This window comes from Trichosurus vulpecula, chromosome 2, assembly GCF_011100635.1.
Source record: "Trichosurus vulpecula isolate mTriVul1 chromosome 2, mTriVul1.pri, whole genome shotgun sequence".
NCBI classification, from domain to species: Eukaryota; Metazoa; Chordata; class Mammalia; order Diprotodontia; family Phalangeridae; genus Trichosurus; species Trichosurus vulpecula.
The window spans coordinates 8,041,907-8,103,119 of NC_050574.1; the positions used below are offsets into that span (position 1 = coordinate 8,041,907).

Genomic DNA, 61,213 nt, shown 5'->3' on the forward strand with positions numbered 1-61,213 from the left:
AATCATCTTCCCACCCTTTGATTCAAAATGGTTCTAACTTGGTGTGGGGTGCTGTATCAGTAAGCCAGTAATAACAATGTAGATGATAATTGTCAAAATGCCTTTGTAGTTCAGTATAGCAAAGTATATGAGACTCTCCACATAGAAGGTAGAAGAAGCAAACCATTTATTCAAACACCATAGAACCATATCCCACAAGCCATTTATCCAGTCTATCACAGCAGTAAAACATTCTACACACAATATCACAACCTGGAGCCTCACCAACCCAAAACTTCTCCTGCCCCCTGCTGGGGTCTTCCCCAAAACAAACTCACAGTACAGCTAAGTCAGCCTGTTCAGTTCTAACAATCATGAGGGCAGCAATTAGCAGCCATAACTGCTCTCTTTCTCTCTGTGCATTTCCTGTGACATAACTTCCTTTTCCTGTCAGGAAGCTCTTTTTACCACATGTGACTTAGGCTTCCTGTGAGGTAAACAGGTCACATGCCTGTTAATGGGTGGGAAAGATCTTTAAATCTAAATCACTACTACAGGTGTTAACTACCAGAACTCCCCCAAAGGTGAATTTCCTACTGTCTTCTACCAAAATGGTGGGGGCTGCTACCGCTTGTACACATTCTGGCCACCTTCTAGAAACTGGGTTTAATAATTTTGATAAGAAGACTGTTGGTCTCTATTTTCCTCCCCATGTTTGAGTAAGTATCCCTAAAGCTGCCCCTTTATTTACCATAAAGAAAAGAGGAAATGGTTTGTCTAATGAAGGAAGGGCTAATATTGGGGTTTGGATTAGAGCCTCTTTCAAGTCCTCAGTGAACTCAACTTCCTTTGGATTCCAGCAGAGAATATTAGGTTCTCCTTCTAACAACTTAAGGTAGGAGTTCTTTGTTTTCTTTGCATAGGAGCCAATCCACAGCCTACAGTAACCTGTCAGCCCCAAGAATTTCCTAAGGTCCTTTTTGTTTCTTGGGAGGGGAAGAAGTACAATCCCTTTGATCCTTTCTGGGTTAATTCTTCTATGCCATTTGCTAATCAAATGACCTAAGTATTTCACCTCCTTCACTGCATACTGTTCTCCTAGGAAATTCAATAGAGCAATTGTGGCTTCTGCAACCTCCTTTCTCCCGATGCTAACAGATCATCTACATACTGTAAAATAATTCCTGAGGGAAGCTTGAATTTTCCTAATACTTGTTCTAATGCCTGACCAAACTGGTTAGGGGATTCAGTGAAGCCCTGGGGAAGAACTGTCCATTGAAATTGCTATTTCCTTCATTCCAAGGGTTTTCCCACTCATATGCAAACATGTCTCTGCTTTCTGGGGCCAAAGGGCAGGCCCAGAAGGCATTTTTTAAATATACTACACTAAACCAGATATACTCTGAAGGGATTTTGCTAAGGAGGATATAGGGGTTAGGTACTATCGGATGCCTTATCAAAAGTATTTTATTAAGGGCTAGTTAGTGTTGGACCACGTCCCATCAGGCTTTCCCACCGGCAGGATGGGAGTGTTGAAAGAGAACATGCAAGATTCAAGAAGTTCATCTTAATTAGTTGATCGTAGTCACCTTTCATACTTCTAGTGGAATAGGATACTGTTTTAGACACACTACATCTCCCTCCTTCTTTAAAGTCATTTTTTTTGAAGGGGGAAGGCAAGGCAAGTGACTTGCCCAAGGTCACTCAGCTAGTAAATATGTCAAGTCTCTGAGGCCAAATTTGAACTCAGGTCCTCCTGATTCCAGGGCTGGTACTCTACTCACTGGGCCACCTATCTTCCGCTAAAGTCATTTTTAAGGGGGAATTCTTAGCCCTCCCTGATTTCCCTCCTTTGCCCATTCTACAGGGTCTATCTGCTCTTCTTCCTCTGTAAGAACAGCAATTGTGATTATGATTTGTTGGTCCTTTACTTTTAGCTCTAAATCAAATTTCATTATCAAATCTCTTCCTAATAAGTTGTTTCCTGCCTCCAGAATATACAGTAATTTCTCTCATTTGTTCCTTACCTAATCTAAGGATAATGAGTTCAAATACTGGAACTGGGAATGCCTCTCCTTTGACTCCCAACACTACTAAATTTTTATCAGACCATTTCTACTCCTTTGGGCTTAAGGTTCAAAGAGGATCTGGTGGCCCCAGAGTCCACCAGAAACACTGCCTCTTTTTCTTGGGGTCCCATCTTCAAATTTACTAAGGGTTCCTCATGGGACCAATTATAAGGGAACCCTTGACCTTCTTATCCATTTTCATCAAAGGTCACAAGAGGGATCATTTTTTCTTCCCTGGCCTGCTCTGGGCATTCTGTTTTAAAATGACCAGGTTTCCCATACTGATGGCATCCAGAGGTGATCGAGAAGCCCAATTGGTGTCTCCCTCTTCCTCTGGTTCAGGCACCTTCTCCCTCTAGTCTGATTGCCCTCCTCTCTCTGTCTAGTTACCGACTTCACTCTTTTTCATCATCTCATCTACCACTGTCATCATGAGCTTGGCTTTTTGTCTCTGTTTCTCATCCTCCCTTTTCACAAATACTTTCTGTGACTCTCTTAATAGTTCTTCTAAGGGTTTCTCACTCCACCTTTCTATCTTCTGAATTTTCTTCCTAATGTCTGGCTGTGCTTTTGTAATAAAATGTACCTTCAGGAGACCCTGAGCTACCTCAGTTTCAGGGTCCATGCCTGAATACTTCCTCATCTGGTCCCTTAGTCTTTGAAGGAACGCTGATGGAGTTTTGTCTTTCTGGATTTAGGCATGGCCTCCTTTGCTCCCTTATTTATTTCATAATAACCTGGAAAGACTTATGTGATCTGATGCTGAGTGAAGGGAGCAGAACCAGAAGAAAATTATACACATTACAGACACACGGTATCTGTGATGACTAACTTTGACAGATTTGGTTCTTTTCAGCAACAGAAGGTTCAAAAACAGCTCCAAAAGACTTATGATGGAAAAAGCTATCCACATCCAGAGAAAGTATAGAGTCTGAATGCAGACTGAAGCAAAATATTTGCTCTCTTCCTTTTTTTCTTTTTCTTCTTTTTTGGTTTTGTTTCTTCTTTCTCATGATTCATTCCATTGGTTATGATTCCTCTTTATAACTTACCTACTGTGTAAATAAGTTCAATGGGAAGGTATATATAGAACCTATATTGGAATACATGCCCTCTTCATGGGGAGGGGGGAGGAAAGGGAGAGGGAGAAAATTTGAAACTCAAAAACTTGTGGAACTGAGGGTTGTAAACCAAAAATAAAAGGTAAATTTTAAAAATCATGATCTCCATATATGATTAAAATGAGAAAAGGAATTTTCTTAATTAAATAGGTGGTAAATACAGTAAGATAAGAGAGTTGACAAGGTGTCAATTGAAATTACAACCCAGGATCTCTGCGTTTAATTTACCATTAACATGCCATAATATAGTATATGTCCATAAAATATTAGGATAAGAAAAAGTCACATTATTCAAGAAAGTGTCCCAGGTTAAGGGTCTCATCCTTAATGACCATAGGCAGAGGAAGGAATGCTCTTAAGTCAGCCCCATCTGTCCTTGTTGACATAGGAAGAGCTAGTCTCTGAGCAAACTCAGAGAAAAAAGAAGCTGTTAGGTCCAGGCTATTTTGGTTGATTAGTTCAGGCTCTAGTCCTTATTGAGGTTATTAAATTGTTATTAAATGATTATCAAGTCATAAGACCTGAGTTCAAATCCAGCCTGACATACTACCTAGCTGTGTGACCCTGGACAAGTCACTTTACCATGTTTGCCTCAGTTCCTCATCTGTGAAACAGGACCACACTGGAGAAGGAAATGGCAAACCACTCCAGGATCTCTGTTGAGAATATACCATGAACTGTGTCCATGGGTTCATGAAGAGTTGGACCACTGAATGACCCAACCACAATATGAGTTATTACTGCCATAGAATCAGAAGAGACCAGGAAATTCTGCTGCTATCCTCAATTCAACATATCTAAAGGAGGGGAATATTATCTTTCCTCCCTCAATGACTCCTCTTTTTATTTATTATTTATTTTTCCCCAGTTACATCTAAAATCAATTTTTAACATTTGCTTTTAAAACTTTCAATTCCAAATTAACCCCTTCCCCCCTTTCTACCCCCCTCATTGAGAAGACAAGCAAATCCATATAGGTTATATATGTGTAGTCATGCAAAACATGTCTAGAATAGTCATGTTGTGAAAGCAAACACAGACAAAAAACTCAGGAAAAATAAAGTGAAAAAAATGCTTCAACCTCTATTCAGACACCATCAGTTCTTTCTCTGGGAATGGATAGGATTTTTCATCCTCGGTCTTTCAGAGTTGTCATGGATCACTGTATTGGTAAGAATAGCTAAGTCATTCACAGCTGATCATCTCACAACATTCCTGTTGCTTTGTACCCAGGTCATTTCTCTTCGCATCAACCCAAACAAATCTTTCCAGGTTTTTCTGAGAGCATCCCTCTCATCATCTCTTATAGTACAATAGTGTTCCATCATAACTACATACCACAATTTATTCAGTCATTCCCCAACCAATGGGCATCCCCTCAACTTCTAATTCTTTATCTCCAGAAAAGAGCTGCTATAAATATATTTGTATGTACAGATCCTTTTCCTGTTTGGTTTTTATCTCTTTTGACGTACAGACCTAGTAGTGGTATTGCTAGGTAAAATGGTATACTTAGTTTTATAGCCCTTTGGGCATATTTCCAAGTTGCTCTATAGAAAGGTTTAATCAATTCACAACTCCAACAACAGTACATTAATGTCTCATTTTTCTCACTTCCCCTCCACCATTTGAATGACTCCTCTTTTAAACCTTCCCACTTCTATCAGGGTTTCTTGTGTTGTTCAGTTGACTCTTCATGACCTCATTTGGGGCTTTCTTGGCACAGATACTGGAGTGCTTTGTCATTTCCTTCTCTAGCTCATTTCACAGATAAGGAACTGAGGCAAACAGGGTGAAGTGACTTGGTGAGGATCACACAGCTGAGTGTCTGAGGCTAGATTTGAACTCAGGAAGATGAGTCTTCCTGACTCCAGGGCCATCACTGTGTCCACTGTGCCACCTAGTGACTGACCTTCAAGTGTACCACCAGCCTTCTCATTAACCAGGTTCACAATATTGTACCACCAGGTCCTGGCTTAGTGCCTGGTACACAATTGGTCAAGAAGTCAACCAGCATTTGCTACATCCTTGTTGTTTGCTTGCTTGAATTACAGATGCTGGACCTGCCTGTTTTCCAGCTAAGGGGAAAGACTGAAACTGGTTTAAGTCCATGTTGCAGAAACATTTTATCGTGTGGACCTTTGTTTCTCCAACTCCAACTTGGCATTTGGGGCCCATCTTGCAACTCATGCGTGACAGTTCTGATTTGTTGTGGCATTTTGCTAGCTGACTTGCTGCAGTCTTCCGTGTCTTGGCCTCCCCTGATAGTGCATTTGGACAAAGTATCCTGCTTTACCCTGGGCATGAGGACTTCACTGTCAAGATGATCTAAGGTTAGAACACTGGGCAAGTGCTTCACCCACCCTGAATCCAAAGATAAGACCTAGCTCCACTCAGATGATCAGGAGGGAATGTCTCCCTTCCCCTGCTTTGGAGACAGGAGAGAATCCCCCATCTTCCCTTCAGGGCTGAGTAAGAATGCCATTGCTGTCAACATCATGAGGGCATCACCCCAGAAAAACTATAAACATCCCCTCAAATCCGTGGTGGGTGTAGCATTTACCAACATTTCAGGCCTTTTGGACTGTGTGTCCCTCTCATCTGATGCCCAGAGAGCCTCTGCTTTGTTCTACAGGGCTCATCTAACCCCCATATGGGATGCCCCTGGGTCCTGACCCTAACCTTTCCCTTCCTTTTCCTTGCCCCCATTTAGCTTTTGCTCCTACTGTGCCCTATCTGCCTGCACACCAGAACAGCCTACCCATCAAATGGCAGTGCTGTGCCATGCACTAATCAAGCTGCCTGTAATGACCCCTGGAACTGTCCTTTCCTGACCGACTCTGGCCAAAAGCTTCCAAGCCCAATAAGTCCACCTCACAATAGTGACTAGGAGGTTACGGAAAAACATTATGACAGTAAGCCAAATCATATTCATGCTCCCACCCCCCACCCCACCCCCTGCCCAATGCTAGGGCCTTACAGTAAGAAGATTACCCATTGGCCTCAAGCCCTTGTTCAGCACTCTCTGGTCTGCATGTGGGTCAGTTCTGCTCTCAGTAGTCCCTGCTGCTTCCACTTCTTCGGCTTTGGCTTTGGCTTCTGGTGCTGCTGCTTCAGCTGCTTCTCCTTCTCCTGCCTCCACCACGTCTCAATCTCCAAGCTGTGTTCTCTCTTTTTATACAGTCCTTAGACTCATCCAATCGACTAGAATGTTATCTGAGCGACCACAACCCAGGCACCCAGAATTGGCTCTGGTCTTAGCAACTCCCCCTAAGTCCCTGGGGGCTTCACACCCACATAGGCTTAGCACCTAGCAGCTAGGGGCCTTGTGCCTACTTGGGAGGGAAGATGCAATCAGACCTCCCTTTGTTGACCCCACCTGGTGCCCCACCTGAAGCCTATTCAAATGGGGGGATAGGGGGATTGGGGGAGATCTTCTCATCTACTGATTGCCTTTACAAGTCAGGAAGACTCATCTTTGTGTGGGTCAAAAGACCACTGGCTCAAGTAAAAAAAACAGAGGTGTCTCTCAGTTTCTCAAGGCAGAAAAAAAAAAAAAACCAGAAGCTTTATTTGATCAAGTCTCAAGAATTGGGCATCTCTCACTACCAGGGCGGAGATAGCAGTGAAGTAAGGCGAGGGGGAGAAACCAAGCAAGGAGATATATACCCTTGTACAAACAATTCTAAGAAATCCCACCCCAGAGGCTGGACCCCCCATCCCCATTTGCGGAGACAAGCGGCCTCACAATCTAACCAGGAATAAGTTTTTACCCAATACAAGCACAGAAACTACAGAATTACCTTATAGGGAAACTTTAATGCTAAGATGGCCATTTGTAAGTAGGTTAGGGGAGGGGGAGAGGGGAATATCATCTGGTTTCCCCGAAAACTTATGATTTACAGGAAAATGAAACTTAGGCCTGGTGAGGTTCACATCCTAACTAAATTTGTACTATCTCTATTTGAATATTGCCTTGCATGAGTTATTCATAGGGAAGCTTTCACAATTTTGTATTCCATTCGCAGCTGAGGTGACATCTATAAATCTAAAGAAGGGGGAGAAAGACATTTCTAAAGGCTAAATAATCAGATTCCCACAGACTCAAATTTATCCCATTTCCTTTTTCTCTAAATATTGATTGTCAAACATTTTAGATATAAATACATATATACATATTCCCTGTGAAGTCTTAACACTTTATTCTCTCACTACCTCACACATCTTCCTGAATTGAAATCTGTTCTCAGACACCTACTGGCTGTGTGACTCTGGGAAAGTCACTTCACCCAGTTTAGGTACAGTTTCATTACCTGGAAAAGAGCTGGAGAAGAAAAGGGCAAACCCCTCGAGTATCTCTCCCAGGTAAACTCTAAATGGGGTCATGAAGAGTCTGACATGACTAAAACAACTGAAAAACAAGAACATTTATTGCCCTGCAATGTATGAATAGTGGCCAGTGACTGAGAAAGTGGAGGAGCCCAAACCTAGGGAAAGCCCAGGTCAGCACTCATGGATCTCAGAAGAGAGAAGGAGTTTCTCTATGTCTCTGAGGATTGATTAAGCTTTTGTTTCCCCAGCATGTTTATGGTAACTCAGTTGCAGAAGATGACAGTAGAAGGATGTTGATTATTCATTAACATATCTAAATGAGGGTTCCCCTTTTCTTTGTTCTGTAAGAGTGTCTTTTTCCTGTGTGAAAAAACTTCCAGGCCAGGTGAAGCTGCATTAAGAGTGAGGTCCATTAACTCTAGGCACCTTTCAGATAATGGGACCTCTGTTGTGGATATCTTGAGCTGAATCCTCAACTCACATTTTCTGTCAACACTCTTTTGCAAGAAAACAACCTTTTTCATCCTATGGAAATCATAAGTCAGAATGATGCCAACATCCTGAGAGAGAGAAGATTATTATAAAAAGTTTTAAAAAATACAGTGTCAAAATGGTAGAAATGGGAAATGTGAACAAGGGGCAGAGATTCCTGTGGAGGGGAAGGAGTAGCCAATCAACTGGGAAATTAGGGGGAGGGATTTGTTTGGGAAAGGGAATAAATGATTGTATTTTCCAATGGCCAGGTGTACCTATTATTTTTAGACACCTGGATCCATAAATAGAATTGTTTTCCTGGTGTGGAAAATATTATACTATTTTATATCATTTTTGTAATTTCAATAAGACTCAGGGCCTGAACTACTTAACCAGAAGAAAAGCCTGATCCTAACAGTCTCTTTGTTCTCTGAGTAAGCTCAGAGACATCTCTATCTTGTATCAACAAATCCAGATGGAGTATTTCTTGCTCTGTCCATGGCCATTAAGGGTGAAAACCTTGACCCCAGACACTATCTTGAATTATGTGACTTTTCCTTATGTTAATATTTTATGGGCATATACTATGTTGTGGAATGTTAATGGCCAATTAAACACAGAGATCCTGGGGTAGGAATTCCAATTGACACTTTGACAACTATCTAATTTGTTGTATTTACAATCTATTCCATTAAGGAAAATCCTCTTCTTGTATCATGGTTAAACATACATGGGGGTCATAAAAATGAGGTCATACAGGCTTGCTAGCTCTGCTAAAATAATGTATATAAGTTTTCTCATTGCTTTGTTCAGGCAGCCAGAGTTTATACTCTGACTCCTTGTACGTACAAGTAAGCTAGCTCCGCTATGCTTTAAGGGAAAATAATAAACAACATGGATTTTTCTATCACCTAGCTCTGTTGTTTCCCTCAACCAAATTTTCAGGTTTAACACCCTGAAAAGTTCTAAAAATCTCTTTAATTCACAAATGAGCAGTAAGGTTGACCACCAAACCAAGAATATACATATTGACAGTTCTTTCAGATTATTTGAGGCCCAATAAGATCCAAAGCCTGTATTAATCAACCAAACTGCTTTACTTTGCTCTAAAAATGCCCTTTCCTGTGTCAGCAACTTCAAAGACCAGATGAGGTTGACAAGGAGTATTTTTCCTCTTGGTGACAGGATGTCTGCAACCAGAAGAGTGGCATTTCTCTTTCCTTGGTATCTTAGGGCCATGTGCATATACAGGAGAAACACAAACATCTTGGCATCCTAATTTCCAAGAGACACGACTTTGTCAATTGTCTTGTCAATTTGTAACACATACAGAGACCACAGGTCTGAGGGACACAAACATCCTGACTTGTGATTGTTCTGAAATGTATTTAAAGTTGTTCATTCTTTTGTCAGACAGTCAGAACTTATGTTTTGGCTCCATGCAGAGTGTATCTGCTAACTTTAAGGGAATAAACGATATGAATTTGTAATCTCCTAGCCTGTTCGCCTCCTTTAATCACACTTTCAGGTCCACAATACATACACACACGCACACGTGTATATATCTATATTTTTCTCTATCTTCTTGCTTTTGGCTTCATTTTCATCTACGACCTTTCCCTCCCCGTTTCCAATTCAGCTAACGAGAACCAAGATCAATACCCACTGGGCTCCACTACTAAATTCTGTGTCATTCTATGCCCTAAGGCCCCATTCCCCAGCCCAGCCATAGAGCCCCTCCCTGCCCACCACTCCCCAATTACAAGAGTATGTCCAGGGGGGTGGGGACTGCTTTTCCATTTACAAAGAAAAATGACTCCTGGACTAAACCGCCAAGTTCCTCCTTAACCTGGCTGAGATAAGTGACTGAAAAAAGGACCGGCACCGGAATCATTCCTCCCCTGAAATCTGCTACTTCCCGCAAAGGGAGTAGATTGGTCTGAACTGACGAATCAGCAGCTGGGGGTGGAGGAGGTAGGGAGTTCCACCCCCAGAAAAAGAAGGACTAGGGAGCGGGGTATTCTGGGAAGCCGAGTCCGGCTGCCGAGGTCTAGGAGACCAATGGGCAGGAGGATCACGTAGGCTCAAAGGCTGCTGGGAAATGGAGTCCGGAAGTGCCGCCGGGGCAAATGCCCTGGAAGTGGAGGTTTGGGGAACCAATGGGCAGGCGGTGCCGTTGGGTAAGGGGGCGGGACATCCTGTAGAAGCCCGCTAGCTTCCCAGTAAGGTCCAGGCCTTACCGGGGAGGGAGAAGGGGCAGACAGAGGAGTTGGGGAGACTGTAGACTGTGTCGTTCAGATCCTGTTCCAGGAGCCGAGCCTCGTGGGCCTGAGAGAAGGGGATCATTAGGTAAGTGAGGTTCGTGCTGTTTCCCTTTTCTGCAGTAAATTTAACTAGGAGCTCTCTACATTGTTCCCTCAGCTCTGGGACCTGGGGAAGGGACGTAAAAGCGGGACGGAGAGAACTTGTGTCCGTTTCCCTTCCGGCGGCTGGCCATTTGTCTAGGTCCTCCTGAGGGTCCGGGCCGGGCAGTGTCGCCAGAGGACACGGGGCGCTTCTGTGTAAGCGCCGGAAGACCGAGGTTGTCTGGTTGTGTGAGAGGTGTCCTAGGGATGAGGCCCGGGTGTGGAGGGAGCCCGGCCCGGCCTTTGTGCCCGTCAGCCTCAGACGTGGGAAGGGGAAGCCAGAAAGCTCCTGTAGTAACTGGCCCGAGCAGCTCCCAGAGGAGGCCGAGAGAGGGGCCATGTGCCCCCAAACCCAGTGGCCCTCCTTAGAAGGGGAATTGTGCCAAATGATCCCCGAGCCTGGGGGAAGCTCCTTCCAACCGTCCCTGTAGGCCTTGCCCGGGACTAAAGTTCCCCAGGAAGGTGCCTGGGATGGATTCTTGGACCCAAACAATCTTTAAGTCAAGTTGGTAAAAGTTACGCTTTTCAGCGGGCAAGAGTTCTTAAGGAACCTGCAAACTAAGGGGACACAGGTATAGGTTATGGAGGAAATTCATGTAAAACATTTTCCAAACATGCTAATGAGGTGTTTTGGGGTAGGTTTAGGGAGTGGTTAAGGAGTGGTAAGTTCTTAAAGGAACAGGAACATTTATATCTACTGCTCAGGGGTTTTACCCAGAGTTCACTGGGAAATAGCCCCAGGGGTGGGGCCACACGGTTCCTTGGCTTTAGGCCTGAAATGTCACTAAGTCAGGTAAAAATCAGGACTGACTGGGAAATACCCAGGCTAACCCGTCAATGTCTAGTTAGACAAGGTCAGTGTAAAAGAGTATATGTATGTCCAGGTCTGGTATGCATATGATAGGTCAGTAAGTAGTAAATATGGTTATGGCCCAGGACACAGCTAGTTTAGCACATACACAGGGAGTCCTGACCAATAAATTCTATAGGTGCAGCTGGCTACTGTATCCGGATGAGAGGTAAGTATTTTCCTAGGGCATGCTGTCTTGAACTAGAGAGGAACTGCCTGATATAGTATTTTGAGGTGTTAGCAGCAATTTGGCTGGCAGCTGCTGTGGGGGTGAAAGACCAACACAAGCCCAACAGCAAAAACACTGCCAGCAGAGGTTCTTTTGATCTGCTTTACTAAGGAAATCAGCCTTAAGGGGTTAACAATATTATTTCAAACCAACATACAAATATCACTCACTTAGTTCAGGGGAAAAAGCCAGCACCCTGAACTTCAGAGCAAATACAAACAAATCACAAACGTATATTATAAACAGACCAAATACAATTCATAGTTACCAAGAAAGCAACATCTGAGTTAAGGAGCCAGGGAGCTCATAACTGGCCCAGAGTCACATGCCACTTCTCCTGTGGCTCAGAGCCCCAGGCAAATAACTCTGTTCTCTCTTTTTATACACTCTTTAACTATCATCAGACATCATCTGAGAGACCAGAACTTAGGCTTCTACTATTGGCTCTGGTCTTAGCAACTCCCCTTAGGACCCTGAGGGCTTCATGCCCACATAGGCTTTGCACCTAGTAAGGCTCAATCAAAGAGACTTAATTACTTTATCATTCTAAAACAGTAGGAAAATCTCATGTTAGTTACCAACGCACTCCATTCCTGTTCCAGGATACATGATTTTACATAATCTAAATAGCCATGGATCCTGGAACAAATAGAGGCATTATACGTTGTGATCCAATCAATCAGGGAACTAAAACATGTCATTCAGTATCATCCCCCAGAATACTTGTTTACAGTATAAACATGATCCGCCTCTAGGTCCAAGCTAGTAACAATCTCTTCAATCAATACAGAGTGTCCAAGTAAAGCACTTCTTGAGCGTGTGTCCTTTTATACACGCTGCCGTTGCAGGCTTCCCCGTACCCTCAGGAACAGGCATGCTTTAGTTAGTAAAGTCCCAAAGAAAACAAAAAAACCAAAAAAACTCTAAATAAAGTTCTCTTGGGAATATGTTCTTCTCCCCACACCGTCGCCGAAGGCTTTGTATCGGCACCTAAAGTCCCAACTCAAACGGAAAAGTCCAAATAAAGTTCTGTTGGGGGTCTGTCCTCCCCGTACTGTTCCGGTCCTGGGGGGAAGCTGGACAATAAAGCCAACAGGGTGGGGTCCCTGGGGGTCCAAGGCACGTCCCCCACCCCACCATAAGCCAATGGCATGGTTGGGTAGGATCTGCAGATTAAAAGGAAAGCATGCCACTTTGGGATACTGAGGTGGTTAAATATTTCTCAGTTTTTGGATGGCTCTTTGTACTTGGGGTGGCTGTGGTTCTGTGGAGCCCCAGGCCTGAAGGAAAAAAGGCCAGTGGCAATGATGGGAGTGGTTTCCCAGGAGCCCGGAGCAGGGCCCCTGGGAGAGAATCCCTCTTTCTGAGGGCTTGAGCTGATAAGCCTGGCTCTGGAAGACTGGGTTGAAAGAGTGAATGCCTGGAGATTATATTGTGTGACCAGTTTTGAAACAGGAATGGTGAACGACCTTCCTGCAGCATCTACAGGAGCAGGCATGGTTGGTGAGGAGAGAGGAGAAGCAGAAGACGGTGACAAGGAAAACTGCCTGCCTGAGAAGTTTGGAAAGGTGAGAATTGTGAACTGCCTGCATCATGAGTCCAGCGGAAGCCAAGAGGGGCCAGCTGGAGCTGGAGGACCAGGAACCCAGGAGTTTGGAGTTCAGCCCTGGGGCAAGATGGAAACTTTGCAGCAAGGAGCTGACTGTGCCTTTCTGCTGCCGTACCCTGGGGCTGTTCGGGACCCAGGAGAGAGGGGTGGGTTTGTTTATAGTGGGGTGTGGAAAGTGCCTTGGACCCCCAGGGACCCCACCTTGTTGGCTTTGTTGCCAAGCCGCTCCTCAGGACTTGCAAGCAGGGACTAGAACAGCATGGAGAGGACAGACCCCCAAAAGAACTTTGTTTGGACTTTTCTTTCAGTTGGGACTTTGGGTGCCAAGAGGAAACCTGCATCGGCAGTGTGGGGAGAAGCACCCACTCTCAAGAAGTGCTTTACTTGGACACTCTGTATTAACTGCAGAGATTAACTTTCTGGGACCTAGAGGTGGATCATGTTTGTATTGTAATTACAAGTATTTGGGAATGACAATAAATGATATTTTTCGTTTTATTGTGAATGATATGTTTTAGTTTCCTGCTTGATTGTATCACAATGTATAATGCTTGTGTTTATTCCAGGATCCAGGGCCATTTAATTTAGATTTTTGTTAGGCCACCACCTTGGAAGGAGTGGAGTATAATATCAATTAAGTTGGGACAGTTTTTAGAATGATAAATTAATTAAGTGTCTTTGTTTGAGTCTAACTAGGTGTTAAACCCCAGGGCTAAACCCCAAATTACTAGCTGCTAAGCCTATGTGGGCATGAAGCCCTCAGCGTCCTAAGGGGAGTTGCTAAGAGCAGAGCTAATAGTAGGAGCCTAAGTTCTGGTCCCTCAGATGATGTCCAAAGACTGTGTAAAAAGAGAGAACAGAGCTGTTTGCTTGAGGCTCTCACTCCTGGAAGCTTGGGACTCTGGGCAGCCCCAGACGTTGATGTTTTCTTGGTAGCTATGAATTGTATTTGGTCTGTTTATAATCTGTGTTTGTAATTTGTTTGTATTTTCCCTGAAGTTCAGGGTGCTGGCTCTTTCCCTGAAACTAAGTGAATGATATTTGTATGTTGGATTGAAGTAAGAGTGCTAACCCTCTAATGCTACTTTCCTTAGTAAAGCAGATCAAAGAACCTGTGCTGGCAGGGTCCTTGTTGTTGGGCTTGTGTTGGTCTTTCACCCCCACAGCAGCTGCTAGCCGAATTGTTGCAACATGAGGCTAGGAAGAAATTTGATTTTAGAGCTGGATGTGGCACAGGTACCCCAGCAGAGGCTAAGGAGAAATGTGATGTTAGAATTAGAGTCCAAGCACAGGCACCCAAGCACCCCATCAGATTCTGTTCAGAGTATTAAGCTCCCCCCACCCCCAAAAGCAATCCCACATTCAGCCCTTCTCTGCCCTCCTTCCTAATTTCCTGACATCCTTGTGCCCCATGACCAACATTTCCTGCTTTCTGCCCCTTTCCCCTTCCAATTAGGACCTGGATTTTAAGGGGTGAAAAAGAAAATAGTGGGACCTCCCAGGGATGGATTTCAGTTGCTTAATCAGGTAACAGCCAAACCCCTAAATTTACAGGGAGATGTGAAGATTCATATAAGTGGGTAGAGAAAGTTTATAATGTGAGTTGTAACATATGCCCAGAAAGAGATATCCAAATGTCCTGGCCTTGGCTCCTCACTAGGATCCAGCTGTCTTCCAGTGAGAGAACATCTCATAGAAAATAAGAACAAGGACATAAAATCTGGACAGAAGGATTAGGATTGGGGTAGTAAAGATTGATAATATAAATTTAATAGCCTCAATAATAGCCTCAGCCAGAGCCTGAACTAATCAACCAGAAGAAAAGCCTGCACCCAGCTGCTGCTTTGTTCTCTGAGTTTACCTCTTCCTATGTCAGCAAGGCCAGATGGGGCTGACTTAAGAGCATTCTTTCCTCTGTTTATGGCCATTAAGGATGAGACTCTTAACCCTGGACATTATCTTGAATAATGTGACTGTTTCTTATCTTAATGTTTACAGACATATGCTATGTTATGGCAAGTTAATGGTAAATTAAACAGAGATCCTGGGTTGTAATTTCAACTGACACTTTGTCAACTCTCTTAGCTTGTTGTATTTACAACCTATTCAATTTAGAAGAGTCCTTTTCTGGTATCATGGTTAAAAATACACAGAGATCATAAATTTGAGTAATAGCCATGCTGAGTTATGACTGTTCCAAAAATGTATTTAAACCTTCTCATTTTTTGTTCAGAAAGTCAGATTTTATATGGCTCCATACATGTATGTATTCTGCTAGCTTTAAGGGAATAAACAATATGAATTTACATTTCACCTAGCCTGTTTGCCTCTTCTAACCAAACTTTCTCATCGACAAGCTCAAGAATGGAGATGGGCCAAGGTGGTAAATGTCTTCAGTTTGGAGGAGAGTTCAATGGGGGTGGGCAGAGGGAATCAGGAGGGGAATGGATGGGAGAACCAAGATGGATGTAGGATGGACATATTCTTGTGGGGAAGAAGATGAGTGTAGCAGGGGCAGAGCTGGAAGACCAGGAGATTCTGCTGGGAAAAGTTGGCACCTCAGAGAAGACTAAGGGAGGGAGGGAGGTGCTAGAGCAGTGGGGGAGGGTAGTTTAGAGAAGACCAGCCTAGTGGGCGTTGGCCCTGGTGGAATTCTCTCCCTGCTGTGAAGTTTGGAAACCTGGGAGGTAACAGCAGGGCACACTCATTCCACCCAACTGAGGGGAGGGGAGGGCAGACTCCTGGAATTTTCCGGACCCACCCAGAATAGACATGCTAGAAGCAAAAACCCTAGGATTTGAGATCTCTCTCTCCCTGCCTTCTTCCCTTGGAGCTGAGATCTCTCTACCTTCTTGGCGCCAGCTCTGCACATGCTGGTGCTGGTAAGTCTGAATGAGGGCCCCTCCCTACACTCCGATTTTGCTGGCTTCCTCTTCCATTGTGCTTTATCTTTCCTCTCTGACTTCTTGGTGATTCTCCTCCAGGCTTGCCAAGAGAAGGCCTCCCTCCAAGTCCTGGCCCTGGGGGTTGCTCCTGCTGCTTGTCCAGGCTCCCTGCCACAGCCTAGGTGCTGTCCCTAGTTTTACCATTGGGTCATAGTTGTCTGACCTACATATCTCACCCATAGTATCAGGTGGAGGCAGAGCTCTGAGTCTGAGGTCATTCAGGGTCTTACTGGTCTCATCCCACCTAGGAGGCCACCAGGTGTCTTCCTGCTCAGATGAAGCTCTCTTCCAAGCCTGACTGTCCCTGTTTCCCTCTTCCTGAGGTAGAGCCTCTCCCCTGAGGGCAGGGTGGGGCCTTCCTAACCTTTCTGAAAGCTTACCCTCTGTCATTCCTGGCAGCTCAACATCTACCCCAGGAAGAGAAGGTAAAGACAATGTCTCTCCCACCCTGAGATTCTTCTCCCTCCCCAGGTCACCTTGCAGAGTTCAAAGACTTTTCCAAGGACAGAGCCTAGAACCAAAGGGAATGGCCCCTGGGACCCAGAAACACCCATTCCAGGTGAGTGCAGTCCATCTCCAGGCCTAACCAGCATCAGCAAAGGTGGAATCCAAGAAGGCCAAGGAAGCTTTATCTTGTTAGATGCATGTTGTCCTTTGCAGTGCTGTCAGTAGAGACGAAATTGTCCTCCTGCTTCTGTTCATTCCCTCTTGCCTCAGGCCACACAAGCCTTCCCAAGTCTCTCTGAATCCCTCTGGTTTGCCATTTCTTAGTTGAGGTCAATAAGCATTTAGAAAGGGGCTTCTCTTTGGCAAGCGCTGTGTTAACCTACTGGAGATGCAAAGGAACGTTTATAAAATAATAGTCCCTGCCCTCAAGGAGCTCACAGTCCAATGGGGAGAAAACATCTCATGAGCTTTGTCCAGACAAGCTCTCTTCAGTGTGGATGGGAGGCACCCTGAGAGGGAAGGTTCTAGCAGTGTCAGAGGCCAAGAAAAGCTTGTTTGCAGGTGAGATGTTACTGGAGATATGAAGGAAGCCAGGAGGCCCATGGGAGCGGGGCAGACAGTCTAAGTATCACAGACAGCCATTGGGAAGGCACAGGGTCAGGGAATGGAGGGTCTTGATCAAGGATCGGCCAGGAGGCCAGTGTCCGTGGGTCAGAGAGAAGAGAATTAAGGTGTATCAAGACTGGAAAGAGTTAAAAGGCTGGTTACATGGTATTTGCAATTTGCCAGGAGCCATATAAATATCATCTAATTTAATAATTACCATATTTCCCCGTGTATAAGATGCTCCCTTGTATAAGACACACCGTAATTTTAGGGCCTGAAATTTGAAAAAAAAATTGTATTACATAAAGTTATTGAACTCAAGTTTTATTCATCTGCTCATAGCTTTCAGGCATCTTTTGGGCAAGTCTGGTGCATGTACACATGCTTAGTCCATTCCATTTCATGAACCTGAAGCACCAATTGTGTCCTCCTTTGAAATCAGTAACTTCTTTTTCATCAGCAATTCTTCTTGCCTCGTGCTGAACCATCTTTGTGGACACAGGAATTCCAACTGCCCTTTGCTCTTCAATCCATATCTTCAATTCCCTCTCTAAATCAGGACATTTTGCTGACTTGCCCCTTATGGCCTTCTTCATCTGTGGCGACTTCAATAGGGTTACTTCTTCCTGTAGCCAGTTTTGGACTGTTTTTTCAGTTGGGGGAAGGCCAAACTTACATTCAGCAGCACAATTTCCATTCACTTTTGCAAACTGGATCACTTTTAACTGGAATTCAGGAATGTACAAAAATCTTTTCTGAGCCCTTTCTGGGCAGAACGTGGCAAAATGTAACCTAATATACCAGTAACAAATGCGAAACAATGAGCGCAAAGACAACAAGCGCGAAAAAGCGGGAAATGCAAGTAAAAAAATCTATAACAGTGAGCGCAGAAACAAGCACAAAAAAGTGTGAAATGCAAGTGAAAAATCTATAACCAGTGTATAAGACACACCCAGTTTTTAGACCCGAAATTTTTCGGTAAAGGGTGCGTCTTATACATGGGGAAATATGGTAGATATTTGTTAAAATAGTCAGGTCCTTGTGAGGGACAGCCAGAATAAGGGACCACATATGGGTTACAGACAGACAGTAAATTGTGGTTCATTTATCCACTCAAGAGTCTGACATACTCCAGAAGTGGGTGATGGATACGTGTGTCTCCCACTCTCAACTTATTAAAGATCCACAGTAAGTTTATGTTACCTGTATTATTAAGAATCTGATTTTTTGGTGATATTTTTTAATTTGAAAAAAATAATTACAAATTTACAAAGGAGCCAATAAATTCTCCTTATCTGGGCAGGTCTTTTGGAACTCAGCAGGTAGATATCTTGGGACTTTTCTTTTGAGCAAGGTAATTAAATCTTACCAGCCTGGGAAAGAAGTTGCCTAAAGAAGGTCATGAAGTAGTTTAGGAAAAATAGAATTCTACCTGGCATTTACATTCACATGGCATTTACATGTTTGAGACAACTCAGTCTCAACAGACCCCAAACATTGATTCAGAATGGCACCCCTTCCTTGAATACAGTTGATATTATCAGATCTTAGAACCCAGAAAATAAGAGAATGGCTTCAATCCCAAGGATCTGGGGACTCATTCCTAGTCCCTCCCTCACTGTTCTTCCCAGAAGCTGGTCTGGTCAGCCCTGACCTGTCTTCCCCCACCTCGTTTGGTAGATAAACCTCCTCAGGACCAGGAAATGAAGCATTTTTCAATCTTTTTGGCCCGTGTTCCCCAAGAATCCTCCCTTCTTCCCAAGAGAGAACTCTCCAGCAGCCTGCCCCCTGCCCTATGCTGGGAGGCTGCTTGGTAGAGAGGGAGAAGAGCTCTGCATTTGGAATCAGGATCTAGGTTTGAATTCAGCTCTCCCACTTCCCACTACTAGTCTCTATACAGTGCTTTACATGTGTGATCTCATTGGAGCCTCACAACCCTGCCAGGTAGGGGCTGTTATCCCCATTTCACAGATGAGGGGACTGAGGCTGAGAGGTGCAGTGACTTTCCCAGAGTCTTAGCCAGGACAGGTCAGAGGGAGGATTCTCTCAGGTCTCACTGACTCTAGGTTCTCTCCACTTAGCCTCAGCTGCTAAGTCACTGAAGCTCAGTGTTTTCCTCTGTACAGTGAGGGGGCTGGACTTGGTGAACTCAAACTCAGCACCTTTCAGGTTTCAGGTATATGCACATTCCTGTTATCTGGAAATTGGCTCAAAAGAAAAACTCAGGGAGATTTGGTGTTGGAAGGATGTCAGAAAATGATTTTGGAATTCCCTGCTGGTGTAAATCTGTGACCCAGACTGGAATCCTGATTGTTCCTTAATGCTCTGTGACATTGGGCCAGTCATGGATCATTCTGAGCCTTGTTTCTCCAGGCTCTGAGGCCCCTCCCGGCTCTAGCCCAGGGTCCTTTGGGAGCTGGCCCCTTGAATAGTGAACTCCAGCCTGTGAAACCACCTCTGTCCCCACTCAGTTTCCTGTTTCCCTGCTACTCTCCTACCTCGGACAGCACTCCAACCCATGCTGCGGCCCAGGCTGAATTGGGGGAATCCTTCAAACACATTTTGGGGACCTGAATGCATTTTAATCCAAGCACCAACTTTTCCCCTGACTCCAATTTTCCCAGGCTGTGGGATGTTTTTACTCTCCACTCCTCTGTGGTCTGCCCTTTTGTCAGGGACAGACTCTGGCCTCCCAGTCCTAGTCTCTTCCAATATTGAAAGAAACAAATATACAATTCCCTCCTTCCTCCCCTCCCCCAGCACTGGCTCATTTTCGGAAATTATTCCAAGAAGCACTGTTGACCTTAGAACAGCGCCTGGCACAGAGGTTTTCAGTCATGTCTGACTCTTTGAGACTTCTTTTGGGTACTTGGAAAAAATACTAGAGTGGGTTGCCATCTCCTTCAACTCCTTCTGACAGATAAGGAAACTGAGGCAAATAAGGTTAAATGACTTATGGTCACGCAGCTAGTATCTGAGGCTGGAATATGAATTTAGGGCTTCCTGACTATACAGTGCAACACATAGTAGGTGTTTAATTACTATTTATTGATTCATTGGCCTATTCATCCTTATTGGTTCGGGTGTGCATGGAAGTGAATGATCTTCAAGGTTCCTTCTTTATCTAAACAACTAGGAGTCTTGGTACTCTGACCCCATTCTGCCCCAGCTCAGCTTTATTTCTAAGTGCCCAGTGGGCAGGGACTGGGGTCCTCAGAGCCAGGGAATCTGGGGCTACCTGTTCAATGACTGGGAACTTGGAACTTGGTTCTCAATTCCGCTTACATCCCCTGATGAATGAATGAATGAAAACTAATTTATTCAGTTCTTCATTACTCCATGCCAGGATTTGCAGTAAGTGCTACCCTCTTACATATCCTCCTTCCTCTTCCCCCCCTTTTCTTAATCTTGGATGGACTTGGAGGGGATGGGGCTACTCTTGACCATTGAGACTGCCCCCAGGGCCTTTGGTTCCCCCCAGCCTTCACACAAGTTCTTAATAGTCCAAGAAGCACCCCCTCAGGTGTCTTTGTTTTCTTCTGTAAGAAACAAGGGAGCCCCTCCCTTTTTCCCTCTAGCTTTGTTTTTTGTTGGGCGATTTGATTGGATAATGGCTTTCAAAAACTTAAGAAATGCTAATGGTTCCCCCCAAAATTTATCCCATCCCAGTCCTACACCCTCCCTCTCCTCCCACTCCCAGCTCTGAGTTTGCCAGCCTAGATTTCACCCTGGAATGAAAAGTCCTGCATGCCCTCAGTGGGGGAAGGCCTTTGTCAGATTTGGCAATTAAAGTATCAATACTATGTTTGCAGACAGCCCTTTCAGGAAGGGAGGGATGAAAGCTCATTCTTTTGACTCCCTAATTTCTAACCCCAGTGTTCTAGAGTTGTAGCAGTGTTATACCAGATGCGAGTGAGACATGCCACAGAGTATAAGTTTTGAATGGAGAAGTTTATTAGCCGGCGGCCATTGGGGTCTTCCCAAATCAATGGCCCCGTTTTAAAGTGAAAGGGTAGTTTTTAGAGAGAGAATACAGGATTCAGTGCTTAATTATCTCTTGAAATGTCATTTTGCAGACTCGGCACGCCTGTACCTTTTATGACCATGATCAAAGGAAACTCCTTATAGATTGTAGATACAACATATCAGACAGCTGACTAAGTGTCAACTGAATTACAACCCAGAATCTCTATGTCCAGTTTGCCATACATCCCCCAACATGACTCATGAGATAAGAGCTAGGAACAGTCACATAATTCAAAAGAATATCTGGGGCTGAGGCTTTCATCCTTCAAGGCCGTAGGCAGACTGAGGGATGCTCCAGCTGGCTTTGTTGAGATGAGAGATAGAGTTGTCTCTCAGCCCACTCAGTTAGAGCAAAGGAAGATTGTTAGGCTTTCCTGGTAATTAGCTTACATTCCTTGGAATTGTCTTAGGGGCCCAGGACACTCGCCAAACGGCAGGAACTCAGTCTGTTTTTTCTATGCAGACTGGGGTTTGCAGTTAGGGGCTGGGGGCAGGGTTTTTCTAGCAATAGCTGGCTACTCAAGTATCACATCTCCCACTTCTTTTATGGAACATTTCAAATATTTGAAAAGGAATGACTTGATTCAGAGCACCTGAGGTTTAGGCCACTAAGACAGGGACAGAATTAACATGAGAATGAATAAGGTTGGAGATATAAGAGAGTAATCAGGAACCTATAGTTACGGACAGGATCAGTAAAATGGGGGGGGCAGCCAAAGTGCTAGCAGGGTGGTGAGCGGGGGGGGGGGGGGGGGGGGGGGGGGGGGGGGACATTGGTCCCCTGAAAATCACTCAATATCAGCTTAGGCTAGTGCCAGGTGAAAAACTTGCAGTAAAAATTCCCTAAACGCATCCTGTAAAGCAGGGGTTTGGGAAGTAATTGAAGGCATGCATAAAGTAACAATAGAGGGCAAGGCTCAGGCAGAAATTCAGAAGCTTCTTCAATTAGAGTGGCTGTAGCAGCCAGGGAGTCTAATTGTTTTTAAAACAGGCAACTGGCTTAGGCAACTAAGGACTGCGTTAGGACTCCCAAAGCCTGTGCTCTCCCTTCATCAACATGCCAAGTGAAAAGTTTGTAAAGACAAGATTGTTGACAAGAGTCAGTTAAAGTATATACCTGTAAAATATTAAGCAAGATGCTCCTCTCAGGATTAGGGTCTCATCCCTCAATGGCTAACAAGGGAAAAATATCCTTAAGTAAGTCTGATCTGGCCTTGTCAACAGAGGTGGGGGTATTTCCTGAGCAAAGTTTAGAGAACAAAGAAGCCCAGGTCCTGGATCTTCTTCCAGTTACTCATTAATGTCAGGCTACAAAATGGTATAAAACATTCCACATTTCCCCCTTTTGGTCAAAGGCAAACTGAAGGTTTTGCCTGAAGACCAATTAAGGTATGGAAAAAACTTCTACCTTAAAAGTTCTAAAAATCCTTATCTAGGTGGATTCAGGTTTTTTTTTTCTTTCTGTGTTTGGACATCCCCAGAGATGGACAGTAATTATAAACTACTTGTAAAGAAGCAGGGGGAGCAAGTTGCAAAGGGGATCAGTAGGGAGCACAATGGGAAAACTAGAGCACTTAAGTAAAATAAGCTAAAGACATCAAAGGTACAAGTAAACAGTCTTGGGAACGCAAGGGACTCAGAAAGAGAGTTGTCCTTCGTACAGGTTCTGGTCCAGAGTCTCGGGAGGGGCTGCCTGCGTCTGATGCTGTCCCCTTCAGGCTCCTTTGAAACCAGAGGGCAAGGTGTCCTATGGGCTCAGATGTCCACTTGGGATCAGGGGCAGATGTGACAGAAGGATCAAGGAGTCCATCCACAAGTTGGCAGCTGTAGAAGTAGTCAGATCTGATAGGAGCTCCCAGAATACATATGATTTGGTAATTGAGAGAAAAACAGCACAACATAGGTCCCAGCCACGCAGGGCTAAGTTCAAACAAATACAATACCTAGATAGTAAAAGAGTTCTGCTTCTCTGGTTCAGATCTAGAAATTCTCAAACAATTCTTATTTACTTAATATAACTTAGTACAATCACTTAAATTTGGCTCTCCTTCTTTTAACCTCAGAGTATTTCAGTTCATATATCATCTACTGTTTCTGTCCTTACCTAAATTTTGTACCTGGTATAAGAATCCTTTAAAATATGAAGGTCCAACCATAAATTGAACTCATCTTCCTTTTAAAATCATCAGACAGATACCTTACAAAGGAGATATAATTTCACTTGTAACAATATCTTATACAATTTCCTTGTGCAAAAATCCACATTTAAGATCTCATTACCAAAACATACTTATCAGCTCGAATTTCCAGAATTGATAAATTATGGAGCCAGCCATACACATCTGTATATAATTCTTAGGGGAATTGCCTTTTTCAAAATTTGCTATCCCTTCCTTCTCTTAGACATTGATCACATTACATATTTGCCTTATTTGCTTTGCCTAATCATTTTCCCCTTTTTTTTTGGAGGATGTTATCCCTATATTATTTCAATATTTTATTTGGCCATGAACATAGGTTAAAATTGTAAGCTATTCATACCTGCATCCTATTATAATAACTCAGAGATATTTCAATATTCATCTATTACCTAATAGATTTAGCATAGTGCTTACAAAAACTTCTTATTAATATAAATTTGCTATGAAAGAAACGAGGTACAATGTCATTTATCTTAACAGAAGGAAAGAACTTCCTTTGCTCTGTTTGATTCCAGGCACCAGTCATATCTGATAGCCAATCTTATAGTCACCAGGTGCTGAAAGCAGGGCTTAAGAGTAATCAGGTGGAGACTTTCCTTTTCAGAAAGGAAATAGCAGAATTGGGAAATAGAGTCAGGAAGATCCTACCTAGGTTGTGTCCAAGGTCGTCTTCGAGACTTTTTTCCAGGCATAGACATCCACCTTTAAGAATTCTCAGTCTGTAATGCCTGCCATTCCACTACTGGCTTCATGTGACCTATACCTGTAATCAGAGCTTAAAACAATATTAAATTGTAGTCCCATAAAATCTTAAATAGCAAATAAATATCCTTCAGATAGGACTGTCCCAAATTTCATGGAGCTAATAATTATCAAATCAAGCTACATAACTTTTCCATCTTCTAAAATACTTTCTCACACTCTGAACTTAACTTAAACCATTTGAAACTAGTATTCCCTTGGGACAGGAGAGGCTTAGCTAACTTCCATTTGTCCCTAAACTTTCTTATCTTTCCTATTTCCAATCAAACCTTTATTTACCTTTCCAATCTTTCAAACCCATTATTCAGCCTTCATTTCAGCCATAAGACAAAACAACTCATAAGTTAGTACTTTTTACTGGCGTAACTGTGTATACTGGAATCCCATTCCAGTTCGCTTAAGCAAACAAAAGAGGTTAATGACTGACCTCACAAGTTGATGGATTTGTCCCTGTTAACTCATTCTGGAGGGAAAAAAAGAACACTTCAGGAATTGAGTCTTATACACATTGTTAAGCTCTAACTCTCGCTTAAAATCACAAAAACATTTTCCAAAATACTTCTAGAATTGTTTACCTAAACTGAAAATGTCTCTGATTTAGTCGCAGTAATTAATTACACTATTTGTGTCAATACCTAATTGCTCTTATATCACTTCACAACATCCAAGAACTCTATTTCACATAAATACAGTATAACTTTAAAATCCCAGTCTTAGTCCACGGGATAATGATTCAACCCTACATCATAAAACTTCTCTTCCCTTTCTAATTATTCTCATTAACACTTTAGAAACCATATTATCTTTCATTTGACTATACAAGAGTACCAATATAACCAGTCATTTGATTATAACAACAATATTTTACATATTTGCATTTATCCAATTTCCCATTTTTTCAAAAAAACAACTTCTTTCACAATGGTAACAGATTCTGGCAGATAACTTCCCTTTTGTCACTACCTGCTTATTTCTGATTAAAGAGATCTGCCACATCATCTCCCCCTGAGGGTGGGTTCTTTCCCATCAGATGGCAAGCTTCACTAATAAGAACTGTATCCTTAAGACCCACATCCTCCTCGAAACCCAGTCTTATCCTAAGAATGCATCACTTTTGCTGACTTTAAAGGGCCAGGTTTTTTTTTTTTTTTAGGCTTCTGACCCCTACTGTTCTTTCTTTCAGTAAAAACTCAAATCCCAGTAATTGTTGCCCCTCCCCTTTCCTTCCCTTCTGACAGGTGGGCTAAGGTGAATCTTCTTATCTAAACTAAGGGCGGGGAGGAGTAAGGAATTCAGGCTGTCGTTTCCAACCTCCTTACTCAAAAAGAACCTTGAATAAGACATTGAATGGGCACTTCTATAGATAAGCATTAATTCTAATAATTCTAATTAGGTTCTCACCCAGAAACTCCGAGAACTCACAATAGGTTTGAACTGCAACCAATTGGCTTACAGGTGGAAATTCAGCGGGCCTTCTAAAATTATACAAAAAGATTTTACAGAACATTTTCCAAAAGTACTTTCCTTAAAGGAAATTAATCCTTAAATGCTGGAATTCATTAACTAAGTTGGTACCAAATGTCCTCATTCTCAAATATTGCCCAGAATTCCTAGATATTACAAGTTCCTTAGTCAAAAAGTGTTATAATGTGGAGGACACTTAGTTTGTAAAAATTACATACCCAATTAAATTTACCTTATCACAATAATAAGGTTTACCAGGACTTTAAAAAAAAAGCTTTTTCCATAAGAATTCCTCTACACAGAAAACCACACAAGATTGATAAGAATTCATGACTAGATGGTTTCAAAAGTTCTTGTTTCAGTTAAAAACCTCAATTTCTTAATTAACTACAATTCCTAATCTAATAACATCCAGATTATAGGAGGAATTATTTTAATCACTAGTGGTAACATTTTAATTTCTAAGGCCCAACACCCTTAGCATTGTAAAAGAATACCACATTTTCAATATTGCTGATACATCTGTTTGTCAAATTACACAATTTAGAAATGTAACAGCGCCCTAAACATAATTATGCATTTTAAAACTTGAAACAACCCATTTATCAGTTAGGTGAACATATTCCTAAATCTCCTTGCACAGAGAATCTTTCATCTCATTATTTGAAACTATAACTTTAAATCACCAGATATATTCTCATAATAGAAAATTTTTCACACAGAAGGTCTGTTCTCATGGTTGAATATCAGTATTATTAATTATTTACTTGTTATAACCACATATAACAGTTCCAGATTTTATCACCTCCCTTTGGAAACCCAATTCACATATATCAAAATCAGCTTAAAATTGCTATAATATCATTTCTTACCACACAATGGTCTTCTCAAATTTCACAATCTAAGAGAATTTTTGGGAACACAATGCAAGTTTAGAAATACAGAAACAATAATTTTCAGATGACATCTATTGCATTTCCAGATTACCACATATAGAAATTATTCAGCTTATTACTTCTGGTATTTTAAAAACCACTTCATAAGTTAACAATTACATTAAATCAGAGAGAGATAATAATAATGTTGTATCTAACATATTCCAGACTTTATGTTATGCATTTTACAATCATTATCATTTTGATCCCGTAAAAACCATCATTATTACTTTCCCTTTAAAATTCAGGAAACAGGTCAAACAGATTAAAATACAGTTTTGCAATTGGAACAAGAAGTGTGAAGTTACCTAGAGAAGTTACCTAGAGCAGAAGCTAGTATCCCAATGGTGACAATTCTGGGAGGCAGAAAGTCCAAATCCATCTACCTCACCCTTCCCCCACAACTGCAGAAGTTACTGAGCCTAGGGCAGCTTGCAGCTGCTAGGGACAGAGTGGGCAGAATGCATAGGACCTGGGTGACAATTCCAAACTTTGCCAAAAAGAATGGGCTACAAAGGTACCCATGGGCACAGGACTGTCAGAATACTGTCAGTCTGTGAAATTCTGTCCTTCTCTTCCTTTTGCCAGGTGGGGAAGGAGGATTTAAGTTTTCCCTACAGTTCTCCTGCATTCTCTTCTCCTAATCTGATTTGGGAGGAAAGGAGTTTGTTTAGCTGCTCTAACTTTTACTGCAGCTCTGGCTCGGTCAGAGACAGGACAATGGTGAAAGATCTCAATGATTGTAACTCAAGTAAACTTCATCTAAGTGATCAGCAAGAGTGAGCTCATGGAGGGATTTTACAGTCTCAGGAGTTCTGTTCCAAAATCCAACTAACCAGTTTCCAAACTTTTAATGAATAATCAATCCCAGAATATGCTAAAATGTTTCAGCTCCATTTTTTTCTCCAAGTTCGGCTGGCCAGGCCAAACATTGGAAAAGGAAATAGAGTCTCTGTTTCCCTAACTGCAGCCTTAGAATTCTCTGGCTACCTGCGTTTCAGATTTTACACGGTGTAGACATTTCACAGCACACGCTCTCACACAGACAGTTAACAGACAATTAACAAAATAAATACAGAACAAATACAGACTGAGCTCAGAGTTTAAACAACAGAGAATTAGAAGCTTTCATGAGTTAGCTATTAGCACCCCTATGGTCTTTCGGGAAGCCTTGGCATTCCTGATTTTTCTGACTCTCCATATCCTATCCCTTAGGAAGGGGGGAAAGGGGAGATGGAGGAGGACTAGGACAGGTAAAGGAAGGCGAGGAGTAAGGATAAAATGCATTTATCCTCCCCATAATCAGAGCCTTCAAGGGAAGGAAGCAGGAATAGGGCAGAAGGCAAAAACAGAGCCCTTAAGGGAAGGGGGAAAGGGGCGGGGAGGGAAGAGAGAGAGAGAGAAGGCAACGGTAGCAGAACAGAGTTACCTCCCTCAGGATCAGAGCCCTTCCTGGGAGGCAGAAGGGGAGGGAAAAAGCAAAGTGCAGTTTTTCTCCCCAGGACCAGAGCCTCCAAGCGAAGGAAGAGAGGGAGTGGAGGAACAGTTGGACTTCTAATTCTAGTTTTTGACTGATCCATAGTTAATTTTCTAGATCAATCAGTGTTTCCAGGGGATCTATGTGCGTTTGACCGCAGATCTGTGTTTTACCACAGATTTGATCCCTGCCCCCAGAGCTAGCTTAAAGGGAATTTCCAGACTTCAACCAATTTTGTGGGAGTTCTTTTTGGAAGCTGGGAAGAGAGACAACTTACCCCACCTTGTCAAGGCCAAAATTCCAGGAAAAATTAATCCTATGGCGCCCAAAAGCGTTGGCAAGGTTGGGCTGCGTTGTCCCGTTTCCATCATTTCCATCCGAAAGTCACGGCACCATAACTGTTAAACCTGAAAATTTGGTTGAAGGAAACAACAGAGCTAGGTGATAGAAAAATCCATATTGTTTATTATTTTTCTCTTAAAGCATAGCGGAGCTAGCTTACTTGTACATACAAGGAGTCAGAGTATAAACTCTGGCTGCCTGAACAAAGCAATGAGAAAACTTATTGTGTTGGCAACCAAAAATGGGCTCCTTAGCACTTAGTCAACAAGTGCCCTTGACTAGTTTGGCTTTTTCCCCTGAACTGAATACTGTTTGTATGTTGGACTGGAGTAAGCTTGTCGGCCCCTTCACCTTGCTTCCCTTGCTTGAGCTGATGGAAAGAACCTGTGCTTTCCTGGTCAACCCCTTCACCTTGCTTAAGCAGATTGAAAGAACCTGTGCTTTCCCCAGCGTACCTTACACCCCCGCAGAAGCCGGATGGTTAAAAGCAGCTCCCGTTGGAGCCAGAGGCTGCTATAGCTACAGCCACAGCCACAGCCACAGCCATAGCTGAAGCAGGAGCTGCCAGTGGCAGAGCTGACCTACGGGAGGAAGCTGAACAAGGACTTCAGGCCAGTGGGTAATCTTTTTACCATAGAGGGGGAAGCATGATTTTGCTTTACACAATCATGCTTCTCTGTAGCCTCCTGGTTTTACTCTTTTGAGGCGTACTTATTGGGCCTGGAAGCTTTTGATCAATATATCAAAATGGGGTTGCTGGTTCATGGGTTGGTTACTGTGGAGCCTAAATATATGTTTTGATTCTTCTGCCTTCTACTTTGAGAGTTTCTTATATCCGGCGGTTCCGAACCTTTCAGACATATTTATGATCCTCTTTGAGATTATAAACTCTGCCCTCCTAATACATTTGGCGACGAGGATGGGATCGCTAGGTATAAGATCTCTATTTAGAAGCAGAACAATTTCAGAGGAAGAGATGAATATCCCAGGATGGGAGGATCCATTTTATTCCTCCCTAGCAAAAGAATTGGCTAAAAAAGCTGGACCCTGTGAAAACTGGGAACCAAGGCTACGGAGAGGAGATCCTAGGGATTTGGAAAAGTGTTTACAAGAAGTTGGGATTCAGTCAGGGGCATCACTATCTAGGCAAAGCTGGATAGTGTTATCAGCCTACCGGCTAGTATATGACAGATTGAGATTAAGTGAAAGAGATGGGGGCACTCCTACCCCACAGCAAGAAGGGGAATCTCAGATAGCAGGAGACCAAACTGACTCAAATGAGAACTTTTCTATTAATGTGGCTAGGAGCAACAGGAGACCAAATAAGCCAAGAGTGCATTCCAACCCAGCCCTGAAAGAGCCTGACTGCCTGCTTCGTCCTAGCCATGGTGGCAGAGGAAGTGAGTGGGGGGAAAATGAGACAACGTTAGGGGCTGAGGCACAAAACACTACTGGGGTTCAGGATGTCTCTCACACCAAGAACAGGAGATGGTTAAATGATCAGACAAGGGCTCGACCCATACAAAGGAGGAAGACAGAAACCCGAGGTGAAGATTCAGTTACAAGGGAAATTCAGGAAGATTTCTCACCGCAAGAGGTCACAGATATTTTGAGTAGATTCAGCCAAAGAATAGGAGAACCATTGATATCTTGGATGGTAAGACTCAATGATCAAGGGGCCAGTGGAATATCAGTAGATAGGACAGACTGTATGAGATTCATAGGTATCAGCCATGATCCTCTAGTTCAACAAGCTTTTAGGGAACATCATCAGCAAGGAGATGGTGATAGCAGGACTACTCTGTTGGCGTTAGCCGCTGTGGGATGCAATAAGAGATATGCTACTGATTCTATGTGGCCCACTGAGCACAGACCCTGGTATTCACTTAGAGATTGTATCATGAGACTAAAGGAGGAGGTGATGAAGACTGCCATTATGATAGGAACCGCAGACAAATATTACAATGATCCAATGGGACTGCCTCATAGGAATTTAATAATTAGGACAGCTCCCCCTGCTTATAAACAACTAATTTTGAATTTATTACTTGGAGAAGTAGGGAGCCATCTTACAACAGTGATAAATAAGATTTTACAGTTACATGACTTAGGTGACTGGGGAAGGGATAGATCTCCTTGAGAGAGAAGGGTGAATAACCAGCAAACTTGGCGCCAAAGGAGAGTAACAAGGAAAGAAATGTTTACTGCTCTATTGAGAGCAGGGGTAGGTTTTGAAATGATAGATGGCATTCCAACCAATGAATTGCACAGAATGTACCGAGATAAAGGACTCTATAACAGAAGAAATAGGGAAATAAGAACTGCTCCTGCAAACCCACAAGCCACTCAGAGGGAAGGTGACATTGTGTGATTAATGGATGAAAACTTGTACATCTGGGGAAAGGCTGGGAGGACAATCCTAGTCTCTACCTAGGATGGGATCCTCTTAGTTTAGTTTTCCCATTGTGTTTCCTTGTACATCTGGGGAAAGGCTGAGAGGACAATCTTAGTCTCTATCTAGGGTGGGATCCTCTTGGCTTCCTCATTATGTTCCTTTTTAAAAGAAACATTTCCCACCTGAGTTTGGCTCTGATGTTGGATCTTTGCATAACTGAAATCTCAGCCAAACTTGAGATGATTTTGTTTGAAGGATAATACCCCATACTTGCCTACTCTTTTTGTTCTTTGTTTTGGCTAACATTGTTGCTAGTTCTGTTTCCTTTAGGCTTAAGCACCCTGCACTTTCTGGTGACTGCCTAAGCACATAGCATTCTTGGAATTCCTGCCAGCTTGTTAAAGAACTGACCTCTGGAATGGGACTTTTTGGGGCAGGGCCATCTCTACATCCAGTTTCAGCATGAAGAAGCTATGGAAAATGAGACCTTCACCCCTTACCCCAAGATTTTGAGCCCCAATCATTCAAGGGGGGTGGGAATGATGATAGTGTTCTATGTTTACTTATTTTGTGTTATCCTTGCTATGTTGTTTTATTATTATGATATTATTGATCCTATGTAATGGATACAAGGATCTAGGGGTGGACATTTGAATTATTAATAATTATTTTGGGGATGATTGATTGAAGAGATTATCTTGCTGGGATCTAGGGGTGGATCACATTTGAATCGTAAACCAATATTTAGGAATGTCACCAAATGATATGTTTTGCTTTATAATGAATGATATGTTTTAGTTTCCTTTGTAATTGGATCACAATATATGTTCTAGGATACATGGCTGATTAGATTATGTATCCTATAACAAGGGGTGGAGTGTGTTGGCAACCAAAAATGGGCTCCTTAGCACTTAGTCAACAAGTTCCCTTGACTAGTTTGGCTTTTTCCCCTGAACTGAATACTGTTTGTATGTTGGACTGGAGTAAGCTTGTCGGCCCCTTCACCTTGCTTCCCTTGCTTAAGCTGATGGAAAGAACCTGTGCTTTCCTGGTCAACCCCTTCACCTTGCTTAAGCAGATTGAAAGAACCTGTGCTTTCCCTGGCGTACCTTACACCCCCGCAGAAGCCGGATGGTTAAAAGCAGCTCCCGTTGGAGCCAGAGGCTGCTATAGCTACAGCCACAGCCACAGCCACAGCCACAGCTGAAGCAGGAGCTGCCAGTGGCAGAGCTGACCTACGGGAGGAAGCTGAACAAGGACTTCAGGCCAGTGGGTAATCTTTTTACCATAGAGGGGGAAGCATGATTTTGCTTTACACAATCATGCTTCTCTGTAGCCTCCTGGTTTTACTCTTTCGAGGCGTACTAATTGGGCCTGGAAGCTTTTGATCAATATATCAAAATGGGGTTGCTGGTTCATGGGTTGGTTACTGTGGAGCCTAAATATATGTTTTGATTCTTCTGCCTTCTACTTTGAGAGTTTCTTATATCCGGCGGTTCCGAACCTTTCAGACATATTTATGATCCTCTTTGAGATTATAAACTCTGCCCTCCTAATACACTTATATACGTTATTTTAGCAGAGCTAGCAAGCCTGTATGACCTCATTTTTATGACCCCCATGTATGTTTAACCATGATACAAGAAGAGGATTTTCCTTAATGGAATAGATTGTAAATACAACAAATTAGATAGTTGTCAAAGTGTCAGTTGGATTTGCAACCCCAGGATCTCTGTGTTTAATTGGCCATTAACATTCCACAACATAGTATATGCCCATAAAATATTAACATAAGGAAAAGTCACATAATTCAAGATAGTGTCTGGGGTCAAGGTTTTCACCCTTAATGGCCATGGACACAGCAAGGAATGCTCCATCTGGATTTATTGATACAAGATAGAGATATCTCTGAGCTTACTCAGAGAACAAAGAGACTGTTAGGATCAGGCTTTTCTTCTGGTTAAGTAGTTCAGGCCCTGAGTCTTATTGAAATTACAAAAATGATATAAAATAGTATAATATTTTCCACAGTTAATATCAGTATTATTAATTATTCACTTGTGACAACCACATATAACAGTTCCAAATTTTATCACATATAGAAATGATTCAACTTATTATTTTGGTATCCAAAAAACTACTTCAAAGGTTAACAATTACATTAAATCAGAGAGAGATAATAATGTTGTGTCTAAAATATAAACAACCATCATTATTATTTCCCTTTGCAAATCAGGAAACAGGTCAAACAGAGATTAAAATACAGTTTGCAATTGGAACAAAAATGTGAAGTTACCTAGAGCAGAAGCTGGTATTCCAATGGTGGCAATTCTGGGAGGCAGAAAGTCCAAATCCATCTACCTCACTCTTCCCCCACGACCGCAGAAGTTACTGAGCCTAGGGCAGTTTGCAGCTTCTTAGGACAGAGTGGGCAAGATGCAAAGGACCTGGATGGCATTTCCAAGCTTTGCCAAAAGGGATGGGCTACGAAGGTACCCAGGGGCACAGGACTGACTGTTAGTCTGTGAATTTCTGTCCTTCTCCTCCTTTTTACTGGGTGGGGAAGGGTGATTTAAGTTTTCCCTACAGCTCTCCTGCGTTCTTCTAATCTGATCTGAGAGGAGAGGAGTTTGTTTTATCTGCTCTGACCTTTACTGCAGCCCTAAGACAGGATAACGATGTTGAAAAATCTCAATAAAGTAAACTTCACTCCTTGCTTACTCCTAAAAAACCTTTTGCACTAGAATCTAAGGGAAAAGATTCCCTCCTAACTGTGATCAGGGACAAAGACAAATGCGAGAGTCCCATAGAAAACTTTAACAGAGGTTTTAGCCAGAAGGCATTCATTGGGAGGAGGTCTTTCAGCAAGAGGAGCTCCTGGAATGAATTTACAATTTCAGGAGTTCCCTCTCCCGGAATTCAACTAACCAATTTCCAAACTTTTTAACAATTAAAACCCAGAATTTGCCAAAATTTTAACCCTTTTTTTTTCATTGTGATTCCAGGTCGACCACATATAGAACCACAAGGGGAAAGAGTCTTTGTTCCCCTAGTTGCAGCCTGAAATCTCTGGCTGCCTGCTTTTCAGATTTTTAACAAAACATAGACATTTCACAATTTGACATAGACACACGAACAGAGACGAACTCAAAACGTAACAAAAAACACAGTGTGGTTCGAATTGAAGGCTAAACAGGTCCCCTCAGAGGAAAGAAAAGTGAACCAGATTTCCTCCTTAGGGATAGGACCCTCAATCTCCCCACACCCAACACAAAACAGAAGACCAGATGGCATGAGTTGGTTGAGGGCTAAACAGGTCCCCTCAGAGGAAAGAAAAGTAAACCAGATTTCCTCCTTAGGGATACAACCCCCAATCTCCCCACACCCCAGCAGGAAGAGGCTGACGTCTCAGCTCTTCTACTCTGCCCACCTTCCCCTCATCAGGGGTGTCGTGGTAACAGAGACCAGAGTGGCTAGCCCAGAAACAGAAAATCTTACCTCTAGAGGCCTGAAAATCAGAATTCTCCTTAGGCTGAAAAGGTACAGGTCAGCAAAGAGCCCATTCTCCGAGACCATCTCCCCACATCAGAGTCCTAGGAAAAGAAATCCCCAGGAGCTGGCCCTCTGAAGTAAGAGGAGGTGGATCGGGGGCAGAGACTCCCTGTTGAGGTCCGGAATTCTGTGTGTGTCTCCAGAGTGGTAACACGAAATACCGCCTCATCTCGCTGGGGCCTCCAAAATGTTATACCAGATGCGAGTGAGACATGCCACAGAGTATAAGTTTTGAATGGAGAAGTTTATTAGCCGGCGGCCATTGGGGTCTTCCCAAATCAATGGCCCTGTTTTAAAGTGAAAGGGTAGTTTTTATAGAGAGAATACAGGATTCAGTGCTTAATTATCTCTTGAAATGTCATTTTGCAGACTCGGCATGCCTGTACCTTTTATGACCATGATCAAAGGAAACTCCTTATAGATTGTAGATACAACATATCAGACAGCTGACTAAGTGTCAACTGAATTACAACCCAGAATCTCTATGTCCAGTTTGCCATACATCCCCCAACATGACTCATGAGATAAGAGCTAGGAACAGTCACATAATTCAAAAGAATATCTGGGGCTGAGGCTTTCATCCTTAATGGCCATGGACAGACCAAGGGATGCTCTGGCTCAGTCTGTTGACATTAGATAGAGACATCTCTGAGTCCACTCAGTTAGACAAAGGAAGATCGTTAGGCTTTCCTGGTAATTAGCTTACATTCCTTGGAATTGTCTTAGGGGCCCAGGACACTCGCCAAACGGCAGGAACTCAGTCTGTTTTTTTTATGCAGACTGGGGTTTGCAGTTAGGGGCTGGGGGCAGGGTTTTTCTAGCAATAGCTGGCTACTCAAGTATCACAGCAGCATGTTGAAATAATTTATTTTTCATAAACTGTCAATATCTTTCTTACATATTACCTCAATCTCTTAACCCCACTTCATAAAATTTTAAATTTTTTAATGAAGGAAGGAACCCTCCTTTCCCCACATACTTACTCTTATTTCTCTAAAATATTAAAATGAATGAATACATCACAGTAACAATTGAACACAATCATAAAAAAAGCCAGAAGATGTTTTGACCATGACTACCCAGGGTCCTGTCAGTATAACAATAGAGAATTCTGCTTCACATGGCTTTATTATAGACTTTTAGCAAATTTACTTGATAATTTTGTTGTTCTCTCCTCAGGGATCACTGTTAAGTGGGTTTTTTCTTCCTCCCGGGAATATACAGTACTTACAACTTCACACAAAGTTTGTTCTTAGAATATTCTTAATATTCACTTAGGACACAGGAGGAACTACCCATGACCTTGCTTTCTCCTCCACAGATTCTTGTGCGTCACTAATAGAGCACATGTATTGTACCTAATTCCATCAGGAGAAACATTTTTCTAGCTTTTATTATTCCATCATGACTCACTTCAAATGTAAAATGCTTTTCTCCATATTCCATTGTGTTCTTAATAACCGATTTTCAACCGATTTTAGTAACACTCACAAAGGTATAGGAGTTTTAGGCAAATCCTTTCTCTTGGCTTCATCATCCTCTTCTAAGTTGATTATGGTTGGACTAGATGGATTCTGGAGTCTCAGCTCTAAATCGTGTGATTTTGATGTTTTAGGAGCTGGTGACATTCAGGGATGTGATTGTGGACTTCACTAAGGAGGAGTGGAGCCTCTTGGACCAATCTCAGAAACAACTGTACAAGAAGGTCATGCTGGAGAATATCCAGAACCTGCTGTCCTTGGGTAAGGACCATTTCCTCTCTTTTCTTGATGTTAATTGGTGGGCCAGAATTTTGACAAGTGGCAGAGAATGAATCCATATTTTGGTGCACCTCAGCCTCAGAAGCTGCATTGAGTGCACAGTCATCTGCTCATACCAAATTTCTATCCACTTTGGTCTTGGCTTGTCACCTTTTCAAGTTAGATAATTTACCATCTATCAGGTGTCTGACCTTGATTCCTACTCAATGAAGGTGTCTGACAACATCACTGAAAATGTCATGCTAAAAAGAATGGGAGGAGATTCTGGCAATGTGGCAGAATAGGATAGGAAATACTTGGCTCTCCAAGAATCTCCTTAAGGAAGAAAACAAATTGCCTCAAACTCTAGACAGTGTAAAATACCTGGGAGTCCAACTGCCAACACAAAAACAGTAACTGTATAATCCAAATTATTAAAAAAATCCTTTCTATACAAATAAAATCAGATTTCAATAATTGGAAAAGTATTAATTGTTCATGGGTAGGCAGGGCCAATATAATAAAAATGACAATTTTATCAAAACTGATTTATATATTCAAAACTACTCCACTTAAATTACCAAAATTATTTTTTCTCAGTTAGAAAAAGTAATAAGGATATTCATTTGGGAAAACAAAAAGTCAAGAATATCAAAGGAAATAATGAAAAAAAATGTCAAAGGAGGAAGTTTAGCAGTACCAGATGTTATGCATTGTTGTAAGGCAGTAAGTATCAAAACTCTCTGGTACTAGACAAGAAACAGAAAGCTAGATCAATGGGATAATATGTACATGCAGCAGCAAATAAGCATCATAATCTTGTATTTGAGAAATGTAAACACTTAGTATTTTGGGATAAGAATTCATTATTTAGTAAAAAAAAAAATTGTTGACAAAACTGGAAAGCAGTTTGTCTGAAACTGTGTACATACACACACCCACAGACACATACATACCTATTTGTAGGTGGTGGTAGCCAACTCTGAGGGGAGGGATTAAAAAAAGAAATTTATATGATAATTCTGGTCTAAATTTGAAAGAGATAAGAAGTTGCCCATAGTAGATTTGCAGTTTCATGTATGATCATTTTTTTATAGTTCAGAAAGGCTTGTTTCCTTACGTAAATTAAAAAAAAATTTTTTTAAAAGTAATTTGTGAAAGAGGTGGAAATAGTTTATTTCAGTGGTCTGTCAATTCACATAATCTAAGCAACATTGAAAACCTATGATGGGTTATAAGCAACACTGGTATGGGCCAAATGGACAGTTTGTCCAAGGCTTCTTTAATATCCAATATGATAAAAGTGTGGTTTCAAGATAGTTTACTGAACGTTTTTAAAAGTATCTCAACTGAATGCCCAAGTATGTTTAAAAAAAAACCCCAGAGTGACCCCAAAAGGAGGATATGCTACACATCAAATGACGGTTGAAGAGGTAAAAAATAAATAAAATTAGGGAGAGATAAAATGGAGCAATTTCAGATAGAAATTAATCCTCTTGGAATTAGGTGGGAGGGCAGATAGTGCTGGAACCTTATTCTCATGGGTTAACAGAAGAAGAACTAGAATATCTAAGTAAACCTATTTTAGAAAAAACAATTAAACATTCCATAAATGACCTTCCTAAGAAAAAAGTTTCAGGAGCAGATGGATTTGAAAGGGGATTTTACCAAACATTAAAGATCAGCTAATTCCAGTATTAAATCAATGATTTAGAAAAATAGGCAAAGAAGAGGTACTACAAACTCCTTTTATGAAACAAATATGGTATTGACACCCACAGTGGGAAAAATAAAAAAGAGAAGGAAAATAGACCAATTTCATGAATGAATATGAATGCAAGAATCCTAAATAAAATGTAAGGTAGGGAATTACCACAGTGTATCACAAAGACTGCACATTGAGCCCAATTTGGATTTATCCAAGGAATGGAGGGATGCTTGAACTTACAGAAAATTATTCACATAATTAATTATATCAATAAGTAACAAAAAAAATCATATGGTTATATCAATAGCTGAAGAATAAGCTTTTCATCAAACACAACATTCATTTTTATTAAAAATACTTGGAAGTGTAAGTATTAACAGATTTTCCTTCAGTTGATTTTTTAGAAAAAGCAGTTACCTGAACATATCAGCAAGCATTATTTGTCATGGGGATAAGCTAGAAGCCTTCCCAGTAAGATTAGGTATGAAACAAGGATGCCCACTGTCACCTATACTATTCAATATTGTATTGGAAATACTAAGAATAAGAAGAAGAGAAGAAATAGAAGTAATCTGAATAGGGAGTGAGGTAATAAACTCATTTTTTTTTGGTAGATGATAGGATGATATACTTGGAAAATCCCAAAGACTCAATCAAAAAGTTTATTAAAGCAGTTAATAATTTTAGCAAAGTACCAGGGTACAATTTAAACCCATATAAATCATTAGCATTTGTATATATCACCATCAAAGCCATACAGGAAGAGATAGTAAGAGATACCCCATTGAAAATAACTCTAGATGGTATATAATTTCTGGGAGTACGGTTGTGAAAACAAACCTAGGAACTAGTAGGTTCTGTAGAGTTTTCATTATTTCTTAGGTTTTGCATTTCTCCATCATTTTCATCAAACTAGTTTGGATGTTTACAAGTGTTCTGGCCCAGATGAGTAAATGGGATGCTGTACAACAAATCTCTGAAAGCTCCTCCCTTCTTTTCTGCTGGAATGCTGCAAACCTTGTGTGGGCTCACTTTTCTCTCCATGATAGCAACAGACTGTTCTTCCACGGAAAATCACTCTAATCTGTTGACGTTAAGTCTGGTAGCCATCTTGCCTTGTGGCTGCTGCTTTTGTTAAATATGAATGTTTAGCTTGGACTGAATGAGTCTCTGATGGGTTCAGCATTCTGGGATGTACATGTCCTTTGTCATTCTCACATCCTGTCTCTTCTTCTTACGTGGATACAGTCTCTTGAAGGCCAGTGTTTGCTTTGAGAGTATACAAAGGTTTATTGCATTTAGGTTGATGATGAAAAGGCCATGAGCCACATAAGTCTCAAGTAACTATTGCTATTGTATATACTTATGTGTGCATATCTTTTTGTGTATATATGTTTGATTGTTTGTTTTCTACAGATTTAGTTACCAGGATTGAAGTCAATGAGGTGACTAGGAATTATGGAATTTTTCTGGAAAAACATGACCTGCAAAGATTCATGAGTGATGGTCCCTGGAACTTCAAGTTGACAGAAATCCATGACTCTAATATCAAGGTTGATAAAAGTACAAAGAGTGACCTTGAACTTGATGAAACTGGAAAGAGATTCAGTAAGCCTTCTATCCTAAATCACTGTAAGAAAATGATCTCAGAGAATGACTCTGTTCAGGATAGTGAATATAGCAAATGCTTTCTTGAACATGTAGAGTTTTTTCCATCCCATGAGAAGCCTCCTGAAATGCCAGTGTATCCAGGTAATCAATGGGAAATGCCCTGGTCCTGGAGTTCAGACCTCATTAGATATCAGAAGAGTGACACTGGAGAAAGGCTTTGTGTAAGTAATGAAGGTGGGAAGGCCTTGAGTCATAACTCTAAGCTCATTACTCATCAGGAAATTCCCATTAGAAAGGAGGCTGAGGAACATAATGAACGTGAAGCAGTTTCATCCCATCTCTCATCACTTCCTTGCCAGCCTAGATTTTACCCTGGAATGAAAAGTCATGCATGTCGTCAGTGTGGGAAGGCCTTTGGTTGGAACTTAGATCTTGAGATCTCAGATAAGATTCATACTGGAGAGAAGTTCTGTGAATGTCATGAATGTAAGAAGGCTGTCTGCTACGGATCTCTCTTTATTGGTGACCAGAGAATCCACACTGGAGAGAAACTATTTGAATGTAATCAATGTGGAAAGGCTTTCACAGACAGTGGCAGTCTTTCCGTACATCAGAGAATCCACACTGGAGAGAAACCTTATGAATGTAATCTGTGTGGAAAGGCTTTCACACAGAAGGGCAATCTTGCTGCACATCAGAAAATCCACACTGGAGTGAAGCCTTATGAATATAATCAGTGTGGAAAGGCTTTTACAAGGAGGCAGAGACTTGTTGCCCATCAGAGAAGCCGCACTGGAGAAAAACCTTTTGAATGTAATCAGTGTGGAAAGGCTTTCAGACAGAGGAGCCATCTTGCTGCGCATCACAGAAGCCACACTGGAGAGAAACCTTATGAATGTAATCAATGTGGAAAGGCTTTCACAGAGAGTGGCAGTCTTTCTGTACATCAGAGAATCCACACTGGAGAGAAGCCTTATGAATGTAATCAATGTGGAAAGGCTTTCACAAGGAGGCAGAGACTTGTTGCCCATCAGAGAATTCACACTGGAGAGAAGCCTTATGAATGTAATCCATGTGGAAAAGCTTTCACAGACAGTGGTAGTCTTTCTGTACATCAGAGAATCCACACTGAAGAGAAGCCTTACGAATGCAATCAGTGTGGAAAGGCTTTCAGACAGAAGGGCAATCTTGCTGTACATCAGAAAATCCATACTGGAGAGAAACCTTTTGAATGTAATCAATGTGGAAAGACTTTCATAAGGAGGCAGAGACTTGTTGCCCATCAGAGAATCCACACTGGAGAAAAACCTTTTGAATGTAATCTGTGTGGAAGGGCTTTCAGACAGAAGGGCAATCTTGCTGCACATCAGAAAATCCATACTGGAGAGAAACCTTTTGAATGTAATCAGTGTGGAAAGACTTTCAGAAAGAGCTGCCATCTTACTGGACATCAGAGAATCCACACTGGAGAGAAGCCTTATGAATGTAATCAGTGTGGAAAGGCTTTCACAAGGAGGCAGAGACTTGTTGCTCATCAGAGAGTCCACACTGGAGAAAAACCTTTTGAATGTAATCAGTGTGGAAAGGCTTACACAGACAGTGGCAGTCTTTCTGTACATCAGAGAATCCACACTGGAGAGAAGCTTTATGAATGTAATCATTGTGGAAAAGCTTTTACAAGGAGGCAGAGACTTGTTGCCCATCAGAGAATCCACACTGGAGAGAAACCTTATGAATGTAATCAGTGTGGAAAGGCTTTCACAGAGAGTGTCAGTCTTTCTGTACATCAGAGAATCCACAGTGGAGAGAAGCCTTACGAATGTAATCAGTGTGGAAAGGGTTTCACAATGGTGCAGACACTTGCTGTCCATCAGAGAATACACACTGGAGAGAAACCTTATGAATGTAATCTGTGTGGAAAGGCTTTTAGACAGAAGAGCCATCTTGCTGCACATCAGAAAATTCACACTGGAGAGAAGCCTTATGAATGTAATGAGTGTGGAAAGACTTTCGGAAAGAGCTTCCATCTTGCTGCCCATCAGAGAAGCCATACTGGAAAGAAACCTTATGAATGTAATCAATGTGGAAAGGCTTTTACAGACAATGGCACAGAGTCTTGCTTCCCATCAGAGAATCCACACTGGAGAGAAACCTTGTGAATGTAATCTGTGTGGAAAAGCTTTCAAAGACAGGAGCAGTCTTCCTGCCCATCAGAGAATCCACAGTGGAAAGAAACCTTTTGAATGTAATGTATGTGGAAAGACTTTCAGAAAGAGCTCCCATCTTGCTGCGCATCAGAGAATCCACAATGGAGAGAAACCATATGAATGTAAGAAAGGTTTTCAGAACCAGCTCCCAACTCCAAAGGACTCATTATGGAAAATGCCATCCCCATCCAGAGAAGGAATTATGAAGTCTGAATGCAGAGTAAAGCAGACTATTTTCTTTCTGTTTTTTTTGTTGTTGTTGTTGTTTCTCATGGTTTCTCTCATTTGTTATAATTCTTCTATACAACATGACTAATATAAAAATGTATTTAATAGGAAGCTATGTGTAGAGCCTATGTCAGACTGCAGGATATCTTGGGGGAGGTAGGGAGGGATGCAAATTTAAAACTTATAGAAGTGAATATTGAAAGCTAAAAATAAATTTAACTAATAAAAAAATACTTCTGGGTCTGGCCCTGCAATTTCAGATTTTCAGTAGTTGGAAGGGGGGCAGAGGGGGGTACACAGTATCACTCACAGATGGGAGTGCCCAGAGGACAGTAGCCTCAAGTCAAGTCATACCAACAGACATTTCTTGAGCATTTCCAATATGCCAGGCGCTGTGCCCAAGTGCTGGGGAAATAGAGAAAGCAAGGAGCTCACATTCTGGTGGCATTCCTTCTCTATATGGAAATCTTAACATCTGTAGGAAATCCCTCCTCTATCTATACCTAGTGGGAGTCATCCACCATGACAGTGGGAAACATAGATTCTGTCAAATGTCCATCCACTTGTTTATGCCTTATAACATGAATGATTGGAGGACTGTTAGAAAGTCATCTTTCTGATTGCATTTATCAGAGAATCTTGTATGATCCTAACATATGCATGAGGGTCTCCTTTTATTGGTGGTGGTAGGAGAAGAGTCTTTGAGACTCCATTTTCCCCTGTCCAGTTAAGTGTTTGTTTTTTTTTTTCTTTTTGAAATCTCGGTATGATTTACTTTTAGGACAGATTCAATCCAATGAAATCTGGATTTATAATCCCCATCTTTTTGAGCCCATGAGATTCTCCTAAAATGTGAAAATTGTAAACATAATGATACCATGGCTGACTATCCATCCCCCACATGAAGATTGAAACACACTCTTCTACTGGAGCAAACCACTTATATGGCTCACAGTAGACTGGTATTGAGAGGGGAGATTTACATGTCAGGAAGATAACCAAGAAAACTTAAACATGAACCATATGAAGTAATGCAATCATTATTAACTATGTTAACTAACATTAAGTTCCTTGTATCCCAGGTACCAATTCCCAATATCTACTTAAGCAGCACTTTTTGAATCCCAGATGTCTGATGAAGTTATCTGGTCCTTAGATATCCTTTCTTTGACAAAAAGGTCTTATTCTTAGGATAGTTCCAAAAGGTGGTTCCGCTTCTTTAGTTCAGATCTAGAAGTTCCCAGATAATTACTACTTAATATAAATGAGTACAGTCACTTAAATTTGGTTCTCCAGTTTTGAAACTTCAGAGTATTTCAGTTTATATATTATTTGCTGTTTCTATCTTTACCTAAATCTTGTACCTGATATAAGCGTCCTTTAAAGTGTGGAGGTCCAACCATAAAATGAGCTCATCTGCCTTTTAAAATTACCAGACAGATAATTTAATAAAGGAGAAATAATTTCACTTTTACTACTATCTTATACAATTTTTGTGCAAAAATCCAAATTTGAGATCTTATTAGCAAAATATGATGGATTTTAGAAGTCCATCATAAACATCTGTATATAATTCTTAGAGAAATAAATCTGATCCTGTTGCTTTTCTCAAAATTTGCTATCCTTTTTTTTTAATTAGACATCTATCACATTGCATCTTTGTTTTATCACTTTGTCTAATCATTTCCTCCTTTTGGAGGATGCTATCTCATTATTATATTTATTTGGCCACGAATATAGGTTACAATTGTAAGCTATTCATTCTTTCATCCCATTATAATAACTCAGAGATGTTCCAATTTCCATCTATTATTTAATAGATTCAGCAATATACTTACAGAACTTCTTGATAATATAAGTTTGCTATAAAAGAAAAGGGGGGCAATGTCATATATCTCAACAGAGGGAAAGAACTTCCTTAGCTCTGTTTGATTCCAGGCATGAGTAATATCTGACAGCCAATCATATAGTCACTGGATGCTGAAAGCAGGACTTAAGAGTAATCAGGTTTTGAATTTTCCTTTTTAAGAAGGAAATAACAAAATTGGGAAATAGAGCCCAGAAGATACTACCTAGGCCAGTGTCCAAGGTTGTCTTCAAAACTTGTCCCAGGCACAGACAACCACCTTTAGAGGTTCTCAGCCTGTAGTGCATGTTATTCTACTATTGGCTTTACGACACTTATCCCTGTAATCGGAGCTTAAAACGATAGTAAATTGCAGTCCCATAAAGTCCTAAATAGCAAATAAATATGGGTTGGTATCCTTCAGATAGGACCATCCCAAATTTGATTGAGCTATTAATTATCAATCAGGTTACATAACTTTTCTGTCTTCTAAAATACTTCCTCACATGCCCTCAATATACTTAAACCATCTGAAACTGGGTCCAAAACAACTATCTAGGGAGAGGAGAGGCTTGGATAACCCCCATTTGTCCCCAAACCTTCTTATCTGCCTTTCATATTTCCAATCAAACCTTTATTTATCTTTCCAAATCTTTTGAGCCCATTATTCAGCTTTCCTTTACACTTCAACCATAAGACAAGAGAGTACATAAGTTATTACTCTTTACTAGCGTAACTACTGGAATCCCATTCCTTCAACAAAACAAGAGGTTCCTAATTTTAATCTCACAGGTTGATGTCCTTTTTCACAAGCTTGTTTATTCCTCCCTAATTATACTCATTCTAGAGGAAAGGGACACTTCAGGAATTAAATCTTACATATATATATATATATATATATATATATATATATATGTATGTATGTATGTATGTATGTATGTATATGTGTGTATATATATGTGTGTATATATATGTATATATAAGTTCAAACACTAATTTTAACTCTTGCTTGGGCCATGGAATGACTACAAATTCAGAGTAGGACTTCTAAAAATCACACGAGATTTTTCAAAACATTTCTAGAAGTATTTCCCCTTCTTTAAAAACAGTTCAAAATTTTATCCTGATGTTATGAGGAACAATCACTAAACTTTTATGAAGAAAATTAGTTGGAAAGTTTTAAAATAATAGAAATCTCTTTCTTCCTCCTTAAAGCAAAAATAAACCTTTAAACATTGGAATCCATTAAAACTAAGTTGGTGCAAAAATCCTTAAGTAACACAAATTTCAAAGTATTATCAAGAAATTAAATTCCCAGTTATTACAGAATCCCTCAATATCACAAAGTTCTTTAGTCAAAAAGGTGTCGTAATGGAGAGGACACTTAGTTTCTATTAGTTAAGGAGGACATGCCCAATTAAATTAGCCTTTTCACAATAACAATGTTTACCAGGCCTTTCCTTAGATGAAACAGGCTTGAAAATCACACCCATATATTTTTCTTAATCTAACACAAGAAGGATTGCTTTTTCAACAATATTGCTGATACATCTGTTTGTCAAATTACATGACCTAGAAATGTAACAATGCCCTAAACATTATTATGTATTTTAAAACTTGAAACAACCCACTATCAATTTAGGTGAATGCATTTCTAAATCATCTTTCACAGAGAATCATTCGTCTCATCATCAATATATTGAAACTATAACTTTAAACCATCATATATATTCTCATAATAGGCAAGATTTTTAAATGCAAATCTGCTATAGTAGTAAATATTAGTATTATTATTGTTTGTTTATAACTAAATATAACAGTTTCAAATTATCACCTTTTTATCACACCCTTTTTAAAAATTCAATTCGTATGTATCAAAATCAGATTAAAATTGCTATAACACCATTTCTACCACACAATGGTCTTCTCAAATTTCACCATCTAAGAGAATTTTAGAAATACAACACAGTTTTAGAAATATGGAAACAATAAACTTCAGATGACATCAATTGCATTTCCAGATTATCACATCTAGAAATTATTCAAGTTACTACTTTTTGGTATTAAAAACCACTTGAAAGTTAACAATTACATTAAAAAATAATGTTATTTCTAACATATACCAGTCATTATATTAAGTATTTTACAATCATTTTATCATTTTGATCCCACAACAACAACCATTATTATTTTCCCTTTACAAATCAGGAAATGGGTCAAATAGAGATAAAATACAGTTTTGCAATTGGAACAGAGAAGTGTGGAGTTTACCAAGAACCGAGGGTGGTTTCTCAGTGATTATAATTCTTGGAGGCTGGGCTTAGGGAATACTAGCCACAGGCCCAGTCCATCCACCTCTCCCTTCCCCCACAACTGCAGAATTTACCTAGCTTAGGGTGGTTTGCAGCTGCTGGGACAGGGTGGGCAAAGTGTATAGGACCTGGGTGACATTTCCAAGCTTTGTTTAGAAGGATGGGCTATAAGGTGCCCAGGGGCACAAGACTATCAGGATCACTGCCAGTGTGTGAATTTCTGTGCCTCCCCTCCTTTTGTCAGGTGAGGAAGGGTGATTTAAGTTTTCCCTACAATTCTCCAGCATTGTCTTCTCATAATCTGATCTGGCATGAGAAGAGTTAACAAGAACCCTTACGGCTGTTAAAAATTCCCACACTGAGATACCCTCTTTACTCTGGGGAGGGAGTGAGAAATTATAAGTGATCAGGTTTAGAAGGAGGTGTTTCAGCACTGGTGAGTTCCTGGAGTTACCTACAGTGTCAGGAGTTTTCTCCCGAAATTCCAACTAATTAGTTTCCAAACTTTCTTATTTTTCTTTTTTAATTTATTTAATATTTTTAGTTTTCAGCATTGATTTTCACAAGATTTTGAGTTACAAATTTTCTTCCCATTTCTACCCTCCCCCCGACTCCAAGATGGCATATATTCTGATTGCCCTGTTCCCCAATTAGCTGGCCCTTCTGTCACCCCACTCCCCACATCCACTTTTCCCTTACTTTCTTCTAGGGTAAGATAGATTTCTATGCCCCGTTGCCTGTATATCTTATTTCCCAGTTGCATGCAAAAACTTTTTTTTTGAACATCTGCTTTTAAAACTTTGAGTTACGAATTCTTTCCCTTCTTCCCTCCCCACCCACCCTCCCTAAGAAGGCAAGCAATTCAACATAGGTCACATGCGTATCATTATGTAAAACCCTTCCACAATACTCATGCTGTGAAAGACTAACTATATTTTGCTCCTTCCTATCCTATCCCCCTTTATCCAATTTTCTCCCTTGACCCAGACCCTTTTCAAAAGTGTTTGTTTTTGATTACTTCCTCCCCCTTTCTGCCCTCACTTCTATCTTCCCCCCTTTTTTTCTCCTTCCTCCTTCTTTCCTTTCCAACTGAGTGTGTAAGTTATTCCCTCCTCAGGTCAAATCCGATGAGAGCAAGATTCACTCATGCCCCCTCACCTGCCCCCTCTTCCCTTCATACAGAACTGATTTTTCTTGCCACTTCTATGCAAGATGATTTACCCCATTCTATCTCTCCCTTTCTCCCTCTCTCAATATATTCCTCTCTCATCCCTTAGTTTGATTTTATTTTTTTAGATATCATCCCTTCATATACAACTCACCCTGTGCCCTCTGTGTGTGTGTATATACTTATATATGTATGTATGTATGTATATATGTATATGTGTGTGTGTGTATATCTATATATCTATATATATATATATATGTATATATATCCATATCTCTATATATATATATATATATTCCCTTCAGCTACCCTAATGCTGAGGTCTCATGAATTATACACATCATCTTTCCATGTAGGAATGTAAACAAAACAGTTCAACTTTAGTAAGTCCCTTATGATTTCTCTTTCTTGTTTACCTTTTCATGCTTCTCTTGATTGTTATGTTTGAAAGTCAAATTTTCTATTCAGCTCTGGTCTTTTCACTGAGAAAGCTTGAAAGGCCTCTATTTTATTGAAAGTCAGTATTTTGCCTTGGAGCATTATACTCAGTTTTGCTGGGTAGGTGATTCTTGGCTTTAATCCTAGCTCCTTTGACCTCTGGAATATTATATTCCAAGCCCTTTGATCCCTTAATGTAGAAGCTGCTAGATCTTGGGTTATTCTGATTGTGTTTCACAATACTCAAATTGTTTCTTTCTGGCTGCTTGCAATATTTTCTCCTTGATCTGGGAGCCCTGGAATTTGGCAACAATATTCCTAGGAGTTTTCTTTTTCGGATCTTTTTCAGGAGGTGATCCGTGGATTCTTTCAATTTCTATTTTCTATACTCTGGCTCTAGAATATCAGGGCAGTTCTCCTTGATAATTTCTTGAAAGATGATATCTAGGCCCTTTTCTTGATCATGGCTTTCAGATAGTCCAATGATTTTTAAATTATCTCTCCTGGATCTATTTTCCAGGTCAGTGATTTTTCCAATGAGATATTTCACATTGTCTTCCCTTTTTTCATTCCTTCGGTTCTGTTTTATAAGATCTTGATTTCTCATAAAGTCACTAGCTTCCACTTGCTCCAATCTAATTTTTAAGGTAGTATTTTCTTCAGTGGTTTTTTGGACCTCCTTTTCCATTTGGCTAATTCTGTCTTTCAAGGCATTCTTCTCCTCATTGGCTTTTTGGAGCTCTTTTGCCATTTGAGTTAGTCTATTTTTTAAGGTGTTATTTTCTTCAGTGTTATTTTGGGTCTCCTTTAGCAAGTCATTGACTTGTTTTTCATGGTTTTCTCACATCACTCTCATTTCTCTTCCCAATTTTTCCTCTACTTCTCTAACTTGCTTTTCCAAATCCTTTTTGAGCTCTTCCACGGCCTGAGACCAGTTCATGTTTTTCTTGGAGGCTTTTGATGTAGGGTCTTTGACTTTGTTGACTTCTTCTGCCTGTATGTTTTGGTCTTTTTTGTCACCAAAGAAAGATTCCAAAGTCTGAGTCTGAATCTGAGTCCGTTTTCACTGCCAGTTCATGTTCCCAGCCAACTACTTGACCCTTGAGTTTTTTGTCAGGATATGACTGCTTGTAGAGTAGAGAGTACTTTGTCCCAAGCTTGAGGGGCTGCGCTGTTGTTTTCAGAGCTATTTCTACACAGCAAGCTCTGCCACACCAGTGCTCCTCCTCCCCCAAGAACTGCCAACCCAGACTGGGACTCAGATCTGAGCAGGCTCTGCACTCCAGCTCTGATCTGCCACCTAATACCCCCCACCAGGTGGGCCTGGGGCCAGAAGCAATTGCAGCTGTAGTTCTGTCCTCAGAGCTGCACCACCTCTGCTGCCCCTGGGGTGGTGGCCAAACCGCAAATTCCTTTCATTCTATCCCTGCAGTTTTTTCCCACTAACCTTCTCTGTTGTCTTTGTTGTTTTTGGGTTGAGAAGTCTGGTACCTGCCACAGCTCACTGATTCAGGGCCCTAGGGCCTATTCTGCCCAGCTCCAAGTCTGGTTGGTTCCCAGTTGGTGTCTCCCTCTTCCTCTGGTTCAGGCACCTCCTCTCATGCTCCCTCTCCCTCTAGCCTGATTGCCCTCCTCTTTCTGTCTAGTAACTGACTTCACTTTTTTTCATCATCTCATCTACCACTGTCATCATGAGCTTGGCCTTTTGTCTCTGTTTCTCATCCTCCCTTTTCACAAATACTTTCTGTGACTTTCTTAATAGTTCTTCTAAGGGTTTCTCATGCTGCCTTCTATCTTCTGAATTTTCTTCCTAATGTCTGGCCATGCTTTGTAACAAAATGTACCTTCAGGAGGCCCTGAGCTACCTCAATTTCAGGGTCATGCCTGAATATTTCCTCATCTGGTCCCTTTGCCTTTAAAGGAGTGCTGATGGAGTTTTGTCTTTCTCCTGTTCTATTTCATAGGCCTTTGAGAAGTTTGGGATTTAGGGGTGGCCTCCTTTGCTCCCTTAATTATTAGGTCCCTCAAGTCTCTCATGTGTCCTCTATCCACAGGACTATTATTATCCCAATTAGCGTCAACATTTGGGAATTTCTGCTCAGCCACCATTACCCTTGGTCTGGTGGGTGTTGTCCTTCCCATTCCTTCATGGCAGCCCTTCTTATCATTCCTCTCTCTTCCCCAGAGAATAAAATATTCATTATGGCCATCATTTGAGGTAAAGTGTAAAAACTAGGTCCTAAGAATTGGTCTAATTCGTCAGACAATCCAACTGGGTCCTCAATAAGGGACTTCATTTCTTTTTTAAAGTTTCTCACCTCAGTACTAGTAAGAGGTACATTAACAAATCCTATTTCCCCTTGCTCCAAAGACAAACTCTCTCATTGGATAGAGCCCCCCCCCCCCCCCCCCCCCCCCCCCGCAGCTCTTGTTTTTCAAGTACGAAGTACCTTCCCCCAAAGGAATTGGAAAGTTTTGAACATCCCATTTGCATTGGAATGAGGTGGGGTACTTGGGGCAGGTGAGTCAGGACCTAAAGGGCTATAAAAAAGTGCATACACTTTGACCCAGCAATATCAGCTCTAGGGCTTGTCAACCTGAAAGTTTTGTTAAAGGAAGCCAACAAGCTAGGTGATATGTAAATTCAGATTATTTATTCCCTTAAAGCTAGTGGATACATACATGTATAGGGCCAGACCAAATCTGACTGCCCTGAACAGAAGAATGAGAAGGTTTAAATACATTTTTAGAAGAGTCCCAACTCAGCATGTCTGTGTTACTCAATTTAAGATCTCCATTTATAACTAAACATAGTATGAGAAAAGGAATTTTCTTAATTAAATAGGTGGTAAACACAATAAGATAAGAGAGTTGACAAGGTGTCAATTGAAATTACAACCCAGGATCTCTGTGTTTAATCTACCATTAACATGCCATAACATAGTATATATCCATAAAATATTAAGGTAAGGAAAAGTCACATTATTCAAGAAAGTGTCCCAGGTTAAGGGTCTCATCCTTAATGACTATAGGCAGAGGAAAGAATGCTCTTAAGTCAGCCCCATCTGTCCTTGTTGACATAGGAAGAGCTAATCTCTGAGCATACTCCGATAACAAAGAGGTGGTTAGGTCCAGGCTCTTCTGGTTGATTAGTTCAGGCTCTAGCCCTTATTGAGGTTATTAAATTGTATTAAATGATTATCAAGTCATAAGACCTGAGTTCAAATCCAGCCTCAGATACTACCTAACTGTGTGACCCTGGACAAGTCATTTTATCATGTTTGCTTCAGTTCCTCATCTGTGAAACAGGACCACACTGGAGAAGGAAATGGCAAACCACTCCAGGATCTTTGCTGAGAATATCCTGTGAAGTCTGTCCATGGATTCATGAAGAGTTGGACCACTGAATGACCTAACCACAACATGAGTTATTACTGCCATAGAATCAGAAGAATTATTGGCGCTGGAGAGGATCTTGGAGACCAGGTCATTCTGCTGCTGTCCTCAATTCAACATATCTAAAGCAGGGAAATACCATCTTTCCTTCTTCAATGACTCCTCTTTTTATTTATTATTTATTTTTCCACAGTTACATCTAAAATCAATTTTTAACATTTGTTTTTAGAACTTTCAATTCCAAATTAACCTCTTCCCCCCTTCCTACCCCCCTTAATGAGAAGACAAGCAAATCCATATAGGTTATATATGTGTAGTCATGCAAAACATGTCTAGAATAGTCATGTTGTGAAAGCAAACACAGACAAAAAAACTCAGGAAAAATAAAGTGAAAAAAAATGCTTCAACCTCTATTCAGACACCATCAGTTCTTTCTCTGGGAATGGATAGGATTTTTCATCCTCGGTCTTTCAGAGTTGTCATGGATCACTGTATTGGTAAGAATAGCTAAGTCATTCACAGCTGATCATCTCACAACATTCCTGTTGCTTTGTACCCAGGTCATTTCTCTTCGCATCAACCCAAACAAATCTTTCCAGGTTTTTCTGAGAGCATCCCTCTCATCATCTCTTATAGTACAATAGTGTTCCATCATAACTACATACCACAATTTATCCAGTCATTCCCCAACCAAGGGCATCCCCTCAACTTCTAATTCTTTATCTCCAGAAAAGAGCTGCTATAAATATATTTGTATGTACAGATCCTTTTCCTGTTTGGTTTTTATCTCTTTGACGTACAGACCTAGTAGTGGTATTGCTAGGTAAAATGGTATACTTAGTTTTATAGCCCTTTGGGCATATTTCCAAGTTGCTCTATAGAAAGGTTTAATCAATTCACAACTCCAACAACAGTACATTAATGTCTCATTTTTCTCACTTCCCCTCCACCATTTGAATGACTCCTCTTTTAAACCTTCCCACTTCTATCAGGGTTTCTTGTGTTGTTCAGTTGACTCTTCATGACCTCATTTGGGCTTTCTTGGCACAGATACTGGAGTGCTTTGTCATTTCCTTCTCTAGCTCATTTCACAGATAAGGAACTGAGGCAAACAGGGTGAAGTGACTTGGTGAGGATCACACAGCTGAGTGTCTGAGGCTAGATTTGAACTCAGGAAGATGAGTCTTCCTGACTCCAGGGCCATCACTGTGTCCACTGTGCCACCTAGTGACTGACCTTCAAATGTACCACCAGCCTTCTCATTAACCAGGTTCACAATATTGCACCACCAGGTCCTGGCTTAGTGCCTGGTACACAATAGGTCAAGAAGTCAACCAGCATTTGCTACATCCTTGTTGTTTGCTTGCTTGAATTACAGATGCTGGACCTGCCTGTTTTCCAGCTAAGGGGAAAGACTGAAACTGGTTTAAGTCCATGTTGCAGAAACATTTTATCATGTGGACCTTTGTTTCTCCAACTCCAACTTGGCATTTGGGGCCCATCTTGCAACTCATGCGTGACAGTTCTGATTTGTTGTGGCATTTTGCTAGCTGACTTGCTGCAGTCTTCCATGTCTTGGCCTCCCCTGATAGTGCATTTGGACAAAGTATCCTGCTTTACCCTGGGCATGAGGACTTCACTGTCAAGATGATCTAAGGTTAGAACACTGGGCAAGTGCTTCACCCACCCTGAATCCAAAGATAAGACCTAGCTCCACTCAGATGATCAGGAGGGAATGTCTCCCTTCCCTTGCTTTGGAGACAGGAGAGAATCCCCCATCTTCCCTTCAGGGCTGAGTAAGAATGCCATTGCTGTCAACATCATGAGGGCATCACCCCAGAGAAACTATAAACACCCCCTCAAATCCCTGGTGGGTGCACCATTTACCAACATTTCAGGCCTTTTAGACTGTCTGTCCCTCTCATCTGATGCCCAGAGAGCCTCTGCTTTGTTCTACAGGGCTCATCTAACCCCCATATGGGATGCCCCTGGGTCCTGACCCTAACCTTTCCCCTCCTTTTCCTTGTTCCCATTTAGCTTTTGCTCCTGCTGTGCCCTATCTGCCTGCAGACCAGAGCAACCTATCATTAAATGGCAGTACCTGTGCCATGCACTAATCAAGCTGCCTGTAATGACTCCTGGAACTGTCCCTTCCTGGCAGAATCTGACTGAAACCAGCTGGATAGTAACAAGTCAAGGTAGACCCCAAGTATCTCCCTTTAGTTCTTGAGCCACTGACCAAGCTGCGTCTTAGGGTTGCTGGCAGCCATGAGGACTGGGTCACTGTTTCAGTGAGAGGGAAGGTGGCTGCCCAGATCATCCTGAGAAGCTTGGCACTCATTCAAGACTTGAATTCAGGGTAGAGGGTCTCAGGCCATGCCTAAGAGATATGGAACTCCTTTTAAATCCATGAGTACTGACCAAGGCTGTGACTAGGTCTTCTGGAAGCCATACCTTAATGGGCACGGTTCCCTGCCCTTGCTGAAGAGAGCAGGGCCAGGGCCTGAACCACAGGCCTCAGCCACAGGGATCCCTCCCTGCGCCTTAGATTTATGAGCCACAGACCAGAGCCAGGCTGGGCTTCTGGCTTACTGTGCCAGGTGGTAGGGAAGTCTTCTTCTGTTGTGCTCTAGGTGAGGCTCACACTCAATAGCAACACAGTTCATGAAGAGGAGTCTGATGGGAAGAGAAGCAGGATCAAGGTCAAGCCTAGGGGCCATAATAGTGGCTGGGTTCCAGTTAGGAGTAAACAGCATTGGGGTGCAAAGGGAGAGGTGGTGTAGGCTCCCCAGAACTGCAGTCATTGGCTTCATCTGTTGGCAAGTAGGGGCCACCTGCTGAGGGAAGATCATGAGCAAAGACACAGGGCTGGGGGTGGGGGCGGGTCAGCAGGCAGAGTTTTGGAAGGGGGAGACATGCTTCTGGCAGGAAGTTTTAATTTACTGGAGAGCACCTGGTCTGAGGGAGGATGACCCCCATTGGCACTGCTGGGTTACAGACCAGGTTCTAGGTCTGAGGATCATGGTGCCATCTGAGGGAAGGCACACGGTATCAGGGTGACTATTGATTGCCCTCATTGTCAGGGAGGCTTGCTCACATGGCCATCTGGAGTTACAATCTAATAAGCTTTTGGCTCACACCAAACCTGAAGCAGACCTACAGTGGAGCCTATGGGAAAGGTCAAACAAGAATGTGTTGTCTCACCCCCACTAAAAAGTCCCAGCAAGTAGAGGCAACACTGGCTGTGTGTAAGGATGCCATGCAAATGTGTTGGACCAGTCCTTGTTACATGGCACTGCTTACCAACTGAAAGTATCCAGCCAGAAAATGAAATCAAGATCCTGGGAGAGACAGAAACCCCGCCTCTTAATCACTGCCTTTGCCCCTACACACAGATAGGGCACACATACACAGACAGAGACACACACTTGTAATGTTAAGCAGGGTGGGGACTTTTTTTTTTTAACTATTTTCTCTTTTAGAATACTAAAGTAATCCAGTTCTTTGATTAAGCCTTGCTAGGTCCTAAACCTCAGGCCCACATCCTTTTGTTGATTAGGTGTGAAGCCTCCTCACCCTGAGAAGGGTATATAAACTCAGTGTTTGGTTTGGACCTCTCACTCACTGCAAAAGTGTCCTGTGATTCCATTAGATGAGACTCTGGGCCGTTGTTAAGAGACCCCAGCCTTGAAAAAACCCAAATGTTGGTGTTTCTGTGGTAACTATGTATCGCTATGGATAGACTGGTTTCTGTTGTTGGCTGTTTATAGTGTCTCTGTCTGTAATTTCTGTTTGTATTTGCCCCGAAGTTCAAGGGGCTAATCTTTTCCTCCTGGACCAAGTGAATGATATGTGTATATTTGATTAAAGTGAGATTATAAACCCTTTAAAGTACTTTCCTTAGAAAAACAGATCAAAGAACCTGTGCTGGCCAGCTCTTGTTGCTGGTCTTGTTGGGCCTTACACTTCCCCAGCTGCTGCAAGCAGCATTGTTGTAATAAAATGGTTTCTCTCTCTCTCTCTCTCTCTCTCTCTCTCTCTCTCTCTCTCTCTCTCTCTCTCTCTCTTTCACACACACACACACACACACACACACACACACACACACACACATGCGCGTGCGGACACACACACATAATTATGGTAGTGAGGGGAACTAGAGGGACAAAGGGGAGGCAGCCTGGAAGCTGAGTCAGGATACCCAGTTCAGCTCCTTCAGAACCTTCAGGTATTAGGGACCTGTTCTTGGAGAGGAGATAGGGACCATCAACCAGGGACATAAAGCACATGACTTGCACCAGTGACCATTACGAAATTCACCCTTTAGGTGCATGCACTGATTCACCAATAAATAGTGGGCAACTGGGTGGTACAGTGGAGTCAGGAAGACTTATCTTCCTGAATTCAAATCTGTTCTCAGACTCCTACTCGCTGTGTGACTCTGGGAAAGTCACTTCACCCTGTTAGGTACACTTTCATTACTTGGGAGAAGAAAAGGGCAAACCCCTCAAATATCTGTTCCAGGAAAACTCTAAATGGGGTCATGAAGAGTCTGACATGACTAAAACAACTGAAGAACACAAGAACATTTATTGACCTGTGTGTTGGCAAACAAAAATGGGCTCCTTAGCACTTAGTCAACAAGTGCCCTTGACTAGTTTGGCTTTTTCCCCTGAACTGAATGCTGTTTGTATGTTGGACTGGAGGTAAGCTTGTCGGCCCCTTCACCTTGCTTCCCTTGCTTAAGCTGATGGAAAGAACCTGTGCTTTCCTGGTCAACCCCTTCACCTTGCTTAAGCAGATTGAAAGAACCTGTGCTTTCCCTGGCGTACCTTACACCCCCGCAGAAGCTGGATGGTTAAAAACAGCTTCTGTTGGATCCAGAGGCAGCCACAGCTGAAGCAGGAGCTGCCAGTGGCAGAGCTGACTACGGGGAGGAAGCTGAACAAGGACTTCAGGCCAGTGGGTAATCTTTTACCATAGAGAGGAAGCATGATTTTGCTTTACACAATAATGCTTCTCTGTAGCCTCCTGGTTACTCTTCAAGGCGTACTTATTGGGCCTGGAAGCTTTTTGATCATATATCAAAATGGGGTTGCTGGTTCATGGGTGGTTACTGTGGAGCCTAAATATATGTTTTGATTCTTCTGCCTTCTACTTTGAGTGTTTCTTATATCCGGCGGTTCCGAAACCTTTCAGACATATATATGATCCTCTTTGAGATTATAAACTCTGCCCTCCTAATACAACCTGCAGTGAACAAATACTGGCAAGTGACTGAGAAAGTGGAGGAGCCCAAACCTAGAGGAAGCCTGGGTCAGCACTCATGGAGTTCAAAAGAGACGAGTTTCCCTATGTCTGTGAGGATTGATTAAGCTTTTGTTTCCACAGCATGGTTATGGTAACTTTGTTGCAGAAGATGACAGTGGGGGGATGTTGATTATTCATCAACATATCTAAATGAGGGTTCCCCTTTTCTTTGTTCTCTGTTTTTTTTTTCCTGTGTAAAAAAAATGCCAGGCCAGGTGAAGCTGCTTTAAGAATGAGGTACTTTGCGGGGCAGAGCCATGATGGTGGCTGGAAAGCAGGGACTTCCCTAAAGCTCTCCCCCAGGACCCTCCAAACACCTATAAAAATGGCTCTGAATAAATTCTAGAGCTGCAGAACCCACGACATAGCAGAGGGAAGCAGGGCTCTAGCCCAGGACAGCCTGGATGGTCACTGTGTAAGGTCTATCACACTGTGCTGGGAGCAGACAGCAGCAGAGCCCAGGGTGGGCCGACCCCTGACCAACCAGACCAGGAGCTGGGCGGAACAGGCCTTAGCACCCTGAATCAGTGGGCTGTGGCAGGTACCAGACTTCTCAACCCAGAAAAACAAAGACAACAGAGAAGGTTAGTGGGAAAAAACTTCAGGGACAGAGTGAAAGGATTTTGCGGTTCGGCCATCTCCTTGTTGGGGGGAGGGGCAGAGGTTGTGCAGCTCTGAGGCTGCTTACAGAGCTACAGCTGCAGATCCTTCCAAACCCAGGCCCACCTGGTGGGAAATTAAGTGGCAGATCAGAGCTGGAGTGCAGAGCCTGCTTAAGATCTGAGTTTCAGCCCTCATTGGTGGTTCTTGGGGGAGGAGGAGCACTGGTGTGGCAGAGCTTGCTATGGAGAAATAGCTCTAAAAACAATAGCGCAGCCCTCAAGCTTGGGACAAAGTACTCTCTACTCTACAAGCAGTCATACCCTGACAAAAAGCTCAAGGGTCAAGTAGTTGGCTGGGAACATGAACTGGCAGTGAAAACGGACTCAGATTCAGACTCAGACTTTGGAATCTTTCTTTGGTGACAAAAAAGACCAAAACATACAGCCAGAAGAAGTCAACAAAGTCAAAGACCCTACATCAAAAGTGTCCAAGAAAAACATGTACTGGTCTCAGGCCGTGGAAGAGCTCAAAAAGGATTTGGAAAAGCAAGTTAGAGAAGTAGAGGAAAATTGGGAAGAGAAATGAGAGTGATGTGAGAAAACCATGAAAAACAAGTCAATGACTTGCTAAAGGAGACCCAAAATAACACTGAAGAAATAACACCTTAAAAAATAGACTAACTCAAATGGCAAAAGAGCTCCAAAAAGCCAATGAGGAGAAGAATGCCTTGAAAGACAGAATTAGCCAAATGGAAAAGGAGGTCCAAAAGACCACTGAAGAAAATACTACCTTCAAAATTAGATTAGAGCAAGTGGAAGCTAGTGACTGTTTCAACAATCTGGGTAGCAGTTTCTGTGGGGGTATAAGATTCACCCACAGCCAGCACCCAGAAAGCTGCCAACAGCACAGGTTCTTCTGATCTGCTTAAGCAAGGGAAGCAAGGTGAAGGGTTTGACAAGCTTACTTTTAATTCAGCATTCAAATACTATTCAGTTAGTTCAGGGGAAAAAGCCAGCACTCTGAACTTCAAAACAAAATGCAAACAAATTACAAACATCAACAGACTTTGTCTGATTCAATCCCAACACATAGTTACCAGAGTTCAACAAAATCTCCACATCCGGGTTTACAAGCTGGAGGGCTCCTTAGTTACAGCTGCCCAGAGTCTCCTCATCAACACCATCTCCAGAGCCCCACACAAATGGCTCTGTCCTCCCTTACAGGGCTTCAGACATCATCAAACATCATCCGAATCACCAGAGCTCAGGCTCTGGTGATTGGTTCTTGAGTTGGCCCCTCCCCTTAGGACCCTGGGAGGTTCACATCCACATGGATTATGTTAACACCTAATGGGTTTGAGCCTGGGGCTTAGCACCTAGTAAAGCTCACCGAGGTAAATTGAGTCACTCAAAGAAAACAAAGGCCATTCTGGTTACAGTGAGTTGATGAGAAATCAAGATCTTATAAAACAGAACCAAAGGAATGAAAAAAGGAAAGACAATGCGAAATATCTCATTGGAAAAACCACTGACCTGGAAAATAGATCCAGGAGAGATAATTTAAAAATCATTGGACTATCTGAAAGCCATGATCAAGAAAAAGGCCTAGATATCATCTTTCAAGAAATTATCAAGGAGAACTGCCCTGATATTCTAGAGCCAGAGTATAGAAAATAGAAATTGAAAGAATCTACTGAACGCCTCCTGAAAAAGATCCGAAAAGAAAACTCCTAGGAATATTGTTGCCAAATTCCAGAGCTCCCAGATCAAGGAGAAAATACTGCAAGCAGCCAGAAAGAAACAATTTGAGTATTGTGAAACACAATCAGAATAACCCAAGATCTAGCAGCTTCTACATTAAGGGATCAAAGGGCTTGGAATATGATATTCCAGAGGTCAAAGGAGCTAGGATTAAAGCCAAGAATCACCTACCCAGCAAAACTGAGTATAATGCTCCAAGGCAAAATATTGACTTTCAATAAAATAGAGGACTTTTAAGCTTTCTCAGTGAAAAGACCAGAGCTGAATAGAAAATCTGACTTTCAAATACAACAATCAAGAGAAGCATGAAAAGGTAAACAGGAAAGGGAAATCATAAGGGACTTATTAAAGTTGAACTGTTTTGTTTACATTCCTACATGGAAAGATGATGTGTGTAATTCATGAGACCTTTCTCAGTATTAGGGTAGCTGAAGGGAATGTACATCTAGAGAGGAGAGAGACAGAGGGCACAGGGTGAGTTGAATATGAAGGGATGATATCTAAAAAAAAAAATCAGTTAAGGGATGAGAAAGGAATATATTGTGAGAGGGAGAAAGGGAAAGATAGAATGGGGCAAATTATCTTACATAAAAGTGCCAAGAAAAAGCAGTTCTGTATGAAGGGAAGAGGGGGCAGGTGAGGGGGCATGAATGAATCTTGCTCTCATCGGATTTGACTTGAGGAGGGAATAACATATACACTCAATTGGGTATCTTACCCCACGGGAAAAAAGGAGGAAGGAGATAAAAAATGGGGGAAGGTAGAAGGGAGGGCGGATAAGGGGAGGAGGTAATCAAAGCAAACACTTTTGTAAAGGGACAGGGTCAAGGGAGAAAATTGAATAAAGGGGGACTGGATAGGAGGGAACAAAATATAGTTAGTCTTTCACAACATGAGTATTGTGGAAGGGTTTTGCATAATGATACGCATGTGACCTATGTTGAATTGCTTGCCTTCTTAGGGAGGGTGGGTGGGGAGGGAAGAGGGGAAAGAATTTGTAACTCAAAGTTTTAAAAGCAGATGTTCAAAGTTGTCTTTGCATGCAACTGGGAAATAAAATAGGCAATGGGGCTTAGAAATCTATCTTACCCTAGAAGGAAGTAAGGGAAAAGGGGGGGGGGTGGGGCGTGGGGTGACAGAAGGGTGGGCTGACTGGGGAATGGTGTAATCAGAGTAATGCCATCTTGGAGTAGGGGGAGGGTAGAAATGGGGAGAAAATTTGTAATTCAAAATCTTGTGGAAAGCAACACTGAAAACTAAAATATTAAATAAATAATAATTTAAAACAAACAAATAAATAGTAAAATTAAAAAGAATGCGGTCCATTAACTCTAGGCACCTTTCAGATAATGGGACCTCCATTGTGGATATCTTGGGCTGAATCCTCAACTCACATTTTCTGTCAATCCTCTTTTGCAAGAAAACAACCTTTTTCATCCTATGGAAATCATAAGTCAGAATGATGCCACCATCCTGAGAGGGAGATTATTCTAAAAAGATTAAAAATAATGAAAGGCTTATGGCCTCAGGCAAGGGCCTCATCTGGTGGAAAGATCTGAGGAGAGTTCAAGGGGGCTCCCACAGTCTAAACCCCTCAGTTAGAATGCCGGTCCTCTCTTAGAATCCCTGTGTTCCTTTGAAAAATTCTAAATAAGCTCTTTAATTCACAACTGAGCAGTAAGGTTTACCACCAAACCAACAATATACATATTGACAATCTTTTCAGATTGTTTGAAGCCCAGCAAGATCCAAAGCCTGTATTAATCAACCAAACTGCTTTACTTTGCTCTAAAAATGCCCTTTCCTGTGTCAGCAACTTCAAAGACCAGATGAGGTTGACAAGGAGTGTTTTTCCTCTTGGTGACAGGATGTCTGCAACCAGAAGAGTGGCATTTCTCTTTCCTTGGTATCTTAGGGCCATGTGCATATACAGGAAAAACACAAACATCTTGGCATCCTAATTTCCAAGAGACACGACTTTGTCAATTGTCTTGTCAATTTGTAACACATACAGAGACCACAGGTCTGAGGGACACAAACATCCTGACTTGTGATTGTTCTGAAATGTATTTAAAGTTGTTCATTCTTTTGTCAGACAGTCAGACTTATGTTTTGGCTCCGTGCAGAGTGTATCTGCTAACTTTAAGGGAATAAACGATATGAATTTGTAATCTCCTAGCCTGTTCGCCTCCTTTAATCACACTTTCAGGTCCACTATACATACCACACGCACACGTGTATATATCTATATTTTCTCTATCTTCTTGCTTTTGGCTTCATTTTCATCTACGACCTTTCCCTCCCCGTTTCCAATTCAGCTAACGAGAACCAAGATCAATACCCACTGGGCTCCACTACTAAATTCTGTGTCATTCTATGCCTAAGGCCCCATTCCCCAGCCCAGCCATAGAGCCCCTCCCTGCCCACCACTCCCCAATTACAAGAGTATGTCCAGAGGGGTGGGGACTGCTTTTCCATTTACCAAGAAAAATGACGCGGGAATAAACCGCCAAGTGCCTCCTTAACCTGGCTGAGATAAGGACCGGCACCGGAATCATTCCTCCCCTGAAATCTGCTACTTCCCGCAAAGGGAGTAGATTGGTCTGAACTGACGAATCAGCAGCTTGGGGTGGAGGAGGTAGGGAGTTCCACCCCCAGAAAAGAAGA

The 61,213-nt window shown here is 41.8% G+C and overlaps 1 protein-coding gene across 1 annotated transcript; it reads left to right on the forward strand.

The window, feature by feature from the left end:
* Window positions 1–10,175: 10,175 nt before the first annotated feature.
* LOC118838156 (zinc finger protein 420-like) lies at window positions 10,176–41,957 on the forward strand. The gene is made up of 4 exons (XM_036745382.1): window positions 10,176–10,324; window positions 16,485–16,572; window positions 35,836–35,962; window positions 39,084–41,957. Exons 2-4 carry the CDS (start codon window positions 16,540–16,542, stop codon window positions 41,435–41,437), a joined length of 2,514 nt encoding a protein of 837 aa, XP_036601277.1. The 5' UTR covers window positions 10,176–10,324; window positions 16,485–16,539; the 3' UTR covers window positions 41,438–41,957.
* The last annotated feature ends 19,256 nt before the right edge of the window (window positions 41,958–61,213 follow it).

Bases quoted from the DNA above. Each gene is read 5' to 3' on its own strand.
- LOC118838156 (XM_036745382.1), top strand. From the start codon at position 16,540: ATGGCCCCTGGGACCCAGAAACACCCATTCCAG. The intron at 16,573-35,835 runs GTGAGTGCAGTC...TTGATGTTTTAG, and splicing joins CCCAGAAACACCCATTCCAG to GAGCTGGTGACATTCAGGGA. The intron at 35,963-39,083 runs GTAAGGACCATT...TGTTTTCTACAG, and splicing joins CCAGAACCTGCTGTCCTTGG to ATTTAGTTACCAGGATTGAA.